The sequence below is a fragment of the Chenopodium album genome, chromosome 12 (assembly GCF_948465745.1).
Source record: "Chenopodium album chromosome 12, dcCheAlbu1.1, whole genome shotgun sequence".
Lineage (NCBI taxonomy): Eukaryota > Viridiplantae > Streptophyta > Magnoliopsida > Caryophyllales > Amaranthaceae > Chenopodium > Chenopodium album.
Genome location: NC_137845.1, coordinates 17,444,591 through 17,516,679, shown reverse-complemented (window position 1 = coordinate 17,516,679; position 72,089 = coordinate 17,444,591). Strand labels below are relative to the sequence as shown.

The window sequence follows — 72,089 nt, the reverse complement described above, 5'->3', positions numbered from 1 at the left end:
TCATCCCCATCCAACTCCATCAATGACCACCCTCGATGTCCTTTCCCCCTCCATTTCCGCCACCTTCACTGTCGGTTTCCACCCTCATCAACCTTCCCCGTCGAATACCGACCAGATCCCTCTCATTCCCTTCCAATTCCGACATCCCCCAACCCTTCCCCCACCATTTTCGTCCCTTCCATTCTCTTTCACGCTCGGATTCCACCCTTCCTTCCTTTCCCTAATCAATTTCGACCACCATGCTGTAAAGTTTATAGGTACTATTAAGCGGAAAATCATGAATCATATTCAATCAAGCACCTAATCCCAACATCGCATGCATAACACACAAGACACATAAATATATCTTTGAAGCATGAATTCCACGTAGCAATTTGACAGGCAAATCAGGGAGAAAATAGAGCCTCAAGCGTTGCTCCTCTACTTAGTCCACGAGCCGTCCGCCAATACTAGATTGATTGAGTGAAAGAGGAAAACCGCGATCACTACCTTTATGGACAACCGACCACCGCACGAACCACCACCACCACAAAGCACCACCGGCGCCGAGGAGGAGGAGAGAGAACCGTGAGATAGAGAGAGATTTTGAGAGGCTTGGTCTCGTGTTTGCTAACTCAGGTTTTGATCTTACTGATCAATTGAATTCATGTGTCATGCAAACCCTAGGCACCTAATCTATTTATAATCATATTATAATTAGACTAGGGTTAGGAAGCCCAAAACCCTCCAACCTTACTCCATATGGCCGGCCACCTAGAGTGATGAGGCCCATGATGGGCCTCGTCCTCTAATGCTCGATCTAGGCCCTTTGTGTGACCTTATAGGATCCGTCCAATTGGGCTTTGGGCTATTTTAGTAGTCCAAATATCATTAGTACCTCTAGTTATGATAAAACGACGACCAAAATGTGTGAACTTAATTATCTCCATAATTCGATCCATTTATATATCTAGTAATTGCACACGACGAAGACATAAATCCTTCACTTGCTGCATTCTCCGTCGAAATCTGGCCACCCCCTCCCTCCCATCCCAGATTCTGGTTGTCTTTAATGGTGGATGTCGTTAAGTGTGGTTATTTTTTTTTTTGGTTTTTTTTTAATTTTTGTTTTTTTTTAAAAAAATTGACCAATCACGTGATGACACGTGTGCAAAAAAAAATCTAAGTCACAATTGTTAATCTGATTAATCGGTTGCAAGTCAGTTCGGGGTGATAAAAATTAATAGGGTGCAAAGTTGGGAGTGATAGATAATGAATAAACTGAAGTTGGGATTAATATCAGCGGATGGAGCAAAGTTGGGATTAATTGTGGCAATTTTTCCTAAAGAAAATGAGTGGGAACACAAATAGTTAAAAAAAAAACGTGAGGGTATTTTGGATAGTGTAATAAGTAAAGACAAAAAAAGTGAGTGTAATTTAGACATTTCTTAGTGTAAAAAGAAAATTAATAAAACTTGATTAACATTTAAGAATGCCCAAAATGAAAAACATGAATTACTTCATATATTATGGGACTTAGGGAGTATTATCTATTCTTGTAAAAATCAGACCAGATTTGAAAATTTCAGGCCAATGTTTAAATTAAAAAATTCAAACCAGACTAGATTATTACTTTAAAATTTCAATTACTTATTGTCATCTTTAGTTTTGTATTGCAAAAATTATAAAATGCCGCAAAAACGCGGGCAGCCCATCAACTCTAGGTCAAATGACCTATGTAAGGGCACACTTTTCCCAATGACCCTATAAATAGGGAGATTTCCCCCATTTGTGGGACAGATTGATTTTTATTACAATATTCCTGACATTCTCTTACATTAGAGAAATCTCCTGATCTCGGAATCCGAGAAGATCCCACTTTTATCTTTTCCGCACTTTTTACTTTCTCCAGCACGTTCTAACTTGATCGTCGGAAGCGGAACTCCAAATCCCCGGAGTCTCCGTTGTTTTGTAGGTACAGGCGCGGTCGGATCAGTTCTTGAGCTGTAACTCTCCCGAGGGACAAAAACACCCAAAACATTTGGCGCCGTCTGTAGGGAGAGTACCTCAAAGATGGTTCAAGAGTTTATACCGCCTCCTGACCTTAAGGCTAATTAGCCGGAGATCTTTACAAACCATGAGGATGATGATCCTTAGGTCGAAACATACATTGCCAAGGATGGCTCTCTCATCACAAAGCGCATCTATGCTAGAGACACTCTGGAACGAAGTGGAAGCCAGGTGGGTACAAGTAGGCCCCCTGGTTAGTCGGAAGGGGAAACCCAGTCGGCAAGAGGTCAGGCTCCAGTCATCAGGGACTAGCTCATGAAATTCATGACGAGTTTCAAGGGTGAGATTAAGGACCTGATCGAAAAGAAAACGGCTGGCTCTAGAAAGGGTCAGCCGGCCAAGAAGTCTCCTCGAACTGCGAGAAAGAAGTCAGTCAGGGACAGGCAGCCAACTCCGCATCCAAAGGACAAGGCAGCCGTAACCCTTGACTGGTCCAAGATCCTTCTGCCCTAGAAGGGTCAAAGAAAGCCCAGCTAGGAGCAACAACCGGTGGGTAACAAAAATTCTACCCTTGACGCCCGACGAATCATCGAGCGTAGGAGAAGTCAGCAGCTGTCTGAGTCAACCTCTACTTCGAGCTTTCTAGACAACTTCAAAACACACATCTGCAGGGAATATTCAATTCTTGCATGAGAGCCATACAGGCGGTAATACCATCCATTCTAGCCCTCAGATGATCGGGAATGCAGCGTACGTACCCCCCATGGTCTATGGTCCGTATTCTCCTCACTTCATGCAGCCGACCCTCTTTGGGGGTCAGGCGGCATACAATGTCCGACCTTTGGACTGGCAGCTCCGTCTGCTCAAACTTGGTGAACAAACTTCTGCGTTCACCAAGGAGATAACCGAGGTTGCACAGCTGGCCAAGGTTAAGAATGTGTTGGTGGGTGCTTATGACGGTACCACCAACCCGGAGGACCACCTCATGGCCTACTCCAACTTCATGCACATGCAGGGGTTAGAGGATGCTATGTGGTGCCGGTGCTTCCCGGCTACATTGAAGGGCATCTCCCAATAATGGTTCGGCAACTTGCCAGCCGGATGCATTGACAGCTTCAGGAAGCTTGCCATCCTGTTTTCCTCCAACTTCTCAATGAACATCCTTGCCAAGAAAACAAGTCTCGATTTGAGCACCATTCGGTAGGGAGATAAAGAGGGACTTTGCTCCTATGTCAGGCGGTTCAACCTGGTGAGAATTTAAATCCAGGGGCTGTCTGACGAGGTAGCCTATACAGACTTCTTCAAGGGTCTGAAGGACAGGTCGACCTTTAAGTTCGACCACCCTTCAAGAGGCGTTGATAGAGGCGGAGAGCTTTATTCAAGCCACCGACCTCTACTCGTCCAGCCATCAGTCGGACTCCAAGAAGTCCAACAAGCAAAAAGAGAGTCGGTCTGCTTAGCCGGCTCAGAAAGCTGAAGTGAGCAAAAAGAGAAAATAAGTTTGGGCGGCTGAGGAACCTGATCAGCCGTCTAAGAAGAAAAAGAAAGAATTCAAGCCGTATGTCTCACGGTATGAATTCAATAAAGACTGTTACACCATCTTTACAGAGGTGAAGGATCGGCTGACCATTGAGAAGGCGAATCCTATGAAGAGTTCCGTTCAGTCACGGAACAAGAATAAATTCTGCCACTTCCATCAGGAAGTGGGCCATGACACCAACGACTGCTATAGTCTCAAGCGGACGCTGGATCGTCTGGCTGATAAGGCTTGCTGAAGTCCTATGTCTTAAAGTCCAAAGCGACTTCTAAGACGAATCCCGGGCAATCGTCAAAAACTGTCTAGCCTACTAGTAGCTCGGATACCGACAAGGATCCGGTCTACACTATAGCAAGCGGATTCGCATGCGGTGGCCCGACCATTCGGGGCACCATGGATCATCTGAAGAGGATGATCCATTCAGTTAATGATGGACAGACGTCCTCCAGTGGAACATTCCCAGACGTCCTCATCACTGAGAAGGATCGAGGCAAAGTTCGCCGACCGCATGACGACCCGGTCGTCATTGAATGCAAGGTCGCCAACCAGCTGGTTGGCCGTATCCTAATAGACACGGGTAGCTCCTCTGATCTCATTAGCTACAAGTGTCTGTCCAGGCTTAATTACAAGCTGGACAATCTGCGCGACGTCTCACATCCATTAGTTAGCTTTGGTGGAGGGGTCGTGCACACAGTCGAACAGATTGATATACCCATCCGGCTGGGAGAGAAAGGGAAAGGGTGACACATGGTCGTCCGGTTCCTGGTGGTTAAAGAGCTGACCGCCTACAACATTATTCTTGGCCGACCCACTCTGAACGAGTGCAAAGCCGTCATCATCCCAGCTCTCATGCTTCTTAAGTATGAAAAGGATGATGGCTCTGTTGGCTCCCTCAATGGGGATCAGAAGACGGCAAGGGAGTGTTATCTCTCAGACATCAAGCCGACTGCTGCTGCAGCCGGCCAGCCGAAGGAGCCAGTAAACCTTGACGATGTCAAGGACCCTGATTCACCCCCTCCAGCAGCCGCAAAGAAAAGAAAAACTGAACAGATGGTGGAGGTGAAGAAAGAGAAGAAATAGCAATCACTGACTGGGGAACTGTTAGATGATCTCCGTCCCCAGCCGGCTGGTGAGCATGTTGATATTCCTTTGGACGACAGCCGTCCAGAGCGAACTGTTAAGGTGGGGACGACTTCCTTTGAAAGGCTTGGAGCAGACTTGCACCTCCTGCTGAAAGAATTCAAAGACATCTTTGCCTTTGAAGTGGAAGAGATGTCAGGCATCAGCCCGAATCTCACTATCCACAAACTCACCGTGGATCCAAAAAAGAAGCCCATTCGGCAAAAGAAAAGAAATCACGGCGAGGAAAGAAGTCAGGCGGCAGTTGCCGAAGTAAAAAAGCTGCTAGACGCTGGGTTCATACGGCCATGTAACTTCCCTGATTGGGTGGCGAATGTTGTGCTTGTAAAGAAGCCGAATGGAACCTAGCGCATGTGTGTTGATTACATAGATCTCAACAAGGCATGTCCAAAGGACAGTTATCCTCTCCCAAAGATCGACAGTCTTGTCGACTCTACAGCGGGCCATGCCTTGATGAGTTTCATGGATGCTTATTCTGGCTTCCATCAGATACCCTTGTGGAAAAAAGATCAAGAGAAGACGGCCTTCGTCACTGATCAAGGGTTATTCTGCTATACTGTGATGCCGTTTGGTTTGAAGAATGCGCCTGCTACTTACCAACGAATGATTAATACAGTCTTCATTAATCAAATAGGAAGGAATGTAGAGGCGTACATTGACGATGTGATAGTCAAATCCAAACTCTAGACGGATCACCTTGCTGATCTCCGAGAAACCTTCGCCACACTCAAGCGGCATAAGGTTATGTTAAATCCCAAGAAATGCGTCTTTGGTGTTGAGTCTGGGAAGTTTCTCGGATTCCTGATTGATCAAAGGGGGATAGAGGCTAACCCCGAGAAGATAAAGGCGGTAATTGACATGAAGTCACCCTGCACTGTCAAGGAAGTTCAGAAACTAACTGGTTGCCTGGCGGCATTGGGAAGATTCCTCAGCCGGTCAGGTGACAAGTGACTTTACTTCTTCCAAGCAATCAGGAAGAAGACTAGATTTGAATGGGGGGACGATGGTGAGGCGGCCTTCCAAAAATTAAAAGAGTACTTGCACTCTTTGCCAAGGCTAGTTAGTCCTCTGCCTAAAGAGACGTTATACATGTACTTAGCCGTCTCAGACCGGGCCCTCAGTGCCGTTCTCCTTGCTGAAAGAGACGACATCCAGCTCCCAATCTATTTCATTAGCCATGTTCAAAGAAATGCTGAGCTCCGGTACCCCATGGTTGAAAAATTTGGCCTCGCCCTGTACATGGTAGTCAAGAAGTTGAAACCATACTTCTTGGCGCATCCGGTTGTGATATACACAGATCAACCTCTCAAGCGGCCTATGTCAACTTTGGAGTCATCCGGTAGGATGCTTAAATGGGTTATTGAAATTTAAAGTCTAGAAATCACTTACGAACCAAGAAAGGCAGTGAAGGGTCAGGCGTTCGCCGACTTCATTGTCGCAATGACAAGACCGTTTCCACCGGACAATACTGATCAGGTTTGGAAAGCGTACGTGGACGGGAGCTCCACTATGAACGGCTGTGGTGCAGGAATTATTTATGAGTCCCCTGAGTGGGACAAATTTGAATATGCACTGCTGTAGACACCCAAATGTGTCTCCCCAAAACCAAACCCAGTGATAAATACCTTTCACGTCCTTTGATTATCGAACGAGGTGAAAGTGTGGAAAGTCTAGTGATGAGGATGTTTTTATTAAAATATTTCTCTTTCTGTTTTCAAAATTATTTCTGTTCTTACTCTATTTATATAAAAATAGCCAGTCCAATTTGGTTTGGTCCATGATAAGTGTCCAATAATAGTGTAGTTGGATTGGGCTTGAAAAGAGCTTTCCAATGATATATTATAAGCCCAATTCCGATGAATTATGAGGAAGTTATGGATTAAATTAAATTAGGCCCAATGATTTTAAATGTGGCCCAATGATCTAGAGGAGGGCCTATTAATTATTATTCCTAAGGTAATTAGGATTGATTTTGATCTTCTAGGAATATCTAAAAGGTCTCTTTAATTCTAATAAAGTTAGGATTGATAATTATATTTTTAAAAAGATGTTTTATTTTGAATAAAATATGTTAAATCTGATTATAAACCTGCTTAGACGCAGAACTACTTGTAACCGATTTAAAAGGTGATTACGCGTGTAAAAGCGCGTTGTACTTTTGAACCAGCGCGAGACGACAAAGTCGTCGCCTGGCGCTGGCCTTCGTCGTCTGGCGCTGACTCCTGTCGTTGGCGACAGTAGGTATTTTATTTCGAATATGATTTTCTTTCATCCCGTGCTATTTTTCCTATAAATAGGGGTCGAATTTCCCTGTTTTCAATCATCAATAATCATTCACAATCAATCATCTCTCTCTGTTCTCTCTCTAAAAAGCTAGAAGCTTTCCTTCTCTCTCTATTTTTTTTCTAAACCTTCCCTTTTACAAAATTCCACATACATTAGATCTAGACACACCTAGCCAAGTTCGAAGTTGCCTTCGCCCTAGACGTGAGAGGTTGATAATTTCTGAGGGTTTGGTCCTAAATCTCTATTTCAATTATTTAATTTAATTGTGTGTTTTATTATTTTTCCTTGAAGTTACTAACGTGTGTATTTTGTTATTAGAAAGAGATACGAGGCATCGAAGTAAGTACTTTAATTACTTTAATTGTTATTTTGATATAGAAAGCATGCATTGATTATTTTAATTCCTAGTATCATGTTTAGGGTTAACTAAGACTTCTAATATCATGCATGTTTCTATGATGCTTCCTATTTCTTTCCTAATATCATGTTAGTATCATGTTAGGGATAAAGCTCCGCTCTTTAATGTTTAGTGACATGCTAGGGTTTATTATTAATCTTGTTAGTATCATGCCTAGGATCTTGCTATTATTATTAAGCTTTATTGAGATTATGATTGATGATGCTTGTGATTATTATTATGTTGCGTGATATTTATTGTTATTGCTTGATCACGCCCTCTCTTGCATGTTTAAAGGGAATTTGTACTTGTAATCAGGCTTAATAAGATAGTTAATAATCTTGTTTAGGCTAATATGATTATAATTCAAGTGATCGCCAATAATAGGTTTGCTTGTGCATTAATATTCAACAACATAGACTAAACAGGTTTAGAGTTAATCTAATGATTGCATGTTAGTCAGAAAGCGCACATGAATACGAGTAGAATAAACTAGAGGCTTATTTTTAGAGCAGGTTCAATCTCTTTTAGGTTGGATTTTTACCTTCATCCCCGAACTTTCAGTCATGGTTCCAGACCTATTGGAGTTAACGATCTCCTGGATCGTTAAGGGGTGTAACCTTCACCCTGTGAACGGTTTACAATTTCCTAAAACTTGTTGGCGACTCTTTTACTCTACCTTCCTTCCCTTTGGACACCACCATGCTTAAGTGTATGATCACAGTGGGGCTCAAGTGTGGGATGCTTGAAATATTCCCTACAACTGCGGTTCAAGTTCCAGGCCTCAAACAATGAGGCGGAATATGAATCCCTGCTAGCCGGCATCTGCATGTGCAAGGCGGCAGGGGCAACCAAAATTGACGCTTACTCTGATTCGCAATTGGTCATTAGCTAGTACCAAGGTGAGTATGAAGCCACCCATCCGCCTATAATCAAATATCTTCAGGCGGTCGAGACTGGAACACTTGAAGAATTCAATCTAAATCAGGTGCCCAGATCTGAGAACAATCAGGCGGATGCGTTGTCCAACCTGGCATCCTCCGCCTGCTGTGATACGCCTCGGTCAGTCTTTTGGGAAGTTCTGGAAAAGAGAAGTATACATGAGGAGCCCATTGGAATTCTTGAGCGAAGCTCCACCTGGATGGATGGCATCCGGGCATATCTGACAGACGGCGCGCTTCCTGATTCACCACAGGAGGCGGCCGTCATGAAGAAGCGAGCTGCAAACTTTTAGATGAGAAACAGAGAACTCTTCAAAGCAGGTTTCTTGAAGCCTCTACTGAAGTGTGTTACCCCCGAGAAAGGGAGGGAAGTTCTTGAAGATTTGCATGCGGGATACTGCGCCTTTCACGCAGGTGGCAGATCCTTAGCCGTCAGAGCCCTTAGTTTCATCAAGACCAAGGATGTCATTTCTTTCATATGGAAGAACATTATCACTCGGTTTGGGGTACCTATGTCTATGGTGTTTGATAACGACCCTCAGTTTGAGACGCCTCAGCTCAAATCTTGGTTGGGAGATCAAGGGATCTCAAATTATTTTGCATCAGTCGGCCGACCCCAAGAAAACGGCCAAGTTGAAGCCTTCAACAAACTCATCTCAGACGGCATTAAAAAGAAAATTGAAAGAGCCGGAGGTTTATGTGCTGAAGAATTAATTCATGTCCTATAGGCCATCCGGACAACTGCGAAGGGGGCATCCGGTGAAACCCCATTTCTCATGGTTTACGGTGCTGAAGTCGTCTTGCCCATCGAGCATTACGAGCCAACTCTACGAGTCATACTATACGATGAAGAGGCAAACTGGGAGGCCATGCGGCTAGCATTGGACTCACTCCCGGAGCGTAAGGGCAATGCCGTCTTACGTCATAAGATTTACCATCTGAGAATGACCTGGGCCTACAACAAGAAAGTACACAAGCGCCCTTTGAAAGTTGGGGACTTTGTGTTACGCAAAATGGAGGCAATCGGTAGGGCAAATGAACTTGGAAAGCTGACTCCTAATTGGGAAGGCCCCTACCAGATCTATGAGGAAGTAAGGGACGGCACTTACCGCCTGGAGACACCAGACGGTAGGCGGCTGCCCGGAACTTGGAATGTAGACAATCTCATAAAGTACTACTTCTAAGTGTTGTAAATTTTTGTAAATAGAAAGCCTATCAATGAAGAAGCTGCTTTTTGTTTCCAAATTATGTTATCTATTCCTCTATATACATGCGTCTTATCATAAGTGCCGCCTGTTTGATATACAGATGGTACACCTCTGCCTAATAAATTAAGATTAAAATTGGAAGTTAAACACTAACGTCCAAATAACGTGAGGCCAATGGCCAGATAATAAACTAAGCACATAAAGGTTTAGTGGCTATATAACAGTCTTTTGAAAGAGACATGAGGCCAGTGGCCGGATGGTTACACATTTTATAAATTTGCCTACTCCAATGTGAAATATGGCGTCCGACGATGCCCCTCCGGGTGTTATCGTCGCAGAGGGCATTCTATCGTTTGCTCTACCAACACATGCAGACGACAAAAATTGAACGACCTAATTGGTCAAATCATAGCCGTCTGACCGGAGTAATCTGAAGAACGACCAAGACAACGAAAGCCGGATGTTCAACACCTCAGCCGGCAATCGACATAAGTTCTAACTTAGATTACTTCTCGAAATTATATAAGTCTTCCCACCAGGGGCAAACGGACATTGAGTATAATTGGATAATTAAATTATGGCCATCAACCTACACTGATGGCCAATTTAAAAATTGGCCCAAGTAGGACAACTAAGCCTTAGAAACCCATTTGAAATGGGGTAGGCACATAAGGCCGCCTGGAAAATATAGGACTGCCTGTTATTGTCATAAAAGAATAGCAGGCGTACCAATGCAAACTTTACATTCTAGTTTATGCAACTTGTAATATTTGTAGCATGAACAATCATCCAATTGTGACAAAGAGGTTAAATGATCGCTTGCATTCGGCACCGGCTGCTCAAGTGGCTGGCTGCACGCTTGGCTTGAGGCAATCACCTTAGTGATTGATTGACTTAGAAATCAGTCATACCCTTTTTAGGTATCACAAAATTTCCAAAGTCAATCAACCAACTTGTAAACCCAAGCGTACAGCCGCCCAGGGGCAAGAACATCCGGTATACCGTTCAAAGCTCAAATTTCCAATTTAAAACACCAAGTATTAAAAACCAACCTAATGGCCGGATGATTCATCGTTCAAAACTGACCCCACGGTCGGTAAAAAGACAATCATACTCGGCACGCAGGCCGGAAATGTATCTGAAAAGGCCATTCGGCCACAGAAAACTCAATCTAATCAGCTTCGGGAGAGGACTCGACTTCATTTTCATCCACCATCTCATCATTGGTCGGATGCTGCTCGTTGCCCTCCTTAGCCTCGTCCTCATCTCGGATCTCCTCGCCGCCATCTGCCCCCTGGTCCGCCTGTGCATCCAGCTCATCCGTAGCTTGCTCATAACGATACTCCCAAACGGATTAATCGTCATTGGGGAACAAGGACTTCCACGCCATCTTCATGCGAATGACGCAGTTGGCCTCATTCTCCTGAATGAGCTGCTTCTTCTCCTCCTCAACCCTGGCGGACCATTTGGACGTGAGCTGCTTCTCTTGATTGGCAAGTTTGTGTTGCAACTTCTCATTCTCGTTTGAGACTATCCATCTCTTTTCCAGCATCTTGAAGCTCTTCCACCTTTTCCTTAGCCGTTTTCAGCTTAGCTTTCAGCTCAGTCACCCTCTTCTAGGCCGCCTCCAAATCTTTCTTTACTTGTAAATTTGCAGTCGGCTGTGAGTATAGGATATCTTGGGTCAACAACTCAGTCTTATTTACATCATACATGGCTTTGTCAAGATTAGAAGAAACCCTTAGGTTGGCAGCTCTTACCTCTTTCTGCTTGTCGCTGAATGGTTTTTTAAGACCATTCACTCGCAGCATGGCCTACATCCCGCCATAAGGAAAGGGCAGTTAGTATACAGTCGGCAAAGGCAAAGATTGAAAAATAAAGAAATTACCTCTGCCAAATTTGCAAGGATAGCATCAAAGTTTAGGGAGCCGACTCCTTTAATAGAGTCGCGCTGTTCAGCAGATACGGATAATGACCAGATCCTTGGCGTGTTTGTCCTTCCGTCTGTTGGAAAGACCGCTTGGAGAGCTGGTAGCCCCAGTTGGAGGCTTGTCCCTGGTCGACTTAGACTCCTCCGCCTGCTTTAGAGCAGCCATGGCAGCCGGCGATTTGTCGCCTGTAAAGGGATGGGATCCGGATTGGCTTGCAGACGACTTTTGAGTAACCGTCTTTCTCTTCTTGGTCGACGTCGGAGCCTCGTATGGAGCTGGCTGCTTTGGGGGCTTTTGCCTAAGGGTTGGCAGCACAGGCGGCTTCACCGATCCTTCCTGAAAAAATACAACTTAGAAACGAAAGCGTGGAATTTGAAAAAGTATAAAAGAAAGTTGGCGGATGTAGAAGAACTTACATGCTCCAGCTGCTCTTTTCTGAAAATCTGGTTCTTCTGCCGAACCATCTGGTGGTAAGCAGAGGCGGCGCTCCCTGGCTTCTTGTTGGGGTCTAATTGAGACATGGCTTCCTCTGCAAAAGGCCGAATGAGATGTTAGCAAAAAGAAAAAAAAAGGCTATGCAAAAGACTCATGCGGCTGCCCACCTCTTCCCTTTTCACTACTAAGGCCACAGGCGGCCAGGTAGAAGGGATCAGTTAACCAGTCGAACACTGGGATATAAATTTTTGGGGTTATTTCTTTCTCAGTTCCCCCCTTGGCAGTTTTTACTTCAACTTTAAATAGCCCAGGCGTCAAAATTTGATCCCAGCCTTCATCAGACACAGGCGGGAGGATGGCTTTCTGACCCAGCAAATAGGGATTTTGATTCCAGGATTTGTATTTTCTGTTCCGGATGGTGTTAGGGGAGGAGATGATATAAAACTTGTTCCTCCAATCCTTCCACTTATTTTCTTTCCCCAAAGTCATCATGTAACCTTTGTTACATGACAAAGTGAACCATCCGGGACCGGCTGATTTGGGAGCCTTGCTAAGGTAATGCATATGGGCGAAGGCCTTAAAGCTAGGCTCAACACCCTACATCCTGCATGCGGCTACGAACCCTAATATATTAACCCAGAAATTGGGTGCTAGTTGCGACACCCCCAAGCGGTACCCATCCAAAATCCTTTCAATAGCCGGATCCAACGGGAACCTAAGGCCCGCCTGAATTGTGGCCGTATAGCACCCAAAGCACGAATCCCCATAGCTCTGGTCAAGCGGCCAAACGACTACGTCATCAAGGAAAGGGACGTCTATTTTGTAGCCGACTCCCATAACATAGGTATCCCGGATTTCTTCTAAATTTTTCCGCATGGTCCTTTGGGTAGATGCGGAAATATGGGTGAAGTGTGGGGTGTATCTTTCTTGAAGAGAAGAGGAAGTTTCTTCCTGGCCACGGTCCACAAAGGCGACCTCCTCTTCAAATACCTCTTCAGCATTCTCAGGCGGCCCCTCTTCACTTCTGGGACTGCCTGTGTAAGCATTTGACTGAGATGAGCTCTCTTCAGAGCCGGATGTCTCATCACTCGAGTCACTCCCCGATTCACTCAAGATGGAGTCATCCGGCGTCATGGGGACGCCTGATGGATAGTAGGAGACTTCGCTCCTAGGAACCCTGATAGGACTCTCGTCCTCTTCATCACTAGGCGGCCGAGTTGTCCTTTTTATCCTAGTCATAGTGTCATGCACAGACACATACGGATTTGTTGGCGAGTGCAGTTTAGGAAAGGTGGCACCCCTAGTTCTAGATTCAGCCGTCCTAGGTGACCGGCTGACAGCTATCCTAGGTCGTGCCGTGTGTGTTTGTGATACCATTTCTAAGGAAGCAAATAAGGCGGAAAAAAAAGTGAAATGAAAAGAGAGAGAAAGAGCAGAAGGTTATCTTGAAACGGTACTGCTGAAAGTCATTCGAACTGTCTGAGACAAGCAGCAAAAAGCAGGCGGCAGGCAGAATCGTTCTCTAAAGAAAAGTCAACGATTCACTCAGATTCTCTCAAAGATTTTTCGTAAATGAGCGAAAAGGAGAGGGGCAAATGTTTATTTATAAAGGGGTAATTCCATGGACATCTTGGTAATTTTCCCAGAAGGTGAACAGTAAAATCTGTTCCACCAATTATTGAGTGACAAGTGTCACAGATGCCACGTGGTCTGTCACATCACATTTGTGAGGGGCAAATGTTTTGGGGAAAATTACCCCGCCACGTGGGCCACTTAAAACGAGACACGTGTCCACCTAGAATTGGTTCAAAAGAGGCTAATAGCAACATGACACGTGGAATCCACTGTCAAGAGAAGGAATGGCGGCCTTCAAAGGCCCAATTCCCCAAAAAGCCGCAAAAACGCGGATAACCCATCAACTCTAGGTCAAATGACCTATGTAAGGGCACACGTTTCCCAATGACCCTATAAATAGGGAGATTTCCCCCATTTGTGGGACAGATTGATTTTTATTACAATATTCCTGACATTCTCTTACATTAGAGAAATCTCCTGATCTCGGAATCCGAGAAGATCCCACTTTTACCTTTTCCGCACTTTTTACTTTCTCCAGCACGTTCTAACTTGATCGTCGGAGGCGGAGCTCCAAATCCCCGGAGTCTCCGTTGTTTTGCAGGTACAGGCGCAGTCGGATCAGTCCTTGAGCTGTAACTCTCCCGAGGGACAAAAACACCCAAAACACATATCATCAAACAAATTATATATATCCATCCTCAAACAAGTTATACATATCAACTCCATCAAATAATTTATCTCCTCCAATCATTTATACATATCATCTACTAGCTTGATGATATCCTTTGTTAGCTAGATGATATCTTATATTGGTTATATGATATTATGGTTTGATGATATCCTTTATTGGCTATATGATCGATATCATTTATGATTGTGTCTATGATATCCTTTATTGGCTGGATGATATTCTCAATTGGTTGGATGATATCCTCTACTGGCTGGATGATATCCTCTATTGGCTATATGATACCATTGCTGGATGATATCCTCTATTGGCTATATGATATAATTTATGATTGTGTCTATGATATCCTTTATTGGCTGAATGATATCCTCTATTGGCTATGATATTATCCAGCCATGATATCATATAGTCAATCAATAGAGGATATCATCCAACCGGTAGAGGATATCATCTGGGTAATAGAGTATATCATCCAGCCAATATAGGATATCAAAAATCTGCTGGATTCGTCAGTCCAAACTGACGTAATACCTTCTCTTCAAAAAGATCAACTCATATTGAATGTGTTTCATATTTAACTTAGTTTTTTTGGAATTAATTGGTTGTGGATTGATGACATGACTCTAAGTAAGGAAATCTCTACCTTGAATTATGCAATTATGACTTAGGGCCTTTTTTGATATACTAAACTGAACCGAACTGTTTATAAGAGAAGAAAATTAGGAACCGAACTAAATTGAAGTGATTGGAGCTGAATTGAACGAACTGAAATTAAGCTGAAGAGAACAGGCCCTTATGCTTTCTTAAAAAAAACTGAAAATTTAAATAAGGTAAACTAATTTTGAATTATTTTGTACTAATGTTAGATTCCAAATACTCTTTTTTTTTCTTATTTTATGTGATTGATTTCATGTGGAACTAACATTATGAAACGGAGGGAGTAATAAACAAGCTTGTACAAATATCTTCTGCTCGTCAAATAAATGACTCAATAACTAGCCTTTTGGCTTGTGCAATACACGGATTGTTTATAGGTATATAATATAATTTTTAATTTTATAATATGCTTTTTTATTGGAAAATGAATAGTTTATAAAGGAGAAAAGGAGGTGAAAATTGAATGTAATTGTACAAATATTAAGTTGGGGGAAAGTGAACCAAACCTTCCTTCATGTATTGAATTAAAGCAAGTGTATTTTTTTTTAATATGAGAAAGGTTAAATGAGATGACATCATTGGTGAAAAATATAATTTACATGTGGCATAATGAGGATGATGGTTTGCGTTTTTAAATACTAAGTTCCAAACATTCATGAAAAATATAATTTACATGTATAGGCTAAGTTCCAAACATTCATTTAAAACCAAAAGATAATCTTGCTTAATTCAATTACAAATCAAAATATTTCAAAATTTTCACAAAACAAAACTGAAATTGTTCATGACTAAGACAGTAGGAAGAAAAGATGAAATTAAGGCTAGGCTAGGCTAAGATAGGCTAAAGAGATATTAACTTGATTAACTCTGAAGGAACTCTAGAATCTTCTTGTTGTCCTCCTTTTGGTGCTCGATGCTTACTTCCAGTTTATCTTCCGAGTTCTGATAGCCTTCTAGAACTCCACCTTTTGTTCCCTGAGACTCTTCTTAAGACCCTGTACTCCTCTCTCCAGCTTCTGAATTTTTCATGTAGCCTCTTTGAGTTGCCTTTATGTAAATTTAGTTCTGTCAGATAGCTCAGCAACCTGCCCTGCCATCACATTTTCATCTTCCTCATCCAATTCCAAAGGTTTTTCCATGCTTTTCTGTGAAAGGGTACTAGCTGACAGCCTTCTACTCTTCCTCAAAGGCTCTTTAGGAGCTACATTTTCTTTCTTCTTTCCACTAGCTGATTTCTTCTCCTCCACTCTCTGAATCTTCCCATTCACCACTTCAAGGCTTATTCCTAGCAAGATCTCTTCATTTATTATATATTCTGCCTTCTCCTTTAACCCTTCATACCTTCTTTTGAGTTGAACTCCAAGTGACTCAAACACAATGGACAGAACAACCCCATAACCTACTTTGTTCTTGTTGGGAACACAATGGGCAAGATGTTGATACATCAATGAAGGGAAATTCACTTTAATCTTTTTAGATAAGCAAAAAATTATAGCCACATCCACTAAACATGCTTCGCCCTTTTTTTGAGTTCGAGGCAATATAGTTTTTCTGGCCAAATTAAACAACAACTTGTTCATAGAGCTTAAATCATTGTGGCTCATAATGTTCTTCTCCCTTTTTCCTCCCAGAAATTCAATTATATCACCCCGTTCCTACCTTCACACTTGATTTTCCTTTCACATAAGTCTCATAACCCTCAGTTGGAACTTTCAGAATAGTCCCTAGGGTTTCTACATTAAACTCAATTTTTATTTCATCAATTTCGCTCGAAATTACCCCTCATTTTACTTGAAATTTTTTTCAAAATTCATTCATGGCAATAGGATACATGCAATTGTTTAAAGCTTTCAACAGCAGATGTTCCCAACCTTGAAACTTAATTAAATCCAAGAATTCCAAAAACCTAGCTTTTCTACACCAACTTAAATTAAGTCTATGACCAACCACATACCTTCCAGCTTGTGCCTCAAGTTCTGATTGATCAGCAGTTGTCTCTTCCTCCATTGGGTCATATTCCCTCTCTGATTCAACAATTCCTGCCATGAAGTCCTCAACCTCTTTGATGTGTTCCTCCACTGTTTTTCCCTTGTCTTTGCTTTCTTTCCATGCTCTCAATATTTTGAGAATGTCTAAAGTTTCCATTTCTTCAACTATTGAAGCCTTCTCTTTAGAGTTTTTGTTGGTGGTGGAAGAGGTTAGAGTACTTACGGCTTGGGTTTTCTCAGGTTCTTTGTAGGATACCATGGTTAGGGGAGAGAAAATTTCAGGTTCAGATTTTGGGTCGTTTTGGGAATGTTCGGAGGAGCTAATTGAAGTGATAATGGCCATGATTTTGAAATAAAGGGTTTAGAGAAGCTTGGAGAATTTTTTACATTGGGTAATTTTGATTTGACAATGATGAGTGGAGGTGGGTGAAGATGCCTTTTATAATTAATGAAGCGGCGTAAGTGAAATAAAGAATTTTGTACTATTTAGGCTAGGGCTGTTCATCGGTCCAAGATCGGACCGACCCGGATTGAACCAAAGACCGAAAATTAGAATTTTAAGAACGAAAACCGGACCAATTAAGTTAGGACCGAACCCGGACCGGACCAAAAGAATCGGTCCAAAACCCGGACCAAACTGCTTTGGACCGATTTAAGAATTTTTAAAAAAAAATACTAAATTTTTAATAAAGTTATGGAAAACATGAAAAAAGTAAAGGAAAAACTATATTTTAACGTCATTTTTACGTCTTTTTTTGTATGTTTAGTAAAAAAAACTTATAAAGTTAAAGTTTTCTAAGCTTATTAAGGATAATTTTAACCATTATTTAAGGTTTTACGCATGTTTTTAATAAAAAATCAGTTCGATCCAAGACCGGTTTTTATAGGGTTTAAGACCGGACCGGACCAAAGACTGGAAAAATGAATTTCAAGACCCGAAGATTGGACCGATTAATTCGGTCCGGCCTGGTCCGGGTTCGGTCCGGGGTGGTCCGGTCCATTTTTTCGGTCCGGATCGATTTATGAACCCCCTAGCTTAGGCATTTATTAAACAAATTCAATTAATTTTCAAAATTTAAACAGGATTTTTCTTAAAATTCGTTTTTTTTTTCCAAATTAAATTTATTTCCAAAAACATTTAATTGCTAAAAACATGTATTTGGAACATGTTTTCTACGCACATGCAATGTACATTACTAATTACACACGCAATTGAGTGTTTGTGAACTAACCTCCAGGAATTCACCAACAGTGACACTTCAGCTATGTTTAGCACATCATAATTGTGCTAGATGCCCTTTTTGCTCTTTTTACATTATTTCTGATTTTTCCATATCTTGGAACTTCAGAAGCAATCAAGTTAGCTTGATCATCCCAAGTTCCAATCTTAATTTCTCAAATCTTTCTCTGTTCAAGGGCTTGGTTAGAATATCTGCAATTTGATTTTCAGTAGGACAAAATTCTAACTTAATATTCCCTTGCTCCACATTGTCTTTTAGAAAGTGAGGCCTAATGTGGATATGCTTAACCTTTGAATGTTGAACTGGATCTTTAGAAATACATATAGCACTAGTATTGTCACAATAATTAGGAACACATTCAAATAAAATTCCAAGATCTCTAACTTCTTGCTTTATCCATAACATTTGAGAACAACAAGCTGCTGCAGCTACATATTCAGCTTCAGCTTTAGACAATGCAACTGTGCTTTGCTTCTTGGAACCCCAAAAAACTAAACAAGGTCCTAGAAACTGTGCCATACCTAAAGTGCTTTTTCTATTAACCAAATCACCTGCATAATCAGCGTTAGTAAAGCCATTTAAATCAAATTAGTCACTTCTAGGATAGAAGAGACCCAAGTCATCAGTTCCATTCAAGTGACGAAGGATTCTCTTTACTGCTTTCAGGTGAGACTCCTTTGGATTAGCTTGGAACCTGGCACATAAACCTACACTAAAAGATATGTGAGGTCTACTAGCTGTTAAGTAAAGTAGGGAGCCAATCATACCTCGATACATAGTTTGATCTATGCAAGTTCCAGATGGATCTTCATCTAGTCTTGTAGCTATACCCATAGGAGTTCTATTGGTTTTTTGCATTATCAAGCTTGTATTTTTTAACCAGTTCCTTGATGAACTTCTGTTGATGGATCATGATACCTTCCTCAATTTGCTTGATTTGCAAACCAAGAAAGAAATTTAATTCTCCCATCATGCTCATCTCAAATTCTCTACTCATAAGGTTAGCAAAATACTTACATAGAGATTCATTAGTTGCACCAAATAGTATATCATCAACATAAATTTGTACAACTAAGATATTAGTTCCATTTGATTTTGAAAAAAATGTTTTATCAATTTTACCACGTTTTAAATCATTCTTCAAAAGGAACTTAGATAATATTTCATACCATGCTCTAGGAGCTTACTTAAGTCCATAAAGGGCTTTGTCAAGCTTGTAAACATAGTCTGGAAACTTTGGATTTTCAAATCCAAGAGGTTGTTCCACATGGACGTCTTCTTTCAGTAAACCGTTCAAAAATGCACATTTTACGTCCATCTGATACAACCTAAATTCCATATAAGCAGCAAAAGAAATAAGTAAGCGAATAGCCTGTAACCTGGCAATCGGTGCAAATTTTTCTTCATAGTCAATTCCTTCCTATTGATTAAAACCTCGTACAACCAGTCTTGCTTTGTTTCTGACAATAATACCATGCTCATCTAGTTTGTTCCTGAATACTCATTTCAGTCCAATTGTCTTTTGATCAACTAGTCTAGGTTCCAGATGCCAAACTTCATTTCTTTCAAACTCATTTAGCTCAGATTGCATAGCATTAATCCAGTCAGCGTCAGTTAAAGCTTCAACATAGTTCTTAGGTTCCATGGAGGATAGGAAAACATAGAATGCACAGAAGTTCCTAAGCTGAGATCTAGTTTGAGTTCCTTTAGTGATATCGCTCATGATTGCATCAACTGGATGTGATTTTATATGCTTTTAAGACTTAGGTGTGAAGTCCTTGATTGGATACAATCTTTCTTGATTATTGTTGACTGGTACTTTTGTTGGAAATTCATCTTGTGATTCAGCCTGAACTTCTTCTGGAAATTTTGGTTGCCCTTTGTCTTGGTTTTGAGCTGGAGTTCCTTATGCATCTTCTGTTGATTGCTCTTCATTTGCATCATTGTTCAACTCACCTTCCTTTTCAGCATGTTGCTTTTGCAATGATGTTGATTCCTCATCTGGATCATACTTTTATACAAGTCCTATTTCAAAATCATCATCATCCTGTACATCAATCAATTGTTTAGTTTCATCAAAAATTACATGTACAGACTCTTCAACACACATTGTTCTTTTATTATAAACTCTATAGGATATACTATTTGAGGCATATCCCAAGAATACTGCTGTAGGGAATATTTCAAGCATTATGATAACCCCAAACTTGAACCCCACTGTGATCATACACTAAAGTACGGTGGCGTTCCAAAGGGAAAGACAAAGAGCAAAAAGAGTCGCCAACAAGTTTTAAGGAACTTGTACCCAAAAGACAATCCAAAGGACCGTCAACTACTCCATAAGGTCTTGAACCAAACAGGGTCCGGGGATGAGGGTACGAATCCAATCTACAAAAGAAAGGACCCGCCCTATAAAATAGGCCTCTACTTTGTTCTGCTCGTATTCATGTGCGCTTTTCGAATAACATACAAACATTATATTAAACCTACCCTGTTTAATCTATGTTGGTTGAATATTAATGCACAAATAAGACTATTATTGGCGATCACTTGAATTAAAATCACATTAGCCTAAACCAAATTAATAATTATCTTATTAAGCGTGATTTCAAGTACAAATTCCCTTTAAACCTGCATAAAAGGCGTGATCAAGCAATAACAATAAACAATATAATATCAAGCAACATAATAATAAACAATAAATAATAATAATGATAATAACATGATAAGGCATAATAAAGCTTGATAATAATAGCAAGATCCTAGGCATGATACTAACAAGATTAATAACCAATCCTAGCATGTCACTAAGCAATAAAGATCAAAACTTTAAACCTAACATGGTACTAACATGGTATTAGAAATAATAAAGGCATCCTAAACATGATACTAGAAAGCATAAAATAACATTCTAACATGATACTAGGAAAGCATTAAAAGAATCCTAACATGATACTAAGAATTAAAATAATAATAAGCATGACATCTACATTATGAAAGAAATAGGGAGTAAGCTAATCTACTTACTTTGAAGCCTCGTACCTCTTTCTAATAACAAAATACACAAGTTAGTAAACTTCAATGAAAATAATAAAGAATAATCAAAGAATTAAATTGAAATCAAATTAAATAAAGTTTAGACTAGTTTTGGACCAAACCCTCAGAAAATATCAAACCTTGCACGTCTAGGGCGAAGGCAACTTCGAACTTGGCTAAGTGATTCAAGATCTTGTGAATGCGGAATATTGTATTTTGTAAAAAGGCTAGTTTAGAAAGAGAGAGAAAATAAGAATTAAGTAATTCTTGATGAGAGAATAGAGAGAATTGATAGTGATTGATGAAAGTTGATTGAGAGAATTGATGATGAATAAAAACAGAGGTTCGGACCCTATTTATAAGAAAACAGTCCGGAAAATCATAGAATTTGATAAGGAATAAAACTCCACTCTGTCGCTAATCAAACCGACCTTGTCGCCAAGAATTTATCTTGTCGCCAGGCGACAGAGTCTGTCGCGAGGCGACAAAACTGTCGTTTGGCGACAGAGACAGTTTTTACGGATTTTGTTTTTATCATATCTTTTGATCTAGAAGTCCAAATAAGTCATATAATATGTCGTTGGAAAGATCTTGAAGTCTAATTTCTAATTCAATTGGAATCAGATTAAAATCATTTGTAGATAAAAAGATATGGACGAAATAGTGAAAGGGTGTCAGTTTTGGATAGAGTTTCGTATATCTTTCATATCTTTTTCGTTATAGCTCGGATTTATTATTATAATATATCATTGGAAAGATAATTTCAAGATCTATCCAACCATATAAAATTTGGATAAAAAATATGAGCCACGAAAATAATATCTGACTATCTTTGAACATCTTTAAATCCGAATAGAATTAGGAAAGTTTTAAAAAAGGAAAGTTTATATTTAAATCAAATTCTATGATCTTATCTTTTCAAAAAAGGATAATTAAGATATTTTAGAAACTTATAGAAGATTCTAATCAATCCTAATTAGTTTAGGAATAGGATTAAACCTTTGAACCCTCCACATGATCATTGGGTCGTAGGTAAAATCCGGTTTGGGCCCAGTTTAGTATTTTGGCCATAACTTCCTCATTATTCATCGGAATTGGGCTTATAATATATCGTTGGAAAGGTCTTTTAAAGCCCCATCCAACTACACCATTATTGGACCCTTATCATGGACCAAAATAAACTGAATTGGACGTTTTCAAATAAATAAAGTCATTTTCAAAAACAGAGAGAAAAGAATTTAATTAAAACTAAACCGCAACATTTGACCTTCGAATCACTTTCACCTAATTCGATAATAACACAACGCACAAGGCATTCATCACTGGGTTTGGTTTTGGGGAGACATAAATGGGTGTCTACAGAAGCCCCCACTTTGACTGAGTTTGAAGAAACTTATGTTTCGAAAAACGAGAGTCAAAGTATCGATAGGGACGGAGAATGATTCAAAATGTTCTGCAATTCCAAATCATTCTTATAACGCCGATACCTGCAAACTAATCATTAGTTAAAACAGATAAAAGAGTTAAGAAACGCGTATCTTGCACCGTCGACCACACGTCTCTGAAAGTAACCATTTTGCTGTATTTGTTGTTTGTGACAACCTCCACTGTGCCTCGTGAACGCCATCCTTGAAGATAACCATATGTCGTCGTCTTCAATATTCTTGGTGACAATCCTCTACAGTATTTCGGGAACATCATCGAAAATAACTGTATGTCGTCATCTCCTGAGTGTGGCCATATGTCGCCACAGCAGTATGTCGCCGCTATAGACAATCTCTTCTTTACCTTGAGGGACCGCCGAAGGTGGCCTTGCTTCGCCATCTCCACCATTTGTGACACTACCTCGTCACGACCGTACTTCGCCGCTAAACAATTTCCCTTTATGTTGAGACATTGCCAAAGAATCACTTTACCTATTGACCCTTAATATCATTATTATCATTGCTTTTATATTTGTGTCGGTACTTTGGTGCTTTTGCCTTTGTGAACCATTACTTTGGTGCGTTTATTGAACCAATATTTCGGTGCCTTGAACCATCATCTCGGTGCCTTATTCGTTGAACCATTATTTCGGTGCCTTATTTATTGAACCATTATTTCGGTGCCTTATTATGAGCCAATACTTAGGCGCTTTAAGTTAAGTGAGACGATCTTTTGTCAGGTCGATCACTCAGTGCATTTTGATCAAGCTGACTAAATCATGTCAATTACTTAAAGGGGCTAACTGGCGTACCAAGGAACCCAAATTACTAAAAAGTCCGCATAATCCAATATGGGGTCTCACATTCTGTCGCTACACTGGCGCATGCCAGAATCTTCTGTCGCCGCGATATCGTTTTGTCGCCAGGCGACAAACCTTGTCGTTTGGCGACAGATTTCTTTTTCATTTCTACCGCTGCTGCTGCTGTTCATTGCTCGGTTTCGCTCCGAACTTTCAATTTGGTCGTTTCCTTACAACCAAATTTGCTCAAATCTTTTGAAAATTAAGGCTCTTCACCTGTGATTTACTGATCCATATAATTTTTGCTCAAACTCCTCTCATCTTGGAAGAATCTCATATATCTATATTCGCGGTTTTTCGAAAAAATCCGGGAATATTCTTGCTCGCTGGAATGTACCTGCATCTATATTTCAGACTATAGGACTTTGCTAATCTTTTATTATCTTAGGGTTGACCTAAGGCTTAGTGCTGCTTGACTCATTGATTTTACATGACTTAACTCAAATCGTTTGACACATGTGTTAGACTCAACTCGATGTGATATGACACAACATGACTCAATGTACATGACTCGTGCGTAAAGTGTGACTTGAAAATGCAAAAAACCAAAAATTTTCCGTCATTTTTGTGGAGGGTACCGACTTTCTCCCGAAAAAGAAAGACGCGAAAAAGAATCGAAGTGTTTGATGGTGCATGTTGAATGAGCTTAATCAAGTATATGCATTTGATACTATCCCTCAAGGTATAAGGATTAATTCCTAAACTATCTTAGTTGACTCGATTATGAAAGTATTTAGGTAACTTAGGCACGGAGGCTAAGTACTTCATACTTTGATACAATGATGATTATAAGTGATAAGTGATGTTGATATGACAAAGTTGCTTCAATGTTATGTTAAGACTTCATGACAAAGGGTTCCTAATTGGAAGTCTATTTGGTCATGTATCTGTGATGTGTGTGAAAGTGACACTAAAGTTAAGCTGCAAAGGCTAAGGGTATGGAAAAGTATTATTTGATAAGAGTCAAATAATGATGACTCTTAGGCTAGGTAGGCTAATGATGTAAGGATCAAGCCCCCAAGTCTAGCTCTAAGTAAATAGGGATGAGCATTGGAAATCCCTTGATATGATCATGGTGTAAGTGTGTGAAGGTGAAAATGAATGCATTTTTGTTATGGCCGCACCTCAATGTGAGGTTGCCTACGTATCCGTTAGGAATCAGGCCAAACGTAGCTCTAGCCGAACCTCGCACAAGTGTGTGTATACCTCAAAAAGGTCTTTTTAAGGGTTGTAACGTGGTTAGGCTAAAGGTTAAAGAAAGAAGGGGATAAAGGCTCAAGACCCTAGATAAGCCCCCAAGGTGTGCAACCTTGCTTTTGAATCTTTGTATTTTTATGCTTGAGGTTTCTCATTTTTGAGCTCCCCTTTTTTTAATTTTTTGCTCTTCTTTTTTTATGCTTTTGCATTTTTATTTTATTTTCATAAGTGTGGGCGATCCCGATCATGCGGTCTATCACTCACTTGGCATTCATGTTTCTCAGGCACGGTACCGAGCACTCGATAAGAAACGCAATTTGAGACATGTTCTTATCAACGATGTTTTTATATCCAAGACATTGGAACACTTGCCCTTTTGTACACTTTTATTTATTATTATTTTTTTTTTGTATCATTTTTTTTATTTTGAGATCACTCAAGCTTTTCATATTTGAAACTTGCATAAGTTACACACCATCCCATCCCAAGGTTAAGTAGATGTGGGTTGAAGAATGAAAGGTCTATCGTTAGACGAGGCTCAAAGTGGTTTATCAAGAAAAGGATTATATATTTAAAGTGTGAGAGATATGATATGGCTACAAGAGGTGCCTCTAATCATGGGTATACCTTGTGCGTAATTCGACCTTGATTCTTTATTTTTTATTTTTTATTTTTTTTATTTTTTTTTTAATTTTATTTTGCTATGCAATGCAATGCAATGATCATATGTGAGGGAAGAAACGCTCATTTTATTAAAGGGGAACAAAATAAAAAAAACCTACGTGATAAATCTAAGGTACACAAAGGGTGCCTATGCTAGACTTATTGGGGAAGGGTTTGAAAAAAAAGAAGAAGAAAGCATGAAATCTTAGTGAGAAGCTTGCCTTGTATTTTGTCTCATCATTACTTTTTTTTTTTTATTATTATTATTGTCAATCACATGACTCAAACTCGATTCAACATGCATAGATGGGAAGAGATCATGAAAGAATGAAGGAAATAATATGTGTGGAGAAAGTATGTGGAGAGTGGGAAGATGATGGAGATGGAGAAATATTGAAGAATTAGGAATAAAATGAACCCCCCAATTCAAATGACGGAAAAACGACTCATGCATGAACCTAAGACATGGTTATGGTGACATATGCAAAGTGTGTGCTAAGACTAGTGAGTGTAGGTGACACGTTAAGACTTGTGTCATGACCATGTGGCTAGACTATGTAACTAGACTTAAGCAAAGACTAAATTAAGACTTCACGTATATGCATTAAACTGGACAGGCTGTGGTATTTTAGTCATAACTTTTAATCTGTGACTCTGATTGGGACGAAACCAACGCCTAATTAAAGATAAAACTCGGGGCTACAGATCCATAGGTTGTAAGACTCGTGGTTCTTCCTAGAACTTCGGCTATGACCAAAACAAGTTGACGCATGTGCAGTATACGGGAATAAAAATCCGGGTTGACTTAAAGGAACTATGACTCGACTTTAGGCTTGTTCATTAGTTCAAATTAATTAATTAATTAATTAAACAAAGTCTTTGATTCTTAGTGTATGACCATTGGACTTTAAGTGCCTAATCTCAATTAAAGACTTAACATGGTTTGAACCATAAATAAATTGATAAACTGATTAGTAGACTGTGAATTAGACTCGTCGTGATGACTCGAGCAAGAAAACTGGACTGTCGCTAAAACAACAGGACTGTCGCCACTGTTTAGAGCCTGTCGCCAGACGACAAAATTGTCGCCAGGCGACAGACACTAAACTGCAGCGCCACAGTCCAAATTTCTGTGCCATTGCTGGAACATTAATCTGGACTGTTTCCAGTAATTTTACTCTAAATGGACATGCCTAAAGTCATACTAAGTCGAATTGATTAATTTATTAGCCTTTAATTAATTAATTAATTAGACAAAGTCCTTTTAGTCATTAGTCAATTTATTAGTTTTGAACACAAGTCAAACAAACGGTTAGCGCACATATAATATATACACGCAAAAAGTACACATAGTTCACATAGTCACAAGATGAGTTTGCAACCTAACCATGGCTCTAGTTCTCTAAAGTTCGAGGATATGGGTTAAGTCAAAAAGGTCCATGGTTAAGAATCCACATGCATTGCACACAAGCCTGCCAAGATGGTTGGAGCGAATGGACAAGATTCCGCGAGTGCGATAGGAGATCGGACTCGACGCCATGGTTGGATGGATTCACAAAACTTACACGTCCCCAAATCTGAGCTTTGCACAAAATAGTAGAATACTCCATTGGGCAGGCGAAGCAGGAACCCCCAGAGGGTTATATCCATATGTAGAACACATATGGGTTTCAGAAAAGTGAGAAAACGACTCAATCAATAAGCAAAATCGAGCCAACAACACTAGAAAAGGTCAAAGCAAGAAGACAGAACCCTGGCTCGGTATTGGAAGAACTTGGCGCCAGACTACAGGGACTGTCGCCGCAAAAAAGTCCCTGTCGCCAAGCGACAGAACTGTCGCCAGGCGACAGAAACTTTTTACGGGCGACAAGCCCTGTTTTCTAGACGCTAGTTCCTACATGCCTTGGCAAGTTTTTGTGTTCTTCGAATTTTCCAGATTTCGCATCATCTTTTCGATTCTAGTCATGAACGATATTTCTCAAATTTCCTACGTGTAAAATTCCTATGGATTGACTCATGGGGTGCTCCCATGAGGACCTTTTAATGCATATGACAATAATGTTAATCAAATCACGCACATGAAATACTTAGAATTTTTCGAGTCTCATCCGCTCATTCTAAATAATTGCCAAAATTAAATAAATTTCAGGAATATAAATAGAAATCCTCCCCAGTGGAGTCGCCAAAAACTGTAGGGAATATTTCAAGCATTATGATAACCCCAAACTTGAACCCCACTGTGATCATACACTAAAGTACGGTGGCGTTCCAAAGGGAAAGACAAAGAGCAAAAAGAGTCGCCAACAAGTTTTAAGGAACTTGTACCCAAAAGACAATCCAAAGGACCGTCAACTACTCCATAAGGTCTTGAACCAAACAGGGTCCGGGGATGAGGGTACGAATCCAATCTACAAAAGAAAGGACCCGCCCTATAAAATAGGCCTCTACTTTGTTCTGCTCGTATTCATGTGCGCTTTTCGAATAACATACAAACATTATATTAAACCTACCCTGTTTAATCTATGTTGGTTGAATATTAATGCACAAATAAGACTATTATTGGCGATCACTTGAATTAAAATCACATTAGCCTAAACCAAATTAATAATTATCTTATTAAGCGTGATTTCAAGTACAAATTCCCTTTAAACCTGCATAAAAGGCGTGATCAAGCAATAACAATAAACAATATAATATCAAGCAACATAATAATAAACAATAAATAATAATAATGATAATAGCATGATAAGGCATAATAAAGCTTGATAATAATAGCAAGATCCTAGGCATGATACTAACAAGATTAATAACCAATCCTAGCATGTCACTAAGCAATAAAGATCAAAACTTTAAACCTAACATGGTACTAACATGGTATTAGAAATAATAAAGGCATCCTAAACATGATACTAGAAAGCATAAAATAACATTCTAACATGATACTAAGAATTAAAATAATAATAAGCATGACATCTACATTATGAAAGAAATAGGGAGTAAGCTAATCTACTTACTTTGAAGCCTCGTACCTCTTTCTAATAACAAAATACACAAGTTAGTAAACTTCAATGAAAATAATAAAGAATAATCAAAGAATTAAATTGAAATCAAATTAAATAAAGTTTAGACTAGTTTTGGACCAAACCCTCAGAAAACATCAAACCTTGCACGTCTAGGGCGAAGGCAACTTCGAACTTGGCTAAGTGATTCAAGATCTTGTGAATGCGGAATATTGTATTTTGTAAAAAGGCTAGTTTAGAAAGAGAGAGAAAATAAGAATTAAGTAATTCTTGATGAGAGAATAGAGAGAATTGATAGTGATTGATGAAAGTTGATTGAGAGAATTGATGATGAAAGTTGATGAATAAAAACAGAGGTTCGGACCCTATTTATAAGAAAACAGTCCGGAAAATCATAGAATTTGATAAGGAATAAAACTCCACTCTGTCGCTAATCAAACCGACCTTGTCGCCAAGAATTTATCTTGTCGCCAGGCGACAGAGTCTGTCGCGAGGCGACAAAACTGTCGTTTGGCGACAGAGACAGTTTTTACGGATTTTGTTTTTATCATATCTTTTGATCTAGAAGTCCAAATAAGTCATATAATATGTCGTTGGAAAGATCTTGAAGTCTAATTTCTAATTCAATTAGAATCAGATTAAAATCTTTTTTAGATAAAAAGATATGGACGAAATAGTGAAAGGGTGTCAGTTTTGGATAGAGTTTCGTATATCTTTCATATCTTTTTCGTTATAGCTCGGATTTATTATTATAATGTATCATTGGAAAGATAATTTCAAGATCTATCCAACCATATAAAATTTGGATAAAAAATATGAGCCACGAAAATAATATCTGACTATCTTTGAACATCTTTAAATCCGAATAGAATTAGGAAAGTTTTAAAAAAGGAAAGTTTATATTTAAATCAAATTCTATGATCTTATCTTTTCAAAAAAGGATAATTAAGATATTTTAGAAACTTATAGAAGATTCTAATCAATCCTAATTAGTTTAGGAATAGGATTAAACCTTTGAACCCTCCACATGATCATTGGGTCGTAGGTAAAATCCGGTTTGGGTCCAGTTTAGTATTTTGGCCATAACTTCCTCATTATTCATCGGAATTGGGCTTATAATATATCGTTGGAAAGGTCTTTTAAAGCCCCATCCAACTACACCATTATTGGACCCTTATCATGGACCAAAATAAACTGAATTGGACGTTTTCAAATAAATAAAGTCATTTTCAAAAACAGAGAGAAAAGAATTTAATTAAAACTAAACCGCAACATTTGACCTTCGAATCACTTTCACCTAATTCGATAATAACACAACGCACAAGGCATTCATCACTGGGTTTGGTTTTGGGGAGACATAAATGGGTGTCTACAACTGCCTCATCACTTCGTTCATCAAACATTCCCAAGTTTCTTTTACCATTGTTATGAATAAAACATCTACAACCAAAAGATCTAAAATAAGAAATATTAGGCTTTCTCCCTTTGATGAGTTCATAGGGAGTCTTGTTGGTGATGGCTCTGACTGATACTCTATTTAGAATGTAACAAGCTGTGTTCACTGCTTCTGCCCAGAAGTTCCTAGGCAGACCACTTGAGATCAACATTGTCCTGGACATGTCCTCAAGGCTTCTGTTCTTGCGTTCAACCACACCATTCTGTTGTGGAGTTCTTGGGGCAGAGAAGTTGTGATCCATTTCATGTTCTGTGCAGAATTCATCAAACTTGGAATTTTCAAATTATATTCCATGGTCTGATCTTAGATGCACCAACGGGTTACCTGTTCTTCTCTGTTCTTTCTTCACAAATATAACAAACTCATCAAACGTTTCATCTTTGCTAACAAGAAAGTACACCCAAGTGAACCATGAGTAATCATCAACAATTTCCATTACATATCTCTTACCACTTCTACTTTGGATTCTCATTGGACCACAAAGATCCATATGTACTAGTTCCAAAGGTCTTTTGGTGCTTACCATCTTCTTTGATTTAAAAGAAACTCGAGTCTGTTTACCTCTAACACAAGCATGACATACTTTATCATATAGGAACTTAATACAAGGAAGTCCTTCCACTAGTTCTTTGGATCTAAGTTTATCAAGCAAGGTAAAACTTGCCTGACCAAATCTTTTATGCCACAGTAGAGGATCATCCTCGATAACACTAAGACATGTCAAACTGCTATTTGGAACCTCGTTGAGATCCACAGTATATGTGTTCCCTTTATGAGTTCCTTTTAATATAATGTTCCCAGTGTCATTGTGGATGATTTTACACTTATTAGAATTCAAGCTAACAGAGTTACCTTTGTCACAAAACTGTGAAATACTTAACAAGTTGTGTTTGAGACCCTCGACTAAAAATACATTCAATAGCATGGGAACTTGACCTTCCTACCTTTCTAATAGCAATTATATCACCTTTCATATTATCACCAAAGGTCACAGTTCCACCATAGTAGGCATCCAGTGAGAGAAATCTGGATTTATCTCCAGTCATGTGCTTAGAACAACCACTGTCGATGTACCAAGTGTTGTTCCCCCTCACTGGAACCTGCATGAAGAATCAAACGTTAGTGTCAGGAACCCAGGTTTCCTTGGGTTCCTGTGTAACAGATGTAGAATCAGATTTCCTAACTCATATCTATTTAACATGATTTTCTTTCTTTAGAGTGGTCTTTTCTTTCTTAGGACATTTAACTTGCTTATGTCCTGTCTTATCACAAAAATAGCAAATAATACTACTAGGTAAGTTAACATACTTCTTTTCTTTATGGAACTTCTTCTTATATCCTAAACCTACAGTTCTTTTGGTTTGGGAATGAAAAATCCATTCAGGTACATTGTACTCAATAGGTTGTTTACCCTTCCTAACTCTTTCAAGTTCCCCCTCAAGATTTGCTTTCTCAACTTTTAATTCTTCTAAATCAGATTTTAATTTTTCAAAATTTGGATACCGATCAAGAAGAGGAACTTTGGAGTTAGGAACTGCTTCACCAATTTTTTACAAAGACAGTTCTACATTCAAAAGAGTGTTGTCATGTTTTAGTCTATTAAGATTCTCTTTCAGAGTTACATTATCATCAAAAAGACTAAAAAACCTATATTGAATATCAAATTTCATATTGTCCATCCATTCACTGTGTTCTTTGTAAGTGTCAAGTGCCTTGTCACTTTGTGCTTTAGCTACATGAAGTTCTTTTAAATCTTCCTGAATATCTAACACAATGTGTATCAAGTTTTCTTTAGAGAAATGTCTTAATTCATTAGAAAAATATCATACCTCAGCCTCATATTCTTTTAATTTAGCCTTTTCATCAGTTTTGGCCATAAGACACAAATATGCAGTTTCTTTTGAAGGTTGATCTTCTTCTTCTTCTTTAGAATATGAGTCTCCCCATGCAGCCATCATAGTCTTCTTCACATTTTCTTTTGAAAAGTAAGGCTTATAGACTTTGGACTCCTTGGCTTGATCCTTTCCTTTAAACTTCCCTTTGTCATTCTCCTTAAGTGGACAGTCTCTTATGAAGTGATCTTTTGAACCACACTTGAAACAGGTAGTGTCTTTAGAACTTGGAAGTTTCTTGTTCCTATAAAACTTCCTGTTGTTCATCATCTTATTGAATCTTCTTACTAGAATTGCCATCTCTTCCTCATCAACTTCAGATTCCTTAGAGTCTTGAGCTTTCAAAGCAAGACTCTTGTTCTTGAAACTTTCGACATTAGAACTTAAGTGTAGTTCATGAGTCATCAATGATCCTGCTAGCTATTCCATATTGAACTTTGTAAAGTCCTTGGATTCCTACATTGCAGTAACCTTGGATCTCCATCGTTCATCTTGTGGAAGACTCCTCAAGATCTTTCTGGCCTATTCATCTATAGGGATGTGCCTACCAAGGGAACTCAGTTCATTAACAATATCATTGAATCTTGTAAACATTTCCTCTATGGACTCCTTAGACAGCATTTCAAACCTCTCATATCTAGACATCAATAAATTAATTTTAGAACGTTTTACCTCGTTTGTACCTTCATGTGTAACTTCTAGTATATCCCAAATCAGCTTAGCAAACTTGCATCCCATGATTTGATTATGCTCATGGGGTCCAAGTCCACAATGCAAGTATTTAATAGCCAAAGCATTTAATTCAAGTTTCTGATAGTCTTTTTTGTCAAAATCAGATATAAGTTTAGGAACTACCTCGTTTTTCTCATTGGTTGAGGTTACCTCGAAATCACTAGATTAAATTACACGCCAAACCTAGTAATTTTCAGCCTTGATGAATATTTCCATCCTGTTCTTCCAGTAAGTGTAAAAATTACCATTGAACATAGGTGGACGTTGGGTAGAATACCCTTCTTTAAGTTTCTCTTTGTAATTCATTTCTCCTCTAGAACTTACTCAGCAAAGTTATCTGCTTACACGTGAGAACCGTGCTCTAATACTAATTGTTAGTTGAGACGAACACTACAAGAGGGGGGTGAATTGTATGTGAGTTCCTAGTGAATACTTTTGTGGAATATAAAAACAGAATGTAAAGGAACTTGCAATGCACACAGTATTTTACGAGGAAACCTTTCAAGGCCCAACTAGAAGTAAAACCTCGACCCTCTAAGGGATTTCCCAAACCAAACCAATCCACTATAATAGAGAAAACTCACAAGTTACAACCTATTATACTCAGACCTTTACTCACAAGTTCCAGACTGAAATTGCTACACAGTAGAACCCTATTTTACCCAACCTAAATCCCTGACTTAGATTCACACGTACTTCTTAAGTACTTTCACTCAGCTTCAACCTAGAAGCTTACAAAACTGTATGCAAAGATATAATTCACACACACACACACCCAATAACCGAACCAATACAAATAATTGAACTCTAGTATATGAAACATGAAATTCGAAACTAATATGACAAAGAATGAAATTGGCAAACTTACACTATTAAGCACTCTTTGAATTCTTCACGCATAAACTCCCCAAAAATATGAAATGTGATTACTACAATATATATAAGACTAGCTCATATAGAAAGTAGGGTTTTCAAAAGATAATTACGTTATTTTACCAAAATCACAAAACACGGTTTTAAGTAAATCTTTTTAGAAGAAAATCTTTTTGTTAAACTTATCAAAGATAAACTATCAAAAGAATAATATCTTTTGATATAATCTGTTTTTACGAAATAAAATCTTTCTAAAAAATCTTTTCATAAAAACTTATCTTTTTAAAACTTTCCTATTTTAAGCTTGCCAAGCTTTTTGTCACGTTTCTAATAAATCTCATATGTATTCCTGCCAAACATATTTACAGCAATTCTAAAGATTAAAAACTTTACAAAACTAAATTGCTCCGTCAATTATTGTATTCCAGGATACTTGAGCTTCACGCGGTCCAAGACTAAGTTCCTGCTATCACTTGACTTCCGGTTCTCAATTGGAACTTCGCAGACCAAGTTCTTGTGAAACTTGCTGACTTCAACGCAGGCCAAGTTGAGCTTCTCAACTTGTTGTCTTCATGTTCCTATTAGGGAACTCAGTCGGTTCCTGATTAGAAGTCTTCTTCTATCTTCTTTAACTTTCCTTGAAATTTCTTCGAGTCTTCATAGTTAGGTTACTCTTCCACTTCCAAAGTCTACTTCACCTGTTCTAATTAGAGCACTTAAAGAATTCTTATTAATTGAATTTTGCTAGTTTATATTCATCATCATCAAAACTCTTAAGCTTCAACAATTATAAACTTATTAAACTTTTAGTAACATATCCATCAATGCAAGATAAAAGAAAAATTGCTTCAATCAATATCTATCAAACAATAAGATGTTTTTAGAGGATTTAATAACATGAAGTATATTTTAATGTTGTTTTTTTTTTCACAAATTGAAACATCTTGTGCATCAGCACTTATACTTCTAATAATGTTTAATAGGAAAGGAGTATTTTATAGCACTCCAAAACCCCAAAATAGCTTTTTATTTTTTTATTTACAATCCCTCCAAAACCTTTAATCCTATTTTAAAAATCCTTAATAACCAACACTCAAAATCAAAATATAATAAAATAATTTTTTAGTTGGTGATAAAATAATTTTTTTTTTTTTTTTTTTTTTTTTTTTTTTTTTTTTTTTTTTTTTTTTTTTTTTTTTGTTGTTGTTGTTGTTATTGTTGTTGTTTAGATGGTAAAAAACAATTTAGGTTTTTCTAATGTAAGGTGGTAAAAATAAAATAATGGAACAATTATAATGAATAAAAAAGTTTTGAATGTTAAATATGGAAGAGAAAATATAGAGAGGTGAGGGAAAATTGTTACATTATATCTCTTATTCCTTCTAGTACGGGATATATATACATGTACATTACCTAGGGTTCCATCAACGGATAAGACCAAATACCCAACTCTAGAGTATTCTAGATAGTACATGGGATAATAGTCATCCGCATTTAGATATTTCATAACACTCCCCCTTGGATGACTATATATTAAATAAAACAATAACTAACATTTACTAGAAAAACCCGTACAAAATAATACACTATAATGCGCATAAGATGTTGCCTCGTTAAAAACCTTACCAAGAAAACCAGTGGGAAAAAACCATGGTTAAGGAAAAAAGAGTGCAGCGCGCATTAAATCCCCCTCATGACTACATCACTTGAGATCTTTAAGACGACGCAATCCAATGCCGTAAGCTAACTTTTTGAATGTGGCTGTTGGGAGCGCCTTAGTAAACAAATCTGCCAAGTTTTCACTCGAGTGGATCTTAAGGACTTTTATATCGCCATTTTTCTGGAGATCATGAGTGTAGAAGAATTTTGGTAAAATGTGCTTCGTTCTATCACCTTTTATATACCCTTCCTTAAGCTAGGAGATGCATGCTGCATTATCCTCATATAAAATTGTTGGAACTTTTTTCTCGGAGTTTATGCCACAATATGTCTGAATATGTTGAATTACAGACCTTAACCATACACATTCACGACTAGCCTCATGGATTGCCAAAATTCTGCATGGTTAGAAGAAGTAGCTGCAATTGTTTGTTTCATAGAACGCCAAGAAATAGCAGTACCTCCACACATAAACACATATCCAGTTTGTGATCTAGCATTATGAGGATCAGACATGTACCCTGCATCTGCAAAACCAATCAAACCTTCTTTGGATAGGTTAGAAAAAAACAAACCCATATCTTGGTACCTTGAAGGTAACGAAGTACATGCTTAACCTTATTCCAATCCCTTCGGGTAGGGCATGAGCTAAATCTTGCTAACAAATTTACTGAAAATGATATGTCAAGTCGTGAATGACTAGTAAGATACATTAATGCCCCTATTGCACTTAAATATGGTACTTTAGGACCAAGAATTTCTTCGTCATTCTCCCGAGGACGAAAGGGATCTTTTTCTACATCAAGTGCTCTAACAACCATAGGGCTACTCAATGGATATGATGTATCCATAGAAAATCTTTTAAGAACCTTTTCTATGTATGTTGACTGGTGCACAAGGATTCCATTCTTAAGGTGTTCAATTTGTAACCCTAAGCAAAACTTAGTTTTTCCAAGATCTTTCATTTCAAATTCTTTCTTTAAGCACTCTACTGTTATTGAAATCTCTTCAGGAGTTCCAATGTTATTCAAATCTTCAACATATACTGCAATTATGACATATCCTGATACAAATCTCTTTATAAAAATGCATGGGCATATAGGGTCATTCTTATATCCTTCTTTCAACAAGTACTCACTTAGTCGATTATACCACATGCGCCCTGATTGTTTCAATCCATATAAAGATCTATTCAATTTTATTGAGTATTGTTCGCGAGAACCAAAATTTGCTGCTTCTGGCAGTTTAAATCCTTCTGGGAGTTTCATGTAAATGTCATTATCCAGTGGGCCATATAAGTAAGCTATGACTACATCCATCAAGCGTAAATCAAGTCCTTCTCTTATTGCTAGGCTGATTAGAAATCTAAAAGTAGTTGCATCCACCACAGGAGTGTATGTCTCCTCATAATCAACACCGGGTCTTTGTGAGAATTCTTGTGCAACTAATCGGGCCTTATATCTTACAACATCACCGTTTTCATTTCTTTTTCGTACAAAGACCCATTTATATCCCACTGATATTACACCTTCATGTGAGAATACTCCTCTTTTTTCGAGAGATTTCAATTCAGTTTCAATTGCTTCTTTCCGTTTTGGCCAATCGCTTCTTTATCCACATTCATCAATGGATTTTGGCTCATGATCCTCATCATCATTCATGACATCTAATGCTACATTGCATGCAAAAACATCATCGACGTCGATTTGGTTTCGGTTCCATGTAATTCCAGACATGATATAATTTGTTGAAATTTCTTCATTGTCAGGTACCTGAATTTTTTTTTTTTCATTATGTCTAAGGTCTCTTCTGGAGATCCTTCAAAATTAATAGCTTCCTCAGTCTAGCCATTGTCAATAGTTGCTCATTTTCTCTTTCGAGGATTTTTATCTTTGGAACCGATGGGTCTACCACGCTTCAGGCGTGCTTTAGAATCATTTGCAACTTGGGCTTGTCCTTCTGGGACATCAATTTTAACCGGAGCATTGTCAACTGGTATATGTGACTTTGTCACTTTCTTTGGGTCAATAAATGAGTCTGACAATTGATTTGCTAAGTTTTGTAAATGAATTATCTTTTGGACTTTCAATTCACATTGTTTAGTACGAGGATCTAGGTGAGATAATGATAATTCTTTCCAACTAATTTCCTTTTCTAGCTCTTTGTTTTCTCCCCCTATTGTTGGAAAAACTGATTCATGAAAATGGCAATCTGCATAACGAGCCGTAAATAAATCTCTTGTAGTTAGCTTTAAGTACTTAATTATCGATGGAGATTCATATCCAACATATATCCCTAGTCTTCTTTGAAGGCCCATTTTAGTGCGTTGTGGTGGAGCAATTGGAACATATATTGCACATCCAAATATTCTCAAATGGGATACATTTGGTTCCTGACCAAAAACCAATTGTGATGGGGAGAACTTATGATGACTTGTCGGCCTAATGTGAATTAGTGCTGCTGCATGTAATATAGCATGCCCCCAAGCAGAAATTGGGAGCATAGATTTCATAAGTAATGGTCTAGCAATCAACTGCAAACGTTTAATTAATGATTCTGCAAGACCATTTTGTGTGTGAACATGTGCTACAGGATGTTCAACACTAATCCCAATTGACATACAATATTCATTGAAGGTCTGAGATATGAATTCACCAGCATTATCAAGACGAATAGTCTCAATAGGAAAGTCTGGAAAATGTGCTCGTAATCTGATCAACTGAGCAAGTAGTCTCGCAAACGCCAGGTTGCGAGTTGATAACAATGATATGTGTGACCATCTAATTGATGCATCAATTAAAACCATGAATTATCTAAATGGTCTACACGGGGGATTAATTGGTCCACATATATCCCCTTGTATACATTCTAGAAAAGTAATTGATTCGGAATTTATTTTAGCTGGTGATGGCCGGAGTATTAACTTGCCTATTGAGCAAGCAGCACAAGAAAAATTATTATGAAGAATCTGTTGGCTCTTCAATGAGTGTCCACATGAATTTTCGATTATTTTTCGCATCATTATTGAACCGAGATGGCCTAACCGGTCATGCCAAACTTTGAAGTCATCAGTAAACTTCTGGTTTACTATAGCATGTGATTCAATTGTATTGATTTTTTGTATAGTACAAACTAGTGGAGAATGTAGGTAATTTCTCCATAGTAAGTTTATTGTCTTGAGTTACACTCGTGATTTGAAGGAATTCATTATTTCCTTCACTAATTGTCTCGATATGGTATCCATTTTGTCGAATATCTTTAAAACTTGGTAAATTTCTTTGAGACTTAGGGGATTATAATGCATCAATAATTTCCAATTTTGTTCCCCTTGGCAATAAAACATTTGCTCTTCCGGAGCCTTCTATAATTTTTGTACTACCTGATATAGTACTCACATTAATTTCTTTCATCATCAATTGCGAAAAATATTTCTTATTCTTAAGTATGGTGTGAGTGGTAGAACTATCAACTAGTCATAAATCTTCACCATTGGTTGATGATTGAGCTCCAAAGAAATTCATATTCTAATAGAATTAAAGGAACTAAAATAAGATTCACAATATCAAATAACTTAACTTAATAAATGATAATAATGGAATATCCGAAAACGTAAAAATGTCCAAAAACATAAAATTGTCCAAAAAAAAAAATCAAATGTCCATAAAGCATAAAGTCATAGTACTAAAACAAAATAAATTCAAGCTAATTAATAGAGTTTATTCGCCAATGGATAATAATTTATTCAATTATTTTCTTCAGGATTAGGGAAGAAATCAGCCGCTTCCAGGTGAGTTGTATCACCGTGATCAAAATCACCTTCGCCATCCTCGTACACCAAATTGGTTTCCACTTTCTTTCCTTTCTGTCTGATTGATTGTTGATAAAGGTCTACTAGATGTTTCGGTGTGCGACACACACGTGACCAAGGGTCTTTTCCTCCACAACGGTAGCATATATTTTCACTTTTATCCTTCTCATTCTTATTTCCATCTTTATCGTCCCACTTCTGGTGAGAGTATGAATTCCTAAAATGACCACCTCGACCACGACCATATCCATGTCCGAGGCCACGACCTCGACCACGGCTGCTGGCGTGATCTCTAGCCTTTTGCTCTTTCCCATTATGGGATGTCGCATTCGCTTCAGGGAATGGAGTAGAGCCAGTTGGGCGAGATTCATGATTTTTCATTAATAATTCATTATTTTGCTCGGCCACAAGGAGACAAGATATCAATTCAGAATATTTTGTAAAACCCTTTTCACGGTATTGTGTCTCCAGGACAACATTGTTTGCATGAAAAGTAGAGTATGTTTTTTCTAACATTTTTACATCCGTGATTTTCTCTCCACATAAATTCAATTGTGACGTAATTCTAAACATGGCTGAGTTGTATTCACTTACAGACTTAAAGTCTTGTAATCTTAAATGTAACCAATCATAACGAGCTTTTGGTAATATCACGGTTTTCTGGTGGTCATACCTTTCCTTTAGATTACTCGAAAGGACTTGTGGGTCTTTAACAGTCAAGTACTTAGTCTTAAGGCCTTCATGAAGGTGATGGCAAAGGAATATCATAGCTTTAGCCTTATCTTGGCTTGTTGCAGTGTTGTCTTCTTTGATAGTGTTACCAAGTCCTTTTGCATCTAAATGTATTTCAGCATCTAACACTCAAGACAGATAGTTGTTTCCAGTAATATTAAGAGCAACAAATTCGAGTTTTGCAAGGTTTGACATGATTCACTGATATATAAAACAATATTACAAATTAAGAACTAAGATTGTATAATAATATATATATATATATATATATATATATATATATATATATATATATATATATATATATATATATATATGCTAAGTTTCAATTAAGACTAAGTTCAAGTAATTAACTATAATAGAATTTGCGTATTGAACCTTGAGGAAGGTTACTGATAATGAGACAACAATTATGTTAACTAATCAAATTTTCATAACAAAATATGAAACCTTAACTAACAAGTATATAAATAACTTTATCAATATCTAGATTAGTTGCCTAACTTATTATAACAAAGTACGAACCTTTGAATCTGCCACCAATACCAATCTTACTCTGACATTAATACTATGTCGAACAAAATCATGATAATTCAAGGTATAACAAGTTATTCAATCATACTAGGTTTAATTATTATATGCCTAACTAGTCTATAAGTATTTGTAACCCACAGAAAAAAATCTAATTTGAGTACCATAATTAAAGTTGTATACCTTGTTTTACTCGTAGGAATTAGTACTCCGTTTAAAATGGAGAAAAAAACCATTCAATCCTAGAAGAGCTAATTAGTTAGTTTGCTATAATTAGTTGTATACCTAGCTAATAAATTTTAATTGTTATAATCATTAAATTCTAGATGATCTAATTAGTTTGTTATATGATACAATTATGCATAATATAGATATTCCAATACATAGCCGCATACATAGTAGACAAGGCATAATAAAATTTAAGCAGTCATATAAGTGTTTCAGATTACAATGATGGAATTAGAAACAATCGCAAATAATGGTTAATTATTCTGAATTAGAGGATATGAAAACATGTGACTAAGAAGAATTTGGCTATTTACAGTGAACTATATCAAAAATAATCCATTAAAACATATAATATTAAAAATATGATCTATTATATAAAAGTAACAAGCAATGATAATAATCATGAAGTCAATGAGAATTGATACCTCTACGATATAAGAAATACCAATTACATTTAACATATAAGGGATTATACAAAATAAGGTTGTTTATCAGTTGTTATTTCGGATGTTATATTACAAGAGGGGGTGAATTGTAGTAAGTTCCTAGTGCCTAATTTTCGCAAAATATAAAACAGTTAAAGTTAGGAACTTAAAGAGGGCAAAGCAGATTTTACGAGGAAACCTTCCAGGGCCCAACTGGAAGTAAAACCTCGACCCACCAAGGGATTTTCAACACAAACATTTCACTATAATAGGGCAACACCTTGTTAAGAAAAAGATAGGTTTTATGAAAAGATAAGTTTATTCAAAGATAGGTTTTATGAAAAGATAAGTTTAAAAGATAGGTTTTAAAAATAAGTTTTTTGAAAATATATCTTGTTATTAAGAATAAAATATATCATTAATAATAAGATATAATTAACATAAAATCATATTTTATTCAAAACTTATCTTTTTGTTTAAAAATACTTTTTAAATAAACTTATCTTTTTCCAAAATGGATTTATTAGAAAATAAATATCTTTATTCAGTAAAACCAAATCCCTAAAAGATATGCACGTATTAGGTAAATATATATATCATTAAAACCGACTTTTAAAGACGTGCATACTTAAGTTCCTATTAGGTTCGGAACTCTGACAGTCTCTGAGTTCCTGACAAGTCAGTAACTCTAATTTCATTGACTGTCTGGAGTTCACCTTGGTTCTATATAAACTTGTTCCAGACCGACTTTTATGTCCAACATACTTACATGAATCCTAGAGCAATATACTTCGATTTCTCCGTCTTCATGTTGCTTCTCTGAAACTCTTATTCTGGAATCTTGTAATCTTGATGTATTCTGGATCTCAAGGCAATGTTCCACTTCTGGAACCGCAGGCCAAGTTCCAGCATTACACTAGAACTTGTTGTCACTTCTCTAGCATTACACTAGAAATCCGGCATTACACTGGAACTTGCTTCTGTTAGGAAGCTGCTTGATGTGTTCCTGTCAGGGAACACTTTGTAGTTCCATCCAGTCTTGTTCGTAGAACTTCAATCTATAACTCTTCTTCTGCTTTACTTGTCATCCTTAGTCTTCTAAGGTTCCTCTGTTTCAGTCCTCACTTCAACTCCCGAAATTTACTTATCCTGCAAACATCAAAACACTAAAAGACTCTTATTAAATAGATGTTTGCTCAATCATTAAAACTTCTAAGGATAACAAAATAAAACAGAAGGTTATTTATATTTATAAAAACAATAAAGAAAACTAAAACAAAACCAAACTAAGCTAGAGCTAGCAAACTAGAAAACTAAACTAAATTAAAAGACTCCTACACATACATGATCCATGTATGCATAGGATACTTACCTCATGAAGCTAACATATGTAAACACCTATTTACATAGTTACCTTCATGGTTCCTTCTCCATCATCATGCTTATCAACCATAACACTCATCATTGTTTTTGTTCCTTCTATTGCTTATCATATGTTGCTCAGGTTCCTTATATATACCTGTCATTACTCACGTTCCTTGTACCCTATTCCAAGCATAACTTGTTCTTTCTATGCACAACTTAACAAACACGTTAGATAGATAATCATCATTAGTTTATAATCATCAAAACCTAATTACTCAACATCAATTCAATAAATTTAATAAAGTGTGCATCGATCAATCATTAATCGGCTGCGGCAATTAGCACATCAACAAGCAAACCCATATATATACTTTCTATTAATAGGATAACACACATATCTAAAATATAGTTCAATCATAGTATTATGCAGTACCAACAAAACTCAACATCATACAAATTATAATCAGCGGTAACGACTTATTGGTGAAATTCATGCTATATAATTCAGTAAAATAATAACATTAACCTTGATGGCTGTAGGGAATATTTCAAGCATCCCACACTTGAGCCCCACTGTGATCATACACTTAAGTATGGTGGCGTCCAAAGGGAAGGAAACTAGAGTAAAAGAGGCGCCAACAAGTTTTAGGAACTTGTAAACCGTTCACAAGGTGAAGGTTACACCCCTTCACGATCCATGAGATCGCTAACTCCATAGTGGTCTAGAACCATGATTGGATATTCGGGGATGAAGGTACAAATCCAACCTAAAAGAGATTGAATCTGCCCTTAAAATAGGTCTCTACTTTATTCTTCTCGTATTCATGTGCGCTTTCTAACTAACATAAAATCAATATATTAATCCTAAACCTGTTTAATCTATGTTGGTTGAATATTAATGCACAAACAAAACTATTATTGGCGATCACTTGAATTAAAATCACATTAGCCTAAACAAGATTATTAATTATGTTATTAAGCGTGGTTACAAGTACAAATTCCCTTTAATCCTGCAAGAGAGGGCGTGATCAAGCAATAACAATATATAACAAGCAACAATAATAACAACAATCATCATCATCACATTCTCAATCTCATCAAAGCATAATAATATTAGCAAGATCCTAGGCATGATACTAACAAGATTAATAACAAATGCTAGCATGTCACTAAACATTACAGATCAAAGCTTTATCCCTAACATGATACTAAGATGATAGAAGAAAATAGGAAGCAACCTAAACATGATACTAGAAAACAATAAAAGCATCCTAACATAATACTAGGAATTAATATAATCTAAGCATGATTTCTAAAGATATAAAACAATTAAAACAACTTACTTTGCTGCCTCGTATCTCTTTCTATCAAAACAATACACAAGTTAGTAACTTCAAGGAAAATATTAAATCAAACAATTAATCTAAATAATTGAAATAAGGATTTGTGACCAAACCCTCATAAATTATCAACCTTTCACGTCTAGGGCGAAGGCAATTTCGAGCTTGGTTAGGTGTGTCTAAGACTTGTGAATGCGGTATTTTTATTTGAAAAGGAAAAGCTTAGAAAGAGGGAGAAAGAATAAGCTTCTACTTAAGAGAGAAGATAAAGAAGATGATTATGAATGATTGTTGATGAATTGTTGATCATTAAAAACGGGGAAATACGACCCTATTTATAGAGAAAATAGCCCAGAAACGATCAGAATAAGACCGAATCCAATTAGGAGTAAAACTGCCTCTGTCGCAGAATGACAGAGTCCAACGCGATGCGACAGGCTTGTCGTTCAGCACCAGCTTTGTCGTTCCGCGCTGATTCATGCGTTTTCTAAAAACTTGTACGGAATCCTTATTCTAATTAAATTCGACTTACAATGTCCGTACTTATCTTTAAAAATCATATTTAATCTTTTGAAAAACGCTTGGACCATAAAACCATTTCAGGCCCAATTTAGTATTTTAGCCATAACTTCCTCATTATTCATCGGAATTGGACTTATAATATATCGTTGGAAATTAAAGCTCTTTTCAAGCCAAATCCAACTACATCATTAATGGACCCTTATCATGGACCAAACTAAATTGGACTGGACATTTTCATAAAATAGAGTACGAAAAGAAATATTTTCGAAAACAGAAAGAAGTATTATTTTTATTAAAACAACCGCATCACAAGACTTTTCACACTTTCACTTCGTTCGATAATCAAATGACGTGAAAGGTACTCATCACTGGGTTTGGTTTTTGAGGAGACATAATCAGGTGTCTACAATGACTGATTTCCCTTTTATATTATTTTTTTTTCTTCGTCTGCTCAATCGATTAGAGATGGTGCTGATAACGTGTTAAATATGGAAGAGAAAATATAGAGAGGTGAGGGAAAATTGTTACGTTATATCTCTTATTCCTTCTAGTATGGGATATATATACATGTACATTACCTAGGGTTCCATCAACGGATAAGACCAAATACCCAACTCTAGAGTATTCTAGATAGTACATGGGATAATAGTCATCCATATTTAGACATTTCATAACATTGAAAATGTTTTTTGCGTCTCTTGGATGCCATACTGTTTTGTTAGTTAAAGCCACAAAGGAATTGTTACTCCACGCTTGCTTATCATTAGGCGACTTGTTGTGTCTATTCTAAAGGCAATTTGGTTCAAAACTTTTACCACAAAAACCCATCAAGTAACAATAATATGATTGAAATTTTCTACTTCATATAGCTATGATTGTGTTTCCGGCATGCTTTCATATCAAATAAAGTTGGTAGTGATAGTCTTTGTTTTAACAGCTAGATGGCCAGCTAATCATTAGTGCACTTGGGAAAAAAAAATCACGGATATAGACACGTTTCGAATTTTTGACAGTACATAAAAAAAAAATTATCCGATTTTACTTTTTTACTTTGGATATTTTAGTCACATGCACACGTACACTAATTTCATACGAGTGGTTTGTGATTAGTTGTCACATTTTCTAAGATAGTTGTTTGTGACTAGCTTATCATAAAAGTAACGGAGTAAGTAGTTAGAGCATGGTGACTAATTTCTGAACGGAACGAGTATTATTTTGAAATTACAGAGTTATAGACTTTCAACTGAAGAAATTTTTTTTCTCAAAGTGGATCAAATACAGAAACAGGCCGCAAGGCTTTTATAGAGACTGTTCCTGTTAGGAACTCTTCTGAAACACTGAGGAGGTTGTTTCAGCCAAGCCACACAAAAAGTACACAACAAATAAATTAACTATAATGGTAAAAAAAAAAACACTATTTAGACAAAAATTAACACTAATTAAGTATATATACTATACACTCAAATTTGATTATATTCACACTATAACAACCAATCTCACCCTACAGAATGCCGCCTTCGCCTCTGGAAGAAGAATCGAGATTCTGAGTTAGCCTTAGACCCTAGTGGCTTAACACTGTTAAGCCGAAAAAGGGCATTAAGCTTACTAAGTTTCTTGGTAAATGACTTGAACAACTTATTAGCAGGATGTGATCTTACCATATCCTGTTTCATGGAAACATGATCTTTTTCTAAGTCTGTTAGCCTCATTCTCATCCTTGCCACTTCTAGCTTGAGTTCGCGATTTTCTCTTCTGACCGAGGCATAGTTGTCCCTAGGAGATATAGCTCCACTTGCTGCTCCACTACTTGATCTTTGAGGGAAATGATGTCCATTAACTGAGCCAAAGAAGAACTGATTTTGGCCCCCGTTCATTGCGTTTCTAAGCCTGATTTGTTCAAAGTAGAGTACTTGTACCGCCATTTGTACAGGAAGTCGTTCATTCTGAGCTGCGTGACTGCAGGCTTCTTGAGAGAGTTTTTGACAGTCAATAGTTTTGCATAGCCTGTATCTCTCTGAATCCTTCATGTTTGGATGAACCTGAAATTACGAGGACATATGAGGTCCAATGTTCATTCTGTTACAAGTGATTGTTTTATTTGTCTGACTTAAGCTAATGGTTGAGGCTCAGGAATATGTTTTATACTCTTATCAGAAATTATAATGGAGCATGTAAATTTATAGCTTTACAATTCAACATGTACTGGTTTATGGGAATGCGGATGCAACAAGAAAGACATACGTTACCTTGAGGAAGATATCCACTGCTCTATACAGACCATCAGTAACTACGCGAGCATGATCAGGCAGAAGCTCTGCAAGAGCTATGAACTTGGAAGGTGTCAAGTTTGAATCCAAGGCCACTTCTGCAAGAAAATTGTCTAACAATTTCGATACCTTAATAATAGAGCTTTGCTTAGGAGAGCCAGGGCTATCAAAATTGTACATCATCTCACTTTCATCCCTTAAGTGATTGTCGTCATCATCATCATCCTCGTCTAAGTTCAAAAAAATTGAGAAAATTCTCAACACAGAATCAATATCATACATGGGACTATGATTATTCACTTGAGAACTAGCAGGAATAAGTATGTCTTCCAAGATTGCTTGGTCTAATTGCAAGCCAATCCTTCTCTCTAAGTCAGCTCTACAAGATGTAGAAGCCAACTGCGCAATTGCACTCTTTAACAAGCTTGAAAGGAAAGCCATAGGAACCAAGCTTTTTCGTGATTGTGTTGGTAACAAGCTCACCAAAGTTTCAACAAGTATCCTTTGTTTCTTTTGAAGTTCTATATCTAAGTAGTTCCCCTTTAGAAGTTGTGGATCTCTTACAACGACGCCTTGAAGAGAAGTTTGAGCATAGTTTATCAAAATCTTGCTTATCAAATCTTGTTTAAGACCCTTCAATTTTACTGCTGTCAAAACCCTTTGGAAGAAATCAAGATTCAAAACTGTTAGTGATTTTCCCCACCAATCTGCTGGTGTTTCTGGCTCCAAAGCCGATAATCCTTTAACTGGGAAGTTATGTTCGAGTTTTAATAAACCCGAACACAGCTGCTCCTTACATGCATTATTAGCAATTGCAGTAACTATCCTGTTAACTAGATTAATATCCTCTGCTATAGGCAAGAGTGTCTCGCATTTGTGTAAAACTGAGATGGAATTTGATATATTTGGGAGGACCATATCTTTAAGATATACCTCAGTTCTTGCTTCTAGGCTTTTTTCTGCATACTCTTCAGTCATTTCAAGGAAATGTGCTGCACAGCGTAGCATAGCTACATTCAATAGAGTGATTTCAACATTGACCCCATAACAAAACTTGGCAGCAAGCTCAAATGCCTCTGATCCGCCTGGCACTGATGGGAGACTAATCTTCGAGATCTTTGAATCCTTCGCCTCCAGCAACAGTTTCCTGATTCTTCCACTGCGAGAAACAAGAGGAAACTGCAGCAAAATACATGCACTGTTAGTTACTGACACTCCTATGTTATCTGAATCTTATACTAATATTCATTAAGGTTTAAAAGGGATGAAAAATACTCCAAACATATCGAATTAAGTAATTTCACATTAAACTAGAACAACAACATAAATCAGTCTATGATGAAATAGAAACAGAAAGACTAAGCTAAAAGAAGAATTTGCTGTCAAAGTAAGAACAAAGCATTTGTGCAGAAAATTCTGTAGCCTTATCAGGCAGAATACTTACTTTGTGAAGTGCAAAGCAGGCAGCGCCTACTTCAATGGAGAGATCACTCGAGACATCAGATATTGGCCTGAAAGATATAAAACAACAGAAAGTTGGTTTCAGATGGACAAAAACAAGGCGGGACTGAATCTAAAACATTAGCTGCACCCATACATGATTCCTCTCTGACAATCAGTATTTACCAACTGCTATGCTTTCGTTTACTATTTTTTCTGTCACAGACTCGCAGTCACAGCATACATCAGACCATATAATAATTTTCGAATTATAAGACCCAAGGACTGCCACTATGATTTCTTTCAGAAAGTTAGCATCTGATGTAACTGAAAGTTCCATTCACTGACTGTCATATGACTGTGACATCAGTGGTCCACAGAAGATAAACTTTCTTTTCGAGCAGAGAATTTTCGTGGGGTCCTAGAACACAAGTGCTGAAAAACATGAGGCTGAAGTTGGTTATTTGATATGTAACTGTTTTGGTTTGTAGTCCATGCAAATCTACAAGATAACAAAGTTCTCAATCAGATTGCTTACGTTTTATCCGTACTGAGTTGGTAGCCCCTCGAAAATGAGGTAGATGACTAATGTGGACAAAAATATTATTGAACAATCATCTAATAATGGAATTTCTTCAGGATTTTTCATTGCTCAATGCAGGTTGTTGGATAGACAGATCAGGCCCATTCGCGTGATGCAGTCATTTTCAGCAAGCTCTAAAGATTAGTTTCTAACTTGGTTGCAAAAAATTATTCTTAGGATATTAATCTTAATTTTTTATCCTAAACTTTTATATATGAATATACATTTCCTAGGAGAATTACATACACGTTGTTGATTCATACTTCATAATTAGTAAAGGCAAGAAAGGAAAAAAAAAGGAGGGAAAGGGAAATCAAAAGAAGCTTTAAATTCCAATATTTGGTTTATTGAAAGGAAGTGAAAAGAAATAAGTGGGAACGGAGGGAGTTATCCTTTTCTTTCAATTCTTCTCAACCAAAAAGGGCAAAACAAAAATATTTTATTTTTGAATTAATTATGGTGTTACGTATTTCTTTTCTTTTTCTTTCAAGAAATTAGGATGAACGAAATGAGTAGGACCGTCTTCCCTGAAGAGTCACGAGTCTCACGACTATGACCTAGCCTCAATAATTTGTGGATGCATAGGTGCATAGACATGTTATATAAGTATCTTTGGCCTTACAAGAGACATAAGACCCAATAACTATGTAAGCGAATTCTAAGGGCCTGTTCTGTTTAGCTTAATTTCATTTCACTTCAGTTCAACTCCAATCAATTAAGTTCCTAATTTCCTTCTCTCATAAACAATTTATTTCAGCTCTATTCAGTTCACCACAGCTCAATTCAGTCTCAATCAGTTCAGTTCAGTTGTCTTTTGTAAATCGGAACAAGTCCTAAGTCTTAATTTTAATTTTTACAGTTTTACAGAACCTTATCAACTAATTCAGTTAACATATATGAATACGAAGAAATACACCGTCTACATCTCCAACTTCGGAATCGACACTGTACACTAAACACTTGGCTAACAACCCTCGGTCCTTTTTAGGTAGAAGAGATTATTGTTATAATCAACAGTTGATGAGAGAATACAAATTCATAAAAGGTGAGGAACCCACCAAAATTTGTCTTGTAACTTGGTTAATACACTAAACATTTTTGACAGTCACATTGATATCCATACTTGCCGTATTGTTGGTCATCATTTAACTTGGAAAACATTTCTGTTTACTAACCTGTTTTATACGAAAACAGAATTGAATATTACAACATTGAAAACAACTTTAGCATGCATTATTCCAACGAACTACACATAAATGTTTATAACTATAATAGTACAATATGAACTGGCAAGACAATTAAATGACAATTGACGTATTTCATTAAACGAGGAATGATTGACACGGTATTAAAACCAATAATAGGCTTAACCCTCGACTTAAACTTTTAGTTAAGGTGATCCTCTAACCTTAATACAAACATCTTTGAAATTAAACATTTTAAACATTGATGTTTCAAGTACAATTTAGACAAATTGAGATTCTTTATAATACCTCTGTTTCATATTATTTGCAACGATTAGGCATTTTTCCTCTCTACTTTATGTTAAATTGTTGCAAATAATATGAAACAGAGGTATTATAATTTTTTTTGAAACAAGAGAGTATTATAATTTTTTATTACACTTTATTGAAAAGAACCTTTTTTTAATGTTTGGCTGTGGTTGCATAAATTTGTCGTTGATTTAATTTGGCATAAATTATGGGAAATCTAGTGAGAAAAAATAGTCATATCTTTTTGACTTTTTCCCAAAACTACCACTCCTAAATAGTCCCCAACTCCAAAATGTCATGAAATTCATACTACTCTAGTACTCGTTACTTAATTAATTTATGACATATCTGGAAAATGACATGAATTCAAATTGATAAATAAAAAAAAACAGTTCATTAGTACAAAAATGTTAATTTGCTTCGCTTGAATTGTTCGTACGGCGACGCAAATGATAGAAAGTAAAAAATTATTTGTAATTTGGAATTATATAATTGTAATAAACTAATATGAGTAATTAATTTCTTAGTTTATGCGCATATTTTAAGTAAAAAAAAAAAAAAAAAAAAATCACAACAATAAATGTTAATTTTCTCAGGTAGGAGTAAATGTTTGACCAGCTGAGTTAAATCTTAACAGAACTTCTAAGAATAAATAAGAAATTAAAGCTGACAAATTTTGCAAAATTCCCTTAAACTCCGGTTTTTTCTTTCTGGGTTATGAGAGAGTTGTATAGTCACGTAGTGCTAACAATTGTACGAAAAATCTTTGGCGTAAAGAGTATACTGCGTATAAAACCTTTGAGTATTATTTCATTTTTGTACACAGAAACAGAAAGAGAGGAATACATACCATTCAGTTACATGCCTTGTGCTCGAACTCGGCCTAAAAGCTCTCTTCCCAGCAATATTAGGCTTCAAATCACCCATTGTCACCACCCCCATCTCGAATTCCCTACCTTGTATACAAATCCTTCAAATTCTCCCACTCGTAAACCGGTCGTAGTAGTAGTCAATTTTCAGTTGTAGTCAATTTTCAGTTAGCAGTCCATCATAACAAAAGCTAGATTCGCCACTGGTTACTTGCACACCGCGACAAGCCGGGATTTCTCTCTTAATCTCTGTATGTGTGTGTGGAGTGAGTGAGTGTGGTAAAACTTACATGAAACTCATATTGTAGGATAAAAAAGGAGAAGAAGATGAGTTAACAAAGTCATACTTTTATTAGTGTTGTAATGTGTAAGTATTATGTGTGTGTGTGTTTAAGGGGAAAGTAGGTGTTTATAATTATTTGATTAAGGTAAAGTCAAGGAAATGAAGTTATGTTGACACTTTTCGGTGAAAGTTAATTATGTAGCAAAACTTTTTAAAAATTAATAGCAATTAAAATATTATATTGTTTTTTTTAATTTAATTTAAATTTTTTTAGATTAAAAATAAATGAAAAATTGAAAATTGGAGACACCAGCCGGATTGGTGATGAGATGCATTGCTTTTGGGGGGATGGTAATCATGGCTTTGTTAAAGCAACCTAACAAATTAAAGTTTTATTTGTTTAAAATAAGGAAGAAATTATGTGTAAAGATACTAACTTTAGGTCCTTTAGCATGGAGATTATTGGGGTATATATGTTTAATCATCAACACCATACTTAACTATTCTTAATGAATGGCCTATGTTTTATAGGCATACCTTAGTCTACTTCATGCTTTGCATTGTTTATTATGCAACTTGTAATGTTGTTTTCTATTGTTGTTTTTGTATTTTTGTTATAAATTAAATTTATTTTTAAGCCTAGTGTCAAAATGATGTTCTATATATCCGTACACTGTTAAAAGTATCTCGATCTTAGTGTTCTATTTCAACCTAGATCAATTTGCACCATAGTATACTATAATTTAATTAAATTAAACACATCATTGTATATAAATTCTATATTATGTATATATCTATTAATATTTGATCTTCAAGAAAAGATGTCGTGGTAGATGAAAAAATGACATTATGATAAATAAATCATTGTATCCCCTGTCAAGAATTATACATAAGGATTTGTCTTAGAGCTTGCATTGCTAGCCGGCCGTAAGAGAAAATTGGATCAGGGTGTACCTTCTATTATAAAAAACAAAAGAAGTAATTGAGACTTAGCTTCTAATTTTATTATGTATAAATTAGAGTAATTAGCTAGGTAATTTAAGTAAATAATTTGAGCTTTTGGATCAACAATTGGAATTGGAAAATACTTATGACTGTTATGAGTGATTGTGATCGATCGCATGTATAATGACAAGCTAATGGCTGGCTAATCACTGAAAACCATGATGTATTTTGTAACATGGGACATCATATAACCTTTTGTGAACGTACTGTATTAGCATAATCTACTGTTTATCGATTATTGTAGCATATATACTGCCATTCAATATAGTTGCTCATCAAATTACGTGTTTATATCTTTTTAATTAAGAAACAAATCCTAATAAAAAAAAATTAAGAGACAAATCAGTGCTTTATTCATTTTGTGAATTAAGAAACAAATCCTAATAAAAAAAAATTAAGAGACAAATCAGTGCTTTATTCATTTTGTGACTTTGTGTACTTCGTATTTTGTATGAAGAAAAACACTAATCTTGGCGATCTACAATCATCAAATTTTACCAATTATAGTGATGTAATTATTAAAGTGAAGGCAACAAACATAGCCTAATTAGCTTAGTTGGTAAGACATGATAATATAATAGTTTAAACATGTACGAGTACAAATTACACAAATTCTTATATATGGTTGTCCACATCGTGTGACCAACCAATCATCATAGGGTTACTTCATTTGTAAGAGTTATAAGAGTAACTCGGTCAGTGCATCAGGGGTTACTCGTCGAATATTATAGGAATTCATTTTTTCTTTTACAAGTGGTCACGTGCTGTGGCCAGTCGTACACAAAACGCCTAGCCTGTTTTATAGCTTTACTTGCAATAGTTTAATTATATCCACTTTTCTCTAAAATTTCAACTTACTCCATTTTAAATTAGATGACACATTTTGACTTTTGACACTAGTCATGAACTCTACTTTGACTAGCTTTCCTTGATTTATAGATAAGAAGAAGCACATAGTCATCAAGTTTATAACTTCATCCAAAAATACAATAAATCTGATGTCCTTGTTTAACATATATATATATATATATATATATATATATATATATATATATATATATATATATATATATATATATATATATATATATATATATTATGAAAACACAATTACAACCTTAAAAACTTCAAAGGCCCTATTTGGATGTTTAAAAAATAAGTTTTTGGGACCTTGAACCTACTCTTTATCAAACACTTTAAAGAGTTTTCTTAAATGGTCAAAATACTCTTTTTGCTCCAAAAAAAAACCTAATTTTGTTCTTATAAAATTTTTAACCAAACACAGAAACACCCCCAAATTATTTCAAAAAAAATTCACAGAAATTACACATTTCATCAGCTAGACAAAGGAGTTTTTCATACATAATTTGTATATCAAAACAGACAGACAAAAATTCATCATCATTTTATATTTATTTGCAGTTGGCATGCTTGAAGTTGAACATAAAATAAAGACAATATAATATAAAGGCTCTTCCCCTAACCCCCCAACTAGGGGGGACCAATTAGTGCCTAATTACTGACCAGATGTTATAAAGTAAGCTATTAAAAGCTGATTTTAAGGCTATACACAATAATTAATCAGCTAGATTGACTGTATTAATCAATGCTTAAATTGGCCTTGGATTAACATATAGTAACATATTCCTCCTATGTTAGCTATGGCTCACGTGCGCCTCTTATTGGGTCTTTTGGATTTTATTCACTAAAATTTTTGCTATCATGTGTTCTCCTTGATGCTATCTTATTGTTGTTGTGAGTGGTTTCTAATGCTCAACCTTTTACTTTTTAAGTGGGAATCGGGTTAGGTCACTAGGATGGATTCGGGTTTATTCGTCGGGTTGGGTAGGCCTAATTTGAATTTTCGTAATGTTAAATCATTGTGTCCACGTAGGTTGAATTCTAGATCAAGTTACATTTGAGTTATTTTTTTTTCGTATATCTGGTTGGTGGGATCATTTTTTGACACATCTAAGTGGGATTATGAATATCATAATTAAGTTCAGGTAAAAGATTATTATTTAATTAGTTCATATAATAAAAGTTTATGAAATTGATAGTTTTCATAATTAGTATTGCTAAGAGTTAATAAAGGTTACCAAAGGTCAATTTATGAGTCAAATAAATTCAAAAAAGTTCATAAATAAGTAAAAATCAAATTAATAATAAACGCATGTTTAATTAGCTGAAAGGTTTTGGAAAAGGTGGTATCTGAGAGAATGAAGACCTTCACAAAATTGGTGTAACATATATAACATATCATATGATCATCTATAGATGTAATGTTTACGCTTAAACACTAATCTCATTTAAGTTTAGGCTACTTATTGTCATAAATAATAAGGGATATTCAAGTTCAATTTACAACTACAATAAATAAATTCACATAGCATTCCAAAAAAAAAAAAAAAAAAAAAAAAAAAAAAAAAAAAAAAAAAAATCTTATAAGGACTATATTTCCCTTAAACGAATATATAATAATTTGCCAATTAAAGCTTTAATTAATTGAGTACCTAAAAAGTACTCCAATTATAATTGATTTTAATGAACATCAATAAAATATTTTGAATTACAAGACCTTAGAAGTAAAGAACGAAACTCTTACCATCATCAGTATTTATCATCACTTAAATAGTTCAAATTATGATATATATATATATATATATATATTATGGTAATAATAACTTTAAGACAGTAGAGGTATTATATATTGCATTGTCAAATTGATATCTTAGGGTAATTACAATTCCAATCAACAGTTCAACAATGATTTTTTTAAAAAAATTTACGTCATGTAATCTAATCCAATCCGATCTGATCAATTAAATGAATAATCCATCGATCACTCCCCGATTGTCTCTGAATCATTTTGCTCATGATTTACTACACATTCTAGTAATAGTAACAAGTCAGTGAATGTATGAGACAAATAAAAATCTTGTCAAATTTTCTTTTGTGACAAACTCTTGTTTTTTTCTTACAAATGAAATCACTTTCATAATTGTTGTTTATGTTTCAATGAACAAGTTTGGGGACCAAAGGACCATGGTACCAATTATACAGGGTACTACCATTTCACTTTTTATTGTGTTACATGGTTGAAATCATGACTTAACAAGTGTATGTAATGATGTTTTCATCAATATCACTTTTTTTTTTTATTATTATATGGTCGGTATATATAATTTTCTTTGGTAACAAAGCTTTGTATATGTTAATTAAGTAATTAGTGTTGATTAAGGCAGCTAATGTTAATGGATAACCTTGTGCCATTGGAGGGGACCATTTTTAGGTGCATATTGATAGTATTATTGTGTATCTTACTTTGTCAGTGAAATGATATTAGGAATGTGAGTATAGATTTATACTTGATTGAGTACAATTAAGTATAGATTAGCAACAACCATACTATAATCTTATAATCTCTTCTTAATTATATGAACTAAGCTACTTATACTTCGTATAATTACTTAGCTCACGTAAACTATAATGTGGTCCAATATTTCTTTTTATGAAGCATGCATGAGTTTGTGGGTTGTAAAGTAAAGTATTGGGTGATTAATGTACTTACTATGAATCATAATATAAGACTCGTTACACAAGATTTTTAGTGAAAATAGGATAGTACATCAGGGTGCACCATGTGCATGGTACACCCGATAAATAAATAACATAATTTGATTGAACAAAGAACATACCGTGTTTGACAAAGAACATACTTATGTTTGACAAATAACATACCTATATATGTTTGATAATATGTTCTTTTATACTTATTTTCTTTAACATATATTGATTAAACATGTTTTTTGAGTTTCAATAATACAAAGTATGTTCTTTGAATTTGGCTCATATGTTCTTTGAATTTGGCTCGTAGGTTCCTTGAGGTAATGAGTGACGAACACATTGTATTTTTTTTTTATTTATTATCATATATATTTAAATTTTTATTATTATTGTATGTTCTTTGAGTTTGATCAGTGTGTTCTTTAGGTATGAACTATATGTTCTTTACATTATAACTTATGTTCTTTAACATATGTGATTTTGAATTTTAAAATTTGAAATTTAATTTGAAAATGAAATCTTGAAATATTTTTAGTTGAAAATAATTTTTGAGAGTGAAAACTAAAATTATTATGGAAAGTTAAATTTTTAGAGAGTGAAAAACCTGTTTTTGGGGAAATGATATCTTTGGTAAAAAAAAAAAAAAAAAAAAAAAAAAAAAAAAAAAAAAAGAAAAAAAAAAAAAATCTGTTAATGTGTAATTTTTCATGAAATTTTAATAAAGTTTTTATCACGTACTTTGTAATGTCTTTATGTTATTTGGTAATGCATGTTCTTTGTCAAACACAAACATGTTCTTTGTCAAACACTTATATGTTATTTTTCAAACATGCACCTATATGTTCTTTCCGCCTTTTTTTTTTATAACTAGGTGCACCATGTGCATGGTGCACCTTGGTGCACAGATCAAGCATTAGATTTTTAAACCTATTTGCATAATTTTTGCCCGACGTTCACGTATCACGATCTACTTATCTATGTTATATATTTCGTACCCAGACTGATTTTATTGTTCTTTCTTCAATTTTAAAGCACCCCTTAGTCTTGAATCAGTTATCTTTATCTTATAATACACTTTAAAATGTTAATTTACTTATTATCCTCATCGATATCACTTGTCTCTATTTTTGAACTTTTAATAATATTGTGCCAACATATATACCCCTGAAAATTTGTTTACATGTTTATTCACATAATTATTGCCAATAACTAAATTTGTGACATGAGATCAAATCGAAAAAGTTCCTCATACATGGCTAGCTATGACGGTGCACGTTAGTCGTCCTAATAACAATGTAAAATTTTCAATTAGTAATGTTTGTTTATTGAATACCCAGGTTGTTTGTTGATAATTTACTCGAAAGTTCATATATTTGATAAAGAATCTGAATTTGAGCTGTAAATTGTGTTATGGTTGATCTATGGGAGGAGTCGTTATGGTGTGGAACTTGGAAGAATTTAGGAGTGTTTTGGTCTTTGTTCCATGGAATTTAGGGCTTGTTTGGTTCACCTTATTTTTGCTTATCTGAATTTATCTGATCTAGTCTGATTTGATCTAATCTGATATGACCTGAATGTTAGATTTGACCAAACTTTGACCTTAAATATACGATAATTTATACAGAAAAAATGTATCAAGTGGGTCTTGTAAGATTCGTAAAAATGTGATTTTCATCATTTTTTTCATTACGAAATTTAAGATATTTAGCGATAAAAACTGCACATAAAACGATGATCTGAACTTATTTTTTCTGATCTGAACTTATTTTTTCTGAAATAAGTAAAAATAAGGTGAACTAAATAAAGCCTTAAATCAAAGAAAATTTGTCAGAAATGAATGTTGTTAGAGGTAGCAAAAGTGACACGACACGAACCGAACACGTAAAAAGCGGGTCAGTGTTGAGGGTTTTTGATCCGTTTAATTAAACGGGTCGACATGACATGACATAACTAGTTAAATGGGTCGGGTTTAGTGTTAATTGTAAATGTTATGTTTCTTATAAAATATGATTTGTATCAATGAATTACATGTTAAAAAAAAAATAGTATATGTTAAAGAGTTGGTATTGGAACCAAAAACTTATTCTAAAATTCAACCCGGACATACAATATTAGTAGAATTATAATACAATTCAAATGCAAAATAAAAGAAATAACAAGACATGATATTTTTTTTATTTTTTTTTTTTATTTTATTTTTTTTTTTTTTACAAAGATTTGTAAGCAGATCTTCCACTCTGCCTTCCATTAATCTACATTAAAAGAAACCAAGTAATTACTTTACAATTAACACAACCGACTAAAAGAAAAGGAGGGTAAAAAAGTCAATCATATCATATCACTAATATATAAAGATGATCTCGCAGTCAAGCCACGAGACAGCGACACTTGGCATTACATTTTTTCGCCAAGTGTCGTGCCACGTAAGCGAAAAATAGGTATTATTGTGACACATTTGAAATTAAGTAAGCGATTTTTGGATAGGTTTTTTAAGATAAAACTGTTGTATAGAGTTTTATAACCGATAAAATTCTAATATTTAATATATATACAAAACTAGTTTTGTGCCCGTGCGATGCCCGGTTTGTTTATTGAATTTTAAGACAAATTTTTAATCTATATATCAAATTTAAAATATATCATTGATACAAATTAATTAGTTAGAAATTGATGTGTTTTTGTGTTGATTTGCTATCTAGTAGGCATGTAATGACTAATAATAATGTTGGTTGAAATGTTCGATTTAATACATTAAAAAAATAAAAAATTAGCAAAAACTAAATTAAATAAAATAAATTAAATGTTCAAAGCCCGTTGGGTTGACCTAAACAAAAACTTTGGGCACGGGTTGAACATTTCTTGTTGATAGGTGTACATAGTTTTAAAATTCTATTACATTGTGAAGTATATTATTTTAACTGATATAATCTAATAATTTTTTTAATAAAATTATAATTCAATTTGTACATGTATTTTATCGAAAATAAAACTCTAAAGTAACAATTTTATCCTAAAATTTTATCCAAATAGAATTCTAAACTAACTTTTTTATCTTATGAAGTGTATTTAAATTTATCCAACGTGTTACAAAATTGGAACGCCAAGTGTCACTGCCCTGATTCATCATAAATTTTAATAAATATCCAAAATAAGATTTATATATAATATATTTAATTTATTTACAAAAATATAAGAGGATCAATGAAAATTTTAATCAGGAAAAATTTTGATAATCAAAAGAATTTATAATTGTATTTAACATTCAATTCAAAAAGTGTATCTTAAACTTTTATCAACCATATGAACATCGCCAACGCACAAAACTAGTGCTATATATGAAACCATAATAGCTCTGAAAAAGCTACATAATTTCAATATCAGTATACAATAAGCCTCCTTTGAAAATAAATCACAATCAGTTAAACAAACATGATATAAAAGAAAATACTAATGAAGATTCTTGAGAAAAACAATACGAGTAATAATCAATCTAATTACTAATGAAAGTCAAAACAAGATACTAAAACTAAACTAAAAATATAAGACGACCCAGTTAAATTGGAAACTGCTTGATCATAGACATACCCAATCTTCCTTTTCGTTCGTTATTTTCTCAAAATTCCTCGAAATTGTTTACCACCGGGAATGGTAACAAGGGTTTCGTGACCAAAATAAGCTTTGGATCTTTTAGAAACCACACCATTGATTTCGACTATATTTGGTAATTTAGATTCAATATTGTAGAATATAAACGTGGACTTGCACTCGTCCCAAAACAAAATCTGATCATCTCTTAATTTGTTGGAGTATTTAAGAGGTGAAATAATACTACTACATAATTCCCTTTCCATTGGCCATAATTCTTGATTCCAAATGCTTGTAATTTTCCTCCATGATTCATTCACCATGTACTCTTTCATCACCCAAACTTCATATTTTGTATCAAATTCATGACTTCTACCATAACCGAATCGTGTACCATTAAATACAAGCAACCATCGAAAACACCTAGCTGCCACAATTTATCATCTCTAAGGAAAGCAGGCAACTCGAATTTGCTCCATTGTTCAGTCCGAATGTCGAAACAACCAACCACACCTTCAGTGAATAGGAAATGAAATACATGTTTATCAATCACTGCAGCCGGGAAAATCTTTAAACTATCATAGTAGTTAAAGTGGATGTCATAAGCTCTCCAGGAATTGGCCATCAAGTTATAAACAAATATTTGACACGACATCGGGCGGGAACCATAACATGTTGATACTAGCATAACAATCTTGTAATCGTTACTAACATCATCGAAACCAAATCCAGAATGTACCAAAAATAGTCCATTGATCGGAAGATCCACATCCACAAAGTGAAAACCTATCTTCTTGTAAACTCCAATAGATGGGTTGAACACCACGTAATCTAAGTAAAACCCGTCATCCCATTGAATACAATGCAAGCCGTTGCAAGATCCAATTAATTTGTATCGAACATTACGTTCACCTTGTTTTGGAGGATAACGGAGTTCGAGTTGTTGAACGGGTGAGGAAGATGATAAGGAGGCTGAATCCAAAGAGTAGAGACGATGATCGTCCGATTGGAGAATATATAGTTTTTCATCATCGGACGATGATTTTAGGGTACGGAGGTGAAAGTTAATGAATTCCGGACTTGATATTAGGGTTTTGAAATATTTGGAAACACACTTCAAACGGAGGAGTGATTTAACGGGTAGTTTCATGAGTATATGGGGAATTAAAATGTCTTCGGAATCGTCAATTCAAGAGATTGGTAGGGTTTTTTGATCATCTTGGAAAAAAAAAATTCTACGAAGGGGAAAATCAGTAAAAATAATATTGAAGAATTTAGTAATTATAATTTTTGAAGAAATCAGTAATAGTATCTGATGGAATACGTTTTACATATATATATATATATATATATATATATATATATATGGAGAACTCCATAATTAGTTTCCTAATCTTTTAGGGGGCGTTTGGTACACAAACTGCTATGGGGTTGGAATCGGGAATGAAACCATTTTAATATGGGTTTGGAACTTGATTCTTAATACCATATGTTTGGTATGCTTATGGAATGCAATTTTTTTCTTTTATTTGATACCTAAAAGTATGAGAATGAGCCTAACCCAGCTCCCCCCCCCCCCCCCCCTCCCAAGGTTTCTAAACCCCATACCTTGGGGGTTTGAGGTATGGGTTTGAAACTCTTAAAATCATAAAACAAACATAAGGTGTGGGTTTAGACCATTCTAAACCCATACCTTATACCTTAATTATGTGAACCAAATGCCCCCTTAAGGATTTTTCATAGTTGGCAACTTGGCATAAGATAGATTATAGCAATATCTCCTAATACCATATTATAATATCTTCGGTTTAAAAAAAATAATAATGTCTTCAGGAACCGTCAATTCAAGAGATTGGTAGGGTTTTTTTATCATCTTGGGAAAAAATAAATTCTACGAAGGGGAAAATCAGTAAAAATAATATTGAAGAATTCAGTATTTATAATTTTTGAAGAAATCAGTAATAGTAATTGATGGAATACGTTTTATATATGGAGTTCTATGTATATATATATATATATATATATATATATATATATATATATATATATATATATATATATATATATATATATATATATATAACTCCATAATTAGTTTCCTAATCTTTTAAGGATTTTTCATAGTTGGCAACTTGGCATAAGATAGATTATAGCAATATCTCCTAATACCATATTATAATATCTTCGGTTTCCAAAAAAAATAAGAAATGATGATATCTTAACAATTAACACATACGAAGTATACAGTAAGATATTATGTGCTAAGATATTATGCTTAATACCCGGCATCAAAGATCCAGTAACTATAATGTGTCAAGTAGGGCTGCAAATGTGCCGATATGTTTGTAAACAACTCGCGAACAAGCTCGGTCAAAGCTTGTTTAATAAGTAGTGAACGAGTCCGAACAAAAATTTGAGGCTCGTTAAGTAAACGAGCCCTACTCGAACACCTTTGTGCTCGGCTCGTTAATGTTCACAAACACTCGTTCATAACTCGTACATATGATCGTTCATATGCTCAGTTATAACTCGTTCAAGCTCGAAACAATTAATTTCACTGTTTTAATAATTCTTAAAATAGTTCAATTTTAATATAAAACCAAATCAATTATAATCAATTATCGTATATAATCAAATTAGCCATGTTAATAATATCAAATAAAATTAAAATATATGGAGTATTATTTTTAAAAAAGTGAATAGTATATTTGTTCAAATTTCTGATTTATAATATCAAATACTCAATTACTGCCTATCTTGTTGTTATGATGAGTATCATCAAACGACTTTTCTAATTAGAGTATACTTATAGTTTTTCAAAGTTGATTAATATTAGGCTGATTGAGCTCGTTCACGTTTGACCTTGTTCACATTAGAGCTTGTTCAAGCTCGAGCTCGAATCACAAACGAACGAGCTCAAGCCGAGCTCAAACAAGGCAAAACCTTAATGAACGAACACAAAATTATGAAGCTCATTCAAGCTCGAGCATGTTCAAACACTTGAAATCTTTATTAAGCTTAGCTCGAACAAGTAAAAACTCGACTCGGCTCGGATCGTTTGCAGCCCTAGTGTCAAGATATATTATCCCATTGTGTAAAAAAATAAAATAAAATAAAATAAAATAAAATAAAATAAATAAAAAGATATATTATGCCATATATGGTTTTAGGAAACTATAATATGTTTAAGATATTATAGGTCTCTGGTATGGCTTGTGGCCGGCTGCCATACCAGAAAATAACGAGATTCACCAGCCCATAATAACGGGATTCACTTGCCAAAGAAAAACACACGCTGACTTAATAAAAAATCCCACAATTGCAGAAATCCCTAAACAAAAGCTGCCATCAACATCTAAAAATTTACAGATCAAATTGCACAAACACACAAATTCTGAAAATTTTCACCAACCAAAAATTAATTTTTTTCTTCCAGATCAACTCGAAGCTTTCATGGCTGAAGGACCAGAAATTTATCCCCCTGAAGAATCAGAAAATTTTCAACCTGTATCAGAAATTTTTCCAAATTAACAAGAATCTATAGAGATCGAGCAAATAGGTGATTCTTTAATGAATCCAGACATAGATAACAGAAAACAACAATGAATTACAAGGTAACAATCATCTGTTTTTATAATTTCGCATATAAAGTAACCTTGATTATATTAAACAAAACAAGTAACCTCTATTATACTATACAAGTAACCACCACTTTGAAATGAAAACAACCCCCATTAAGCTTATGGGGGTAACCCTTGTTGTATATAAAATTAACCCCTATTTTACTGAAAAGTTAACCACTTGGTAACAAGTAATCCTAGTAATATTGTACAAGCAACACCTATTATACTATGCAAGTAATCCCTATTGAATACAAGTAACACCCAGTATACTATACAAGTAACCTCTTGTACTAGTCATATATATAAAAGTAACCCCTATACACTGTGCAGGTAACCCCTATTGTGTAAAAGTCAATAACCCCTAGTATATTATATAGGTAACCCTTCATATATATAAAATTAACCCCTATTACGCTATGTAGGTAACACTATACAAGTAAACCATTGGCAACAGTTAACCCCTGTTATACTATGGGGAATTCCAAGTTTATCTTTATGATTGACAAACTTTGTCAATCTAAGGGTATATATGGTATTTCACCTTGGTTAGTTGAGGACGAAATTGTCAATTCCATCAGCTGACCGGATATAATTGCCTTGACTAAGCATCCACATGTGCAAGCCCTTACCTTGTTGGACTTTAACGGCAAATGCCCAAGCTTTGTTGGATTTCACAGATGCAATCAACCATATTTTTCCGTTAGTCAAACAAACTCTTCATGAATACATGCAAATTTGTTTCAATGTAATTGCCCCACAAATGGCAGAATATGATTTGGGAAGAAGGAGGCATATTCCCTTTGTATATTTACTTTCTTTATTTTGTATATATCAACATGCAAATTTTGCTTGACTTTCAGTAAAATAGATTTTGAATATTATAGTACATTAATATTGTAATTCGGTTGATTTGGGAAGAAGGAGGCATTTTTCCAAAGTATATTTACTTTCTTTATTTGTATAAATCAACATATAAATTAATATTGTAATATATAAATCGAACATCTAAATTAATATTGTAGTTAAATTTGTAAGGTGTTATATTTATCTGATATTTTTTTAAAAATTTTTGGTATTTTTATTATTTTCATATGTAACGGTTCAATGTAATTGTAGATATGACGAAATTGAAAATGATTTTTTTTTTTTTTTTTTTTTGAGTTGGTGGGCATTTGGTAAGAGATAATTTAGCAAAGGAAGCAGCCCAAAGAGATAATCTAGGCCCAGGCTCACTGAAGACACCAATGTAAAATAGCTGTGTTGGCATTTAAAGGCCCAATGACACATAGTGCATGTTTTTTAAGGATTAAATTATGTTTTGTTTGGGAAATAATTACTGTGTGTCGAATTAAATGGAAGTCAATTGCACTCAACCTCTCAACCAAGGTTATTGAATCAATTATTATTATTATTAATATTATTTCATTATTATTTTAATTATTATTATTAAAAATTAATAATTAGTATTATATTTCATTATTATTTTGAATAAAGCGAAAGTAAATGCATTTAACAAAAGCTAATTAAGTCAAAAGCAAGTCAAACACATTCTAAACTAACGTATTTGAATCAAATGAAAGTCAAATGCATTTAACAAAAGCTAATTGAGTAAAATGGAAGTCAATTGCACTCAATAAAGCTAATTGAATCAAATTAAAGTCAAACACATTCAAACAATGCTTTTTAAATAAAGTGAAAGTCAAATGTATTTAACAAAAGCTAATTAAGTCAAAAAAAAGTCAAACACATTCTAAACAAACGTATTTGAATCAAATGAAAGTCAAATGCATTTAACAAAAGCTAATTGAGTAAAATGGAAGTCAATTGCACTCAACAAAGCTAATTGAATCAAAATAAAGTCAAACACATTCAAACAATGCTTTTTGAATAAAGCGAAAGTCAAATGCATTTAACAAAAGCTAATTAAGTCAAAAGCAAGTCAAACACATTCTAAACTAACGTATTTGAATTAAATGAAAGTCAAATGCATTTAACAAAAGCTAATTGAGTAAAATGGAAGTCAATTGCACTCAACAAAGCTAATTAAATCAAATTAAAGTCAAACACATTCAAACAAAGCTAATTAAATCAAATCAAAGTCAAATACATTCAATAAAGCAAATTGAATCAAATGAAAGTCAAACACATTTAAACAAAGGTTTTATAATCAAATGAATGTCAAACATATTCAAACAAAGCTAATTGAATCAAATCAAAGTCAAATACATTCAATAAAGCAAATTGACCATTGTGGGATTGGGAGGAATCGAACCCTTGACCATTGTGATTAGTAAGTTAGTAGAGTATTGAGAGCTATGAAGTATGTGGACCATTGGGACTCGTACTCAAATATATTTTTAATAACTACAAGCATTTTTGCAAAAGTGATTACATTTATTTCAGATTTAGTTATACTTGTTACCAGAGAACATGTATTTTGGAAATAGGGACACGTACTCAAATATATGTTTAATATGTACGAGTATATTTTCAAAAGTTATTACATATATTTTGACAACGGTATCAAATATATTTTTATTTTTTTATTTTTGAAACGAAAAAAAAAATTATTTAAAACAAATAACATAATATAATCTACTTTCCTAACGTTTTCGACTAAGACATCAACGATAAAGAAAAATTAAATCACACTTCTAAATCGATGAATTATATATAGCCAACATATATCAACATATCAACAAAGACTCAAAATTCATTCATCTCACTTAAGCAAAGTATACCATAAATCAAACTTCATGCATTCCAAATATAATTGCTGCAACCATATACAAAACTTAATTTAGGTAATAAGATTGCGTAATTCTAAATTAAAACCAAATTTCATTTTTATATAAAGTAATAGAACAAACTGTTTAATAAGTATCCACCAAAAAAATACAAATATATAATCATCTCCAAAATGGCTGAAATCCCTAATTCAACCCCTAAACCATTATACAATCAAGCTTAATTAAACCACTATTCTAAAAAATACGATCAAAGTTGCGGGGGGATCGCCGGTAAGCATCTGAATCAATTGAAGATTCGGAATCACCATAAACACCATCATCGGGCCCAAACTCATCTCCACTGTCGGAGCCAGAAGACGAGTGCCCATCGTCTTCATCCTCATCATCTCCAGCTTCCTCTTCGATGCCATTACCATCAGCCTCACCCCCCTCATCATTGTCTTTATCCCCCTCTTCTTGTTCTTGTTGTTGTTCTGGTTCCATCCGCTCCTCCTCCTCCTCCTCTTCTTCTTCTTCTTCTTCTTCTTCTTCTTCTTCTTCTTCTTCTTCGCCACCATCAGCAGGAGGCTCCTCCACTTCATTGGCCGCAGGCTCCTCCTCTTCCCCGCCTTCAATACCTCCACCACCGGCCAGAGTGCTGCTTCCATTACCACCCCCAACCATCACATGGGATGATTCACCAACAAAAAAACCGCTTATTCCTCGCCAGAGCATCATCATCACTATCACTCTCAATTTCGATAACCCCTTCACAATCAGCACTTCTGGGCCGTTTGCCCTCTTGTTTGTCTTCATCGATCTTGTCGGAAACACCTAATTGCTTGTTTAGGTACACAAGCTCCTCCACCGGAACATCCAGCCTGTGAACTATCTAAAGCCTAAGGTTAAGAAGTTCATCTAATTCATTTTCAGCCCTCGCCTTCTTCTGTTCAAGATATCAACGTTATGCCTGAGAAATTGACGATCCTCCATTGTTTCCGGCCATCTTGAAAGTTTAGACCACGAAATTAAGCGAAAAACTCTATTTTTGGCAAACGAAAAGAAAGAAGGCGGTTTGGACAAAGAGAATTGGAATATTTTTTTTTTTTTTTGGAGAACAAAGAGAATTTGGTACTTTGAATAGTACACGGACAACAATTGCAACCTTTCAACTTCATGTCTCTTCGCAGCAGTGCACGTTAACCAATGAACTTCAGTTTTCTTTTCCAGGAAAACCAAAGAACTTTAATTTCTAATTTCTTTTTTTTTTGGAAGCATTCAATTTTAATTTTGATTGTCCAATAGCCTTTTTTTTCATTTTTTTTAAAAATTAATTATGTCCAATAGCTAATGCTTGTTAAATATAGTAATATACTACACACATTCTGAATTTAGAAAAAATGAGGTTTATATACTACAAGTACTTTGTACTTTGAATATAGTACCGAAAAACAATCGCGCCGCAAACTCCAACTACTAGGATAATATTCATTTCTTTCATTCAATTAATATAGAAATACCACGGAACAGAATTGTTAGACCTTAAGAAACCAAATTAACCTCGAAATTAGCAAAAAAAGTAACGCAAATGTCTCATATGAATGTAAAAAAATGTCTCGATTTGTGTTCCGTTACTTTTTTTTGTCATAACACGCAATACGAGATATTTTCGTTAATTTATAGACAATTTCGAGTTCAATTTAGATCCATAAAAGATCAAAATGACCCCTAAAACCATAATCGAACAAAAACTATTACAAAAAAGTAAAGAGCACGTAAATCGAGACATTTTTTGACACGCATATGAGACAATTGCGTTATTTTTTTTTGCTAATTTGAGGTTAATTTGGACAATTATGAACTAACATGAAAGGGGCATAATTGATATTCACAGTATCAGTTATAATTGAAAGAAAATAACCATAAATAAGGTTAATTTGGATTACACGCAAAACGAGATATTTTCGTTAATTTTTTGACAATTTCGAGTTAGATCCATAAAAGGTCAAAATGACCCCTAAATCCTTAATCGAACATTTACTATCACAAAAAAGTAAAGGGCACGCAAATCGAGATATTTTTTGACACGCATATGAGACATTTGCGTTTTTTTTTTTTTTTTTTTTTTTTTTGCTAATTTGAGGTTAATTTTGATAGTTATGAACTAACATGAAAGCAACACTATAGATGATACTCACAGTATCAGTTATAATTGATCAAAAATACGAAAATAAAAATATACTTGTACGTGGTGTCAAAAAAAAAAAAAAAAAAAAAAAAAAAAACTACTATGTATTTCGGTTAAATGCATATAAATAATTTTTTTTGGAACATTATAACACGGTCGAGGACTGTCCCAAATGGTTCCCATACTACACATATCTTAACACCCCTACCAAGCACAATGGTCAAGAGTTCGATCCCCCCCCCCCTCCCCCCCCCCCCCCCACCTTTTTTTTTTTTTAATTCGCTTTTATGAAATTAGTTTAGGAATTTTGCATTTTTCGCTGTTTTTATGTAATTCTTTTTCAATTTTATTTTTTTCAGGTACCAAAAAACAAAAATATACTCGTACGTGGTTTAAAAAAAAAAACTCGTATGTATTTGTTGTTAAATGCGTATAAATTAATTTATAATATAATATTAACAATCGCATCTAATTATATTGTTATTACTACGGGCTCAAATATATTTTTAATTATTAATTTTTTATACTGAAAAAAATAAAAATATTTAGAATTTTGAATTTATTAGGCCAAGGGGGCACATGGATCGAGAATGTATATAAAAGGTATGTTGATATAATAAAGGTGAAAAGAACACACTGGGACAAATTTACTACTCGTAGATGATTATGTGGAGATTTGAGCGCAATAATATAGACAATAATACGAATTTAGAGTATGTAATAATTTGGCGGTGGAATTATGATTTATTGTCTTGTTGAAATAAAATACGGAGTAAAAAAGTAGTAGTTTCCGTAATTTGTTTGAAGTGGATTGTAAAATTGAAAAAAAAGGGTGTAATGACTGCGTACTTGACATGAACAAAATAACTTTATTATTTTATGCTCAGGTTGTTATCTATATATTTTGGAATGGATTTTCGCTCGTGTTAAAATTAGTGTCATATCTCTATTTTTCCATACCCACTTGATTTATTTTTTATTCCCGGTAATTTTACTTACATGGTTATACCACATAGTATTTTTAAATTCCTTAACTCAATTATTAAAATATAATTTATTTTTTGCTCTAATTATAACACTATTTAAAAATGGAAGGAGTTAATATGTTGCTAAATGTTACTACATTGCTATGAGCTACCTACCATCAATAGAGATGTCTTACACTTGTATTTAGCTTTAATAATAACTTGTTGACCAAGAAATTTCTTGACCAAGAAATTTGTTGAACCATGAATAAATGCCTTACACTTGTATGTATTTAGCTTTAATGATAACTTGTTGACCAAGAAATTTGTTGAACCGTGCACAATTACATCTATATATATACTAGGTAAGTGGCCCAAGGTTTCAATACTATCAAACTATCAATCTCTTATCCCCCTTTTTATATTATTTTAATCTTTCAATTGACCTTACTTTTCTTGCTAAGCTAGTTTATTTCTCTTCTTGTAATGGCTAGATGTTGCAGAACAAGAAGTGGAAATTTAGGTCTTATGTTTTTCACTCCACCATCCGGGCTTGTATCTGAGATGGATTTCACATCATTTCAATACCTTTTCAAAAATCCTAATGAACCAACTGGTTTCACAATACTTTCATTGGAAACAATTGTTTATTTGATTATTAATCCTTCAAACCCTAATAACAACACACTAAAAAACCTTTTTATGAGGCCAATTGATGGAAACGGTGAACCACGACCCGCTCATTTACCCAACATTCACGACATATACCCAATACGTTGTGAATTTGAAATTTTTTTGAGGTGGTGTCTTGGATACCAACAATTCAACCCAAACAATTTAGTTCCAGCTTTGCATGTTCTAGATCCGATGCCTGTTTTAAATATAGATTCTCCTATATTGGTATTAGATCATAACCCTATTAGGTTGTTGTTGGGCCTGTTTACGGATGCATTTCAACTCTTGAAAACTCCATCATACCCCCATATTCTTCATATATGGGTTGCATTTGACATTTTCACTGAGTATGTTGCAGGTTATCATATAGTAGATTTTACTATCTTTCATGATGCAAGAGCGGTAGCACTTGTTAATACTCTTTGTATTGCGATGCCAAATGACACAATTATATGTTGCTGGAATGTTCGAGGACTTGCAAGGCCATCATTTGTTGAATATTTTAAGCAATTATATGACCGTCATGCACCTGGCGTAGTTGTCTTATTGGAAACTAGGCAAAGTGTTGAGAATGTTCAGCTGATTATAAGGGAACTACCAGGTAGATATCGCCTCTCATTTATAGCCCCTAATGGTCTTTCTGGCGGTGTTGTTGTTCTTTGGAGGGATGACATTATTGCGCCTGATCAAATACGTGTACACTCGGATTACGTGAAGGTGGATATGTTTTTCAAAGTATGGATTTTTTTCAAATTAAATGATTTGTTGAAAATTGAAATCAAAAAAAAAATTATACTTTAATATTTTTCCTCAATAAAAAATTATACTTTAATATTTTGTAAGAATTACACTTTAAATTATATGAATTTGCTAATTATATTATATTTGTTAATTTAAGGGTCATCCGGTTGCTAGGCGTGCGTTATTTTGAATGGTATGGCATTGCAAGTCTGAAAGAGGCACATCAAGCTTAAGTCGATTAATGAAGCTGTAGTAGATCGTGGAAATTATGGTGTTATTTTTGTTTTAAATTCGGAATTTTAAAAAAAATGTCTTGTTATGCAACAATTTATGATTTGGGTTGTTATGTTTGTAATCTTAAAAAGGTACTCTATAATTGTGTCAAGTATTTTATTTTAGTTATCAATGAATGTTTTCTTTTTTAAAAAATAGTTATTAATGAATGTGTTTTTTCATGCATTTTTGTTTAAGTTATTATGGATTTCTTGTACAATTTATTTATATTGTACCATGATTATGTCACTTTAATTGATCAAATATGAAGATTTATATTTGAAAAACATGAAAAGACCTAATTTCACAATAGTTTTTTATATGGAGTTTTAAAAATGTGGATTCTCACAATGAATTATTAAAATCAAACTGAAATGACTTTAATTTATTGAATTACAAACTTCAAATCTTGTAAAATAAACTTGGAAAATAAGAGTTCGAAATAGATGAAAAGACATAACACCATATTATATGTATTAATCTAAATAATTTAACAATCTCAGAATCATGGGAAATCAAACTGAAATGACTTTATTGAATTTGAAAACATCAAGTCAAACAAACTACATTTTATGAGTGATTAGGGATAACTTACATAAACCAAAAAAAGAAAATAACAAACAATAATATTACTATTGCTACAACTAGACAATTATTCCTTGCCCTCAAGTTGAAGGTCCTTATTTGAGTCTTCTCAACCAAAGTTACCAATCTTTGCAATTCTCTAATGAGTTCCTCATTTTCCTTTGTAAGTGTATCGTTTTCCCTTTGAAGCATGATAATTTGTTCGTGAGCTCCGATAAGGGTTGTTGGTAAATCATCTTCCCACTAAAAATATCGACAATCCTTAGATCTATCCTGGAAAATAAAACAATAATGAATCAAACGATTATTTAGGAAAAAATAATTATCTTACGTAATCAGAAAAATTGTAGCATGTATTACCTTCCAAAAGGGACAACTATAGAAACGTTTACCAATATTAGGACCTCTACGAACTGTTGCAATTCTAGCATGCATACCATGAGCGGAGGTTATATGAGTCGCATATGAAGGGCTTGAGCTTGAGGAACTCATCTTTGAATAATTGAATGAGTGTGGTCTTTAGATGTAATAATAAATTGGGAAATGCGGATAGATGATATATAATGGTGGGTTCATGTGTGTATACAGTGTTATTGAACAACAATTATGATTTCGGATCTTTTACCAAAATGACCATTTTAACAAAAGTATTTACCAAAATAGCTATTTATGTATATTAATTCCAAAACTAGCTAGATAAATTAATTTTATAAAAAACAGCTTGCTAAGTTCAGGTTAATTTGAATAATTATGAACTAACAATGGTCAAGAGTTCAATCCCCAACCTTTTTTTTATTCGCTTTTATGAAATAGTTTAGGAATTTTATTTATTTCCGGTAACATATCAAAAATACAAAAATAAAAATACACTCGTACGTGGTTTCGAAAAAAAATAAAAAAATAACTACGTACTTTGTATTTATGTTGCAGGTTTCATCCAACTTTATTGGGATATTATATAGTACGGCTTTATAATTTTTAAATTAATTAAAACCCAAAAAAACTTATAAGTTAAAAAAATAAAATAAAGAAGCAAATTGATTCAAAGGAAAATAAATTAAAAAAGAGGGTAATTTTCTAAAAAATTATAGGTAGTGTAGGGAATATTTCAAGCATTATGATAACCCCAAACTTGAACCCCACTGTGATCATACACTAAAGTACGGTGGCGTTCCAAAGGGAAAGACAAAGAGCAAAAAGAGTCGCCAACAAGTTTTAAGGAACTTGTAAACCCAAAAGACAATCCAAAAAGGACCATCAACTACTCCATAAGGTCTTGAACCAAACGGGGTCCGGGGATGAAGGTACGAATCCAATCTACAAAAGAAAGGACCCGCCCTATAAAATAGGCCTCTACTTTGTTCTGCTCGTATTCATGCGCGCTTTTCGAATAACATACAAACATTATATTAAACCTAACCTGTTTATCTATGTTGGTTGAA

At 35.1% G+C, this 72,089-nt stretch overlaps 3 protein-coding genes across 4 annotated transcripts; all 3 read right to left on the bottom strand.

Moving 5' to 3' along the window:
• Nucleotides 1-19,196: 19,196 nt before the first annotated feature.
• On the bottom strand, nt 19,197-31,966 carry LOC145571002 (uncharacterized). The gene is made up of 7 exons (XM_081630111.1): nt 31,499-31,966; nt 31,357-31,426; nt 30,978-31,203; nt 30,231-30,508; nt 29,740-29,918; nt 19,970-20,038; nt 19,197-19,433 (listed from the first exon to the last, which is right to left on the bottom strand). Exons 1-7 carry the CDS (start codon nt 31,964-31,966, stop codon nt 19,197-19,199), a joined length of 1,527 nt encoding a protein of 508 aa, XP_081486237.1.
• A 6,601-nt stretch (nt 31,967-38,567) lies between these two features.
• LOC145571001 (uncharacterized) lies at nt 38,568-42,075 on the bottom strand. The gene is made up of 2 exons (XM_081630110.1): nt 42,069-42,075; nt 38,568-39,487 (listed from the first exon to the last, which is right to left on the bottom strand). The coding sequence occupies exons 1-2, from the start codon at nt 42,073-42,075 to the stop codon at nt 38,568-38,570; spliced, it is 927 nt and encodes a 308-aa protein (XP_081486236.1).
• A 2,979-nt stretch (nt 42,076-45,054) lies between these two features.
• On the bottom strand, nt 45,055-50,656 carry LOC145572163 (BTB/POZ domain-containing protein At1g03010-like). 2 transcript variants are annotated; one of them, XM_081631184.1, is made up of 4 exons: nt 50,410-50,656; nt 47,488-47,554; nt 46,023-47,222; nt 45,055-45,815 (listed from the first exon to the last, which is right to left on the bottom strand). In XM_081631184.1, exons 1-4 carry the CDS (start codon nt 50,499-50,501, stop codon nt 45,273-45,275), a joined length of 1,902 nt encoding a protein of 633 aa, XP_081487310.1. In that variant the 5' UTR covers nt 50,502-50,656; the 3' UTR covers nt 45,055-45,272. The 2 variants fall into 2 exon arrangements, with proteins under 2 accessions (XP_081487310.1, XP_081487311.1); XM_081631185.1 differs by lacking the exon at nt 50,410-50,656 and adding an exon at nt 47,641-47,780.
• Between the last annotated feature and the right edge of the window lie 21,433 nt (nt 50,657-72,089).

Bases quoted from the DNA above. Each gene is read 5' to 3' on its own strand.
- LOC145572163 (XM_081631184.1), bottom strand. From the start codon at position 50,501: ATGGGGGTGGTGACAATGGGTGATTTGAAGCCTAATATTGCTGGGAAG. The intron at 47,223-47,487 runs GTAAGTATTCTG...ATTTTGCTGCAG, and splicing joins CCTGCTTTGCACTTCACAAA to TTTCCTCTTGTTTCTCGCAG. The intron at 45,816-46,022 runs GTAACGTATGTC...TCGTAATTTCAG, and splicing joins CAGTGGATATCTTCCTCAAG to GTTCATCCAAACATGAAGGA.
- LOC145571002 (XM_081630111.1), bottom strand. From the start codon at position 31,966: ATGACTCATGAACTACACTTAAGTTCTAATGTCGAAAGTTTCAAGAAC. The intron at 31,204-31,356 runs GTGAATGGATGG...TTGGTGAAGCAG, and splicing joins TGACACTTACAAAGAACACA to TTCCTAACTCCAAAGTTCCT. The intron at 30,509-30,977 runs GTATGTTAACTT...TAACTCTGTTAG, and splicing joins AAGTTCCATAAAGAAAAGAA to CTTGAATTCTAATAAGTGTA.